Source organism: Anarhichas minor, unplaced genomic scaffold (genome assembly GCF_050575085.1).
Source record: "Anarhichas minor isolate MPS153535 unplaced genomic scaffold, ASM5057508v1 ptg000051l, whole genome shotgun sequence".
NCBI classification, from domain to species: domain Eukaryota; kingdom Metazoa; phylum Chordata; class Actinopteri; order Perciformes; family Anarhichadidae; genus Anarhichas; species Anarhichas minor.
In genome coordinates this window covers 5624003-5686893 of record NW_027466497.1, presented here as the reverse complement: position 1 = coordinate 5686893, position 62891 = coordinate 5624003, and the positions used below count along the sequence as shown (strand labels likewise).

Genomic DNA, 62891 nt, shown 5'->3' with positions numbered 1-62891 from the left:
GAAAAAAGTAGAACAATGGTAACCTAATGGATAGATTATTCAATGAGGGGAAATCATTATTACTTGCAGCACACTGGACTTCATCAGAATTATCCAGCTAAAGATAAAGCGTCATTGTCTTCTTCCTGCTTCCCGATTAATTAAGATGTGTTATCCACATAATTGCAAATGTGTCGGACCCGGACCCCTGAACACTGACGCTCACCAGCACAGAAAAGTCAGACGGAACATCGCCACGGAGCTGAACTCGGCACACTTGCTGAGCCGCATTAGAGATAATGAGTGAATGTCTGAATGCCTCGCTGGGTCGAGATGACTGCTAATCAGCACCACGTACACACATGCTGGATTTCACACAATGCCTTGCCTACTTAAATACGTCCCCGTGCTGAGAGAGTCAGACATTACTTTCTCATCTCAATCGTCGGTTGTGCCAGCACACCGTATCTTTCACCCTCTCCCTCCGTTATCAGCCTCTCTCTTTCCTCCTCTATCTCCATTCTCCCATTTATGACTTTCCCCTCACTCTCTATCCCTCTGTCGCAGTGCTCTCTTTCTCGTCTATCGCTCCATCCCTTCCCGGGTTTCTCCCCTTCACCGGTCTTGTCCTCACTTCTCTCACCTCCCAGCTTCCCTCTCCCCAGTTTCTCATTATTTCCACGCTCAGACTCCCGTTAGCCGCTTTCTCCCTCCACGCATCAGCTCTTCTCTCTCTCATTCGGGACCCGGCTCGCTGCCTATCCCTCGCTCCTCCGTTCATTTATCACCTGTTTTTGCTTCAGGTCGGCCTGGATGGACGCTTCACCTGGTAAACGAGAGAGGTGGAATAGAGTAAAGGGAAGAGGAGAAACAAAGAATCAGCAATAGGAAAGATAAGAGATAAGATAAGTAAGGAAGAGGAAGCACTTTATTTACACTAATAATAAGCACAAGGTGGAGTTTTATAAATGATTTTTAAAGGCATTGGAACAAGATTTGACACAAAACTGTGACTTGTTCGCTTAAGTCCACCCCTGAACATGTGGAAGCATGGAGCCGGCATTGGATGTTCTGCACTTGTTTTAAGACGAGTCAGCTGGAAACATATAAAAGTAAGCCAGAGAGCGCGTTTCAATCAACTCATGGATCTAACGTTTAAAACTACTACAGATGTTGAGTGGCAATCTGCCACCATTTTTACTATAAACTGCATACATGTCGTACAAGAACAGACAGCTTGACTACTGCAAATTAGATTGGGTGGAGCTTAGCGAAACGTCCATTGGAAAACATTTAAGTGTTTAAAATGAACAGTTGCAGTGATCCTATATGTGTACCCCAGGGTAACGTGACATCACCTTTTGGTGTGGTTCTTGTAAAACAAATGCATCTAGAGGGAAAAGAGATTAAAAACAGGACTGTGTAGAATGAATAAGTGACTCCAGTGGTGGTCTGTTAACTCAAAGGCTGGTTTACGAGAGAAATCCATCTGAAGTAAAGAAAGAAAGAACCCGCACACAAGCAGAGAGAGAGAGACCTTTTTGAAGCATATGATACTTGAAGTGGGGCATCGTGGCTGGAGAGTGGAACGCGGCAGAATTAAAGAACAAGCGCGTCCGACGAAGTAGACACTTTGATTTGAATGTCAAGGTTTTTTCAAGGGGAGTGTAGCTGGTGGCCGTTAGAAGCTGGAGTCAGAGTGGTTGTTGTTGCTCCCGTCGGCACAGGTGGGCCGGGTGAAAGCAGGGAAAGACTCGTGGCTGTGATGCATTTAGTCTCTTTCTGTGATGAAGAAGAAAAACAGAACAAGGACCCGATTCTCGATTCTTCACATGTACACATACTTTCCTTTCCATTGTTCTCCTCGATTATTATGTATAGAAACCCTCCCAGCATTTCTTTCTGACATCTGATACGTAACGTTTTCCAAAACCATTGAGCTTCACTACCAGCTGAGAAAGCAGCCAGGATTAGACCTCCTCTCAGCTCCCTTTATTCCATTCTTGCCACAACTATTTCTGTCACTTTTCATATAAATGACCAAGTGCAACAATTTCAATGTCTTCCGGGGGCTCAAGTGTAGCGTTTCATAACAACTCTTCCAATTTCTGACGTGATCAGACAACACGTCGTACGAACTAGTTTGATCGAGTATACTTTAGCCCTGACTCTTAACATTTACTCTTTAAAAAGAGCAGGTCACAAATTTGGAGGATGTGCTTGTTTGCCAAATGTAGTCAGTTGTGAATAAGGCTGGCAGTTTCCCTTTGTTTCCTGTCTTTGTGCTAAGCTAGGCTAGCCTGGTTCCAGACCTCTGAATCACTGCACACAACTCTGATCTGCTTCAAACAGGTGAGGTGTTGTTCCATCACCTCTGGTTGGATCCCATTAGAGCTTGTAGGAAAATGTTTTTTAAAAAGCTAAGTAGCTACTTCCATGAAAAATAGCAAAATAATAATGGCGACAGAAATGTCAACAAGCAATAATGATGATTTATGCAGCTGCACAAGTTTTTAAGTAAGTAAACTAATAAACTAACAACTCTTGAATTTAATGCTGCTACATGGACTGAGACTGACATAGCAGGGCGGATAAACTTCATCATCATTCAAACAAAACAAGATATCCAACAACAAATCAGCCAACATGAACACAATGACAAGCTCAATGAATGATGGGAAACTAAATGGCGATTCAGTCTGATTATCGGGCTGCGCTTAACCATGTCCAGAACTTATTGTTGTTTTGAAAAGGGATTGTCTCACCTGTCAAGAGTTTGAAGTCCTTTAACTATTGACATCACGCTGTCTGAAAGTAACGGCTGCATCCTGTGATGTCTTTGGAAAACAGAGTCGCGCTGTTGAACATCTTGTCTCAAACATGACACGGTGAACTTTTCTAAATTTCTCATTCAACTGTGTTTCATGGGGGTGAACAGTATCTGGATCATTGGACATTAATCTGATGTAGTGGGCGATTAAAGTACGGACGTGCCTAAGAACCGTAATGCTATTGAACCTGAAGTGGTAATTGTCCTGTATCGGGTCTAATCCAAGCACACACTTAAACTCTCACTGGGGCACCAAGTCCATTCTCCCGCTGGCCGCGGTCCAAACTGACACATTTTTGGGAAGCAGCAGAAGGCAGACCTGAGCCAGACAGCTCTGTCTATCTGAGGGCTGCAGGGGGCGACTCGACAGCTGCTCAAGGTGAACATCCAACGAGGCATGTGCGGGTACGGGGACTGGGAGAGAGGGACCTAAAGACGGGGGAAGATGAGTCAGAGAATCCGAGGGAATAAAATTGGAAGTGACAGACAGAGCGAAAGAGAGAGAAAGAGAGGATCAGTATGCTCAGTGGGGTTCGGAGTGTCAAAGCTCCAAGTTCAGTCCTGAGTGATGAGCTGTTTCAATGTGAACAGAGGTGTTGGTGCGTTGTGGGAAAAACCTGTGGGGTTCATCATTCAAGCAAATATGAAAGGAATGTATTTGGAAAGCATAAAGGGAAACATACAAATGGTGTACACAAGACATGAAATGTCACTGGCCAAATAATATCTACTCAAAAGCAACTTTACCATCAGTTATAGGTTTTAGTGAATTAACACCCCTGGATTTTATTTCAAACAAATGCCTGCATTTACACTCCCTCCAAAGTACGATTATTTCACTTGATTGGATGTTGAAGGCCCTCAAACATAAGAAATATTAACATAATAGATAATCCAGTTGTGCAATTTGTCAAACTGCAACCCGGTGAGCGTCTCGTTAATCCCAGCCTTAAACCAAAGTCCTGCTTACCTAATCATCATGTGCCAATGGAAGACTACAGGAGCGGTTAAAGTCATCCCATTCACCCTGGTTTGCCTGTTCTGTCCATGACTGGATGAGTGACAACTGCGAACCTTGAGTACTCACCCTGACGTCCTACACATAGTAAAGATTAAGGCCGTTTACTTGTGGCGTATATATTTGTACTTGATGTCGAAGCAAATAACCAAGAAGCATGGATTTACAGCAGAATAATGGAGTCGGTGTTTTATGTCCAATCATGACGTCTGTGTTTGAACCATTTTGATGTTCATGGGATAAATCCTGTTCATGAGGGCTAGCATGACTCTGCTATTGTTCACACCCATGGTATATATGCTATTTCTATGAAAATATAAATGTCTAATTATGTATTAACACAGGAAAGAAATAAAATATTTTCAATGCACCGTTCATGTGTCTTGGTGTTTACTGTACTTTCTGTCAGTTAGAGAAATATCATGATGGGAAAAGCTGAATGTAACAGAATGAAAAATATATAAAATGATTGATGTTGGAAAATGATTATTATTATGAATCCACAGCAATGCTTTTACATAAATGTAAATTACATATTGGTTGATAACTTGTCATGGAATTGATGTTCAAATTTCCAGAGTCAAATTAAAGGACTTTTTGTCCATGTTGGCTTGAAAGTTCATTCATCACAAGGTCCATCATCTTATCATTTGGTCTTCATCAGCAAACCACCTGACAGCCAGCACCTTTACCTAAGTAAAAGTATAAATACCACAGTGGGAGAAATACTCCATCACAGGTAAGAAACCTGCGTTCAATATTGTACAGTGTTATCAGCAAAATGTACTTAAAGTATCAAAAGTAAAAGTACTAATGAAGCAGAATTGCTCATGTCTGTGTCCTGATATGACGCCTTGTTTTTGTATCATATAATCATGTATTAATTTGTGGCAGGTCAAAAGGTGAGCTAATTGTAAGTACTTTATGTACTGTTGGGTAGTTTAATCCATAGTAATGTATTATATTCTATATATTGTATACCTTCATCACAGGTGTTTTGTTTGTAGTAAAAAGTACAATATTTGACTCTCAAATGAAGTGGGGTAAAAGAATAGAGTAGTATGAATATATTCAATATATATACTCAGGTACCTCAAAATTGTGCTGAAGCACTTGAATACAATGCATTGAGAAAGTATTCAGACTGATTCACTTTTGTTTCACATTTTGTCATCATGCTTCATTGACATAAATACTCAGAACGTTTGCTGTGACTCTTGAAGTTTAGTTAAGGTGCTTCCCGTTTCTCTTGATGATCTTTGAGATGTTTCTACACCTTGATTGGAGCCCACCTGTGGTAGATTGAATTGATTGGATGTAGATAGGCAAGGCACACTGCTGTCTATATAAGGTCCCACAGCTGACAAAGCCTATCCAATGCCTAGCCTCTCAATGAAAGACACATGAGAGCTTTAAAGGACTCTCAGACTGGTCTGATGAAAATAACATTAAACTGTTTGGCCTCAATGACATCAAGCAGGAAAATGGGCACCGCTCGTGCACCTGTACTACACCATCCCAACAGTGAAGCATGGTGGTGGAAGAGTCATTCTGTAGTGGGGGGGTTAAGTTGACTGGTCAAAGTTGAGAAAGATAAACGGAGCCAAGTACAGAGATACCCTTAATGAAAACCAGGCCAGTGACCCTGAGCACACAGCCAAGACAACACAGGAGTGGTTTAAGAACAACTGTGTGGATGTCCTTGAGTCCCAGCCAGAACCAGGACTTTAACTCATTCGAACATCTCTGGAGAGACCTGAAAAGCACTGAAAATCCCCAAATCTAGGTGTACAAAGTTGGGCCCACTTCGCTCCAGATGTAATCCAGCCTTTGGGACAACTGTGATGGGATCATGAACATGTGCATACTTGTATTGAATCCAATCAAACTGCAAAATTAAAATTTCCCACTTTGGTCCAGTTTAATACCTTCCCATCGTACCGGCTCCAGGAACAGCTGTGAACCTTTTGAGTTAAATATGCAATCAAACTGAATCACATCCATCAAATAGTCCCTTCATGCTGGCCCGCATCTGATCATTATGGAAGACCTGAATCGGCCCAATACATCGGCTCACTTTAGTGTTTGGTGGATGCTTTTCTCTGTGAATGCTAATGAAGGGTGTGGTGGCCAAAGATGGCCTCCAGCATATGGGGCGTGACAAAGTGAGATTGGGATTGATGTGGCACCAAGTTTGCAAACTCAAGACTGGTCAAAGAGGCTGGATCAGCAGCTGCCGTGCGTCAATATTACATCCCCTAACATACACACACACACACACACACTCCCACCCAGTCCTGGGCATCCTGTGGAACCGAAAGCATAAATTAGACTATGTTCACACAACCGCAGGTGTTCACAAACTTGGGCGCTGCGCACACACACACGCACACACACACGCACACATGAGCTAATCTGTGTCAAATAAAATGGTCATATTTTTACATATTGCTTTATAATGAATGGGGTAGCGGCAGATGATGACTCAGTAGATTGTCAGAGGAGGCTGACGGAGCCTAATGATGCAAACACGTCTGTTCTCTCTTCTAGCCTTGGACGGCAAGAGGCGCTGGTGTCTGTGTGATGTGACGTGGACGTCAAAGACAAGAACATGAAGACAAGGACATACAGAGACACACACACATACTTCTAAGCTCAGCTGTATTCCCTATCCAAGTCTTTAAAGTCCCCTTGATCGAGCTGCTTCTCTCTCAGCCGGCACTCACTGCTGTTATCTGAACATCTAGAGGGAGGAACAACGCAAAATTAATGTCACCACTTCTCCATCCAACCGCTCCAATGCATTAACCGCGGCCGCTGGCAGGCCACATTATACAATTCATTAGATATGTGAATTAAGAATGGCATCGATTTGCAGCCAGCGTAGATTAATCGTCTTGGAAAACCAGAGCTATGGATTAGTTTGCTTGAAGGTTTGCTCGATGCTGAGCCAGTTTTTACCGCAGTGCTCATCTCAGCTGAACAACACCACCACCGAGCAAACAGCAGTGAAGTTGTTTGTGTGCAAGACATAACCGCAGCATACCCTCTTTGACCGCTGCAAAGTCTGTTTACATGAGGTTTTGCTGCTGAGTGAGAGCTTGAAACCTCCATCCACAGTCTGCCTTCATGCTTAAAGTGAGCAGGGTGTTCATCATGTGGCTCTGTATGTTTGCCTCAACAGAGCGCTGCAGGGATGGCGTTGTTTTTTGTAGGCCAGCCCTGAAGTTAGCGTCGCGCTGGTTCTCTCATCATGAAGCCGATGGGATGCTTCCAGAAAATATGCTCAAGATTATGATACTTGCATGTTTTGCTTAACAAGATAATCTTCACAAACAAACGCCACTTTTATGACTTTTGAAGCGTGAATGCAATCGTTAGAAGTAAAAAGCTAACGTTGGGCTATAAAAAAGAACTACATGAGTACAAACACGAGGCTGTTAGCCACTTGTTTGCAACCTTTTTAAAGACTCATAAAAAGCTTCAAAATTCACAAGAGGAGTATTTACTGAAGCATTTTATGTCAGTTATTTCAGGCATCTATCCAAAAAGCCATTTAAAAAACCCATTGACCTCGAGACACGGAAACCGGAAACCCAGAAATGCTGACTCATTTCTGGGTTTTCGGACCCCTTTTCTTTTTAGGTTTCAGGCTTTTTGTCGAGGGAACCAGCGCGATACCAACTGACGGGTTTGAATACAAAAATACGGACGGATATGAAAGTGATCTCAATATTCTCATCAAACTCTCCGTGAGAAAATTAGGCTTATTTTCTAAATTGTCAAACTATTCATTCCTATGTTTCAATCCTACACATTTTTCATATTCACATTTTCCTCTTTTTTTTCATCTCTGTACATTAAATAGGAAATACATTCAGGAAATGAACATTTAAATTCACTAGGAATATTTTTCTGGTAGAATAGATATCCGCACACGTGCAGAAAGAGACTGCATTTTAGATACGTGCTTCCTTTTAACAGGTTTTCACCAGTGTGGTGTTGGAAGAAATCGTATACAATTTATTGCGTCAATAAAAATATACCAGCAAAAAATAAAAGAAAAACCAGTTAGTTTAATACGGGCCTGTCAAACAGTGAGTTTTGCTGTGAATAAACCTCATATTTTGCTGCTCTCAGCCATCACTTGACCTTGATTCCTAAAAACCTCACCATGAATCTTAAGCCCTTATTGCCGTTTAAGTGCGTATCTGTCCCCTTTACTGAGACTTCTGCCTGGCTGTATCTCACTGGGCATTCGTCAGTTGGAGCTCCCGTTTGAGGAAAGACTGTTAAATAATGCAGGTGGTTAAGTAAGCTTGTCGGGGCGAATTGTAAAAAAAAAAAGTCCTGCTTCACTGAGTCAGAGCCTGTTAGAGAGAGGGGGGGAGGGGCTGCATGACTTTCAGCCCCTCTAGAGTCCTGTTCACACACACATGGCTTGAATACAGAACATGGCAGGATGTGTGTGTGTGTGTGTGTGTGTGTGTGTGTGTGTGTGTGTGTGTGTGTGTGTGTGTGTGTGTGTGTGTGTGTGGGGCAGCCAGACAGACTGAGGACCCCTGCCATCGTGTCCTCTCGCTGGTGGTTTAAAGATCAGTCTGACACAAGGTTGGTTTTACCTCCTCATGACATCTTTATTGACCCACACTGTCACTTAGACTGTAGGGGCAGGAAGAGAACGGGCAGAATTAGACACGTTACAGCATCATAGTCTGCCAGCGGAGAGCATCAGATACTTCTGCAGCCTCAAACGGCAGTCCTCTTAACTGTACTGTGTACAGTGTAATGTACAGTGTGTGTGCATTACATGGTTGGATAGTGCAGGTCTGCCCCCTGCTGCTGGTAAAAACAAACTGCACCCTCGTGTTTTAAAGGGAAACTACGCCCATTTGAAAAAAATAAAAATGAAAAAATGTTATTTTTATAGACTAAGACATTCCAAAAGATTTTAGTAAACATGAACAACTCTCACAACTGCAAAAACAAAACATTTTGGTATATTAAGAGTAATAACATAGTCGTTCTCCCATGCATTGTCTATTGAACAGCTCAAGACTTAAATATTGACGACAGCAAAGTTTCAGACTAAGCTCTCTGGTTTCTGTCTTTGAGAGAAACCAGCAACTCATATTGATTGAACTTTCTTATAGGCCATGACCATAAAATATGGTCATTATTTATTCACAGAACAATAACCTTGTTTCGTTGCTCTTCTCCAACCTTTTCTTCAACCCTGGTACAAAATAATTTACTTGGTGTAATAGGAGATTAACTTTAAAATCAAGAATTCTATAATTTCAAATCATTTTTATACCCTTCAATTTGTGAAAGAAGTTAAATATTCGTTGGCCATTTTTTTGGGCCATAAACAAATAATTTTGAAATGAAATACTATACCCAGGATAGTTGTAGATATGGATATTGGAAATTCAACAAGACTATTCTAAATGATGATTTATTCAATGACACTATTAAAAAAACTAGCAAAATAACTCGTCAGTTGTGGCTTAAACAATGATTAAAAGCTAAAATAGGAATTCTTTAAATTTACACAATAAAGACCCTTTATTGATAGAACAATGGCAAAACTCTTTTAACAATAGATTATACGAGTTTGGCCTGAATATATGCAAAGTGATTACAGAAAGGGCTGGATCCCATTATTATTTATAACAGGATTTATGAAGAATCTACATATTAGTTGTAACACAAGGATCGTTTTAGATTTGTTGGATTATACAGATGCAGTTTAAGTCTAAAACTCTTATTTTGTTTATTTTAAAAGGCCTTTGACACAATATAACAAACATTTATTTTACAGTCCCTGAAAACATTTGGCTTTGGCAATAACTTTGTTAACACTGTCAGTATGTTTCATAAAGATATGAACAGCTCGGCTATAATTAATGTAAGTACCTCAAAAGATTCCAGGTCAGTGTTTTTTCATGTTCCCTATTTATTTAAGACCTTACAAAAGGTATAAACACAAAACACTTTGTAAAGAATGACGTTTTTTCAAGAATTTCATCTGATTATTAACTGTGATGACGCTCATTTACAGAATCACACATTTCAGAGACAGAAAAAGATAAACATCAAGTTCAAAATGTACACATTTCAAAAGACACAGCAAGAGCTCATGAGACATACAGTATATGGGAATAGTTTATTAGGAGTATTAGGAATACAAATTAAAAACGACAAAAACAAAACATGTTTATATTTTTCAAACTCATTTCAAACCTCCCTACATGCTCTAAAGTCACAAGCAGAAATCAGTTTGTTTTAACAGCAAACATTTAAATAAAGTTCTATTTGCAACGGACTACAAGTGATGCAACAAACAGATAAATGATACATGAGGTTCTGTAGATACACAGCATGCAACCAAACATATAAATCCACAAAAGCTGATGGTGTAGAAAATATAAAGTGAAACTGAAATAAGAACTGTGAGATTGTGTTGCAGTTAAAACCACGATGTCCACTGCACAACGAGCACTCAGCCACACGGCCCTAAAAAATGGCAGAAATATAAATCATACATGTGGTTTAAAGGATTAGTTGGAAATGTTGGGCTAAACAATTATTGTCTTTCATGTGAAAAGTCAGATAGGAAGATCAATTTCACTCTTGTATGTGTACAGCTATCATACGCTTAGCTTAGCTTAGCACAAAGACTGGAACCAGAGGTAAACAGCTGGGCTGGTTCTTTCCAGAAATCTGTCTTGCAGCACCTCTAAAACTCACTATCATATCTTGTTTGTGCAACTTGCCAGGTATATGCTAGCTGTGTCCCCCTATATTAGGTCTCTGTGCTAAGCTAAGCACCTGCTGCTAATATTAACTGAACAGATATGACAGTGTTATCGATATTCTCATCTGACTTTCAGCAAGGAAACAAATTTGCTTATTTCCCAAAATGTCCATCTAATGCTTCAGATATGCAATTAAAGCAACCAACCCACAAAATAACGATCTCCCCTATTTAGAAAAATACAAAAAGTACCTTCATCCTTCTTCTTCTTTTGCTCTTTGTGAAAAGCCTGCCCATCCGTCTCGGTCCAGCGCAGTTTAAAGTCTGATAACCCATGTTTCTCCAGTTTAGCATGCAGCTGTAGAGAAACAGATAAAGTGAAATCTGTGAATATCACATCATTACCTTATAACCTTTATTACACATCTCCCTTTGCTCTCCATCCACCAAAGAACATAAATATGTTACTCAGAGATTTTTTACTTTCTTGAAATGTTTAAATTGTGTTTTCTTTTGTGTATATTTTAAATCTCTATATAAAATGCACAGGCACTTGTGCACCAGTGTCCAGAATCTAAACAAACAAAATATCAAAGTTGTAAGAAAACCCTGAAACGGTGTGTTTATTGTCTCTGATGGAAGCTGCAAATGTTAACATGGCCTGCTGCCAGTAGTAACCTAGTTTACACCCAAACCAAGGAGAGTACCATCAGTTTACTGAGTTCATTTGTGGGGTTACAGGTTACTTTATTTAAAGCTCCATTCAGGACTAGCACCACCTCTGTTAGGGAGCCGGTCCAGGATGCTCCTTCATGAGAGTTTAGCAAACGTTCCTGGGGAAGTTGACACTGCAAAAAAGATTGTTACCAGGGGCAGTGTTAGGTTAAGCAGCTTCAAGGTGACTGTACCTGCTCTAACATCTGCTGCTGGAGGGCGGGATCAGTCAGGTCGGCCTCAGACTGGAACCTTAACTTGAACGTTTGTTGCTTACGTGATTGAACCTTTTGACAGATGAAATAGTTAGTCATGTGACAGCCAACATGCCACCACATTCCTGTGGTTAGGTTGACTGCAGCACAGGACTCCCCTTCTTCTCTGTGCTTGTTCCAGTTAGTGAAGGTTCTGGGGGTCTGGTCGGACCAGTAAGCCCAGGTCTTTCTTCGGAGACCGATCCAGGTGTACCCTGTCACCAGTGTGGAGATGTCATTATTCTCAGACTGGTTCCTCACACTGGTGAGGTCTGTGTAGTTGGACCTACAGTACGTCCTAGCATCGGACCATTTCATCTTGGTGTTCACTAAAATGTAATGGGAAGGACCTTTTTCTGAAAGAAAACAGAAGAAATGAAGAACAATAGGTTGGACTGTGGGTTGGTATTTTACCATGAAGGTAAATAAAGATACATTTACAGTCGAGTCACCTTTGAAGTCTCTGCAGTATTTTCAGACTAAAAAATATGTATATTTGATAAACGTATATATATACTATTGTAAAACACATTCCACTGATGTTTATCTACTGTCTTTAAGGTGTGTTTGGAGAGGAGAGGGGGCGTGGCTTATCGCCCTGGAAGCCGGTCAACTTTCCGCCATCAACCATGGAAGAAATAAACACTATTTCTGCTTAGTACTTGTTGTGGATAGATATGTTCAGTTGTTAGTGATTGATAGTTATTGGAACATCTGTTTTAGTGTGTTTTTAGGTTTGCAATGTCGTTTTACTTTTTGTACCACTTTGGTGTTATTAATGTTAGTATATTACTGACTAAGATCACATGAGCTTGAAACTGGTCAGAGTTTAAAAACAATATGTCCAACTTAATGCAAGTTTATAATCTAACTTGTCTCCTTGTTGAGTTATAAAGTAACTTGCAACTGAACTCAGTAAACATCTTTCTTACCATAATAGCAGACTGCTGGAAGTTTAAACCCACAATCTCCGTCATTCCAAAGCCCATCTGATCTCATCAAAGTGCAGATCTGGTTGTAGTTCTCATTGTTAGGCTCACCTGTTCCCCAGTTACTATACTCATTATTTAATTCTGCATTTCCCAGTGCCCACTTCCATCCCTCCATGTCATCATGAAGCCCTATCCACGCGTAGTTTCCAAGGCCCTGCAATATACTGAGCAGCCTGTCGTTGTCGCTTTGATTTTCTACGGTGGCGAGGTCAGTGAACTTCTCTCTGCAGTAACTCTGAGCGTCGGTCCAGGTCTTCAAGATCTCTACATAGTGGTATTCTCTGATGACGCTTGTAGTCCGAGCAGACAGCACTGATGGATAAAGGACTGTTTTTAATTCATTTATTCTACTGTAGTTCAATAACCATGCAACACAACCATTGTTAATGTATATCATTATCACCACTGTAAGTATGTGTGACTGACTCCTTTACACACAACGTTCACAATCATTTCTCTGACCTGAGAGAGTGAGCACAAACAGCAGTGTCTTCTTCATCCTGGAAATAGAAACATGTAAACTTTGTGCAGTTGTTTGTTTCACAGGACACGGGACAGAAAATAGTTTTTACTAAAAGTAAAAATGCCTGAGATTCCTTCAAATGTACATAAACAAAGTCAAACAAATGCATCTTTAAACAAAAGTCCAGGTGGATTTGTGGGGAGTGTTGATAGTTTGACTCGTTGTCGTGGAGTTTACGTTTGTCTGCTTCCATAGATTTGTATTCGTGTATTTGTTAATTACATTTAGGACCACTTTGTGTTTTTAGAAATGGTTTTAAGTATCACCCTCTGGGATTTCTGCATCATGATACTCTTTAGAGTTGTTGTGTTTTAAATTCCTAATAAAAATCAAATCCATTCAAATGGGATTAATGATGAGAAACATTTGGGAAATGCAAGTTTTAAATCTAGGAATGATAGCTTAATTATTGGCATATGAGGTGAAACTTAAATGACCTTAAACTTCACAACTAGATCACTCATAGAGTACATATAACAGGTCTAAAGGTTGTTTAGTGAGGTAAGCCTATCAAACTCAAAGAAGAAGATAGAAAACATCAAAGAAAGGAAGAAGATCATCAAGCCTACCTCAGAAAGTTCCAGCTCTTGTTCCTTCACTTTGTTTCAGCACATCTCAAACCTTCAGTTAGTATTCACTTACTTTTATTCACTTTCTCTCCTCCGTCTCCAAGGTAATTATGCAAAGTAATGTCATTGATCCTGACTTTGAATTAAAGGATAAAGAAATATACAAATCAAGGTGGAGAAATTGAGCTTGTGACCTTGAACTGGAGGCTGGAGCCTTTCCCAGCATGCACTGGTGGAGGAACACAGACAGATACCCATATAATTCATTACAGAGATTGTTGTTGATTGAGGAGTTCATACATTCGTTTTGATAATTGATAGAAACCTTCATTATGAATATTATTATTCATGTATTTCTAAAGTAGCAATACTACAATGTTAACATGACAAGTGAAAGCTCTGCATTCAAAACTGTATTTGAGGAAAAGTAACTCTGAAGAGTTAAATGTACTAAAAGTCAAGAACAAGTGAAGTATCAAAATATGTGATTTTTAAAATAAAAATGTTCCTCAAACTACCATCTGTTTAAGCCTTTGGTGCCTTAGTTTAACATTTACCATCTGGCAATGTTGACTGGGAAATATATTTGGTTGCTATCAGTGGTTTCGGAAATACTAAAGTAATTATGTAAAACCCAAACTCTTCAGCCCACTTGTCATTTATTAGCAGAGCTTGAACTCAAATTTCCATGCACTATCAGGTGGTGAAATGAAGCATCCGACCTCCTGCTCCAGGGTCATTCACATCGTTAAAAGGGACATATTATACAAATCTTCAGGTTCATTATTTACATTTTGTTGTTCTACTAGAACACACTTGCATGCTGTAATATTTAAAAACACTTTATTCTTCTCATCCTGTCTGCCAGTCTGCTTTGATTGGTCACTATTTCTGTCAAACATCCGTTGTCTGAACAGCTTTACTAGTGGCAGCCGGGCCTCAGTGTGTCTCTACACTGAGGGTTAGAAGCACTTTACCGTGAATAATAACATTAGTTTATTGATCAAAAACTAAACACAGCATAAGTTCCAGCAGGAATCTGATCAGAAATAGGAGAGAAATTAACATCTGCAGACAAGATTACAGCTTTTGCTTCGTTTAATAATCCTATATATAGCTCTCTGTCATGTTAGCTTAGTATTTACGTTTTGCATAAACTCAGTGAAGCGTAAACATACTTTCTGTTTTACATTTGTCAGCTTGTCATGAAAACTGCAGATGTAATTACTCATCTCATATAAACGTGAGTTGGTCTTCCTTGTCAGACAGTCATAACCATATTTATGTTGTGAAAGTTTTGTCAAAACTGCAGATTATGTTTGAAACACTTTTAAAATACTGTTGAGAATACTGTATAACTCATATTGTCATCAGTGTAGTCAAATGAAGTTTGACGGGAACATAAATGTGTTGTGTTGCTCACAGTCAGTATTTGTTACCTTTAGAATAGAATCACATTTTCACAGTCAGGATGTTAAATTACTTTGTGTTTCGTTGCCGTCTCTCCCTCTATAGTCATAACCGCTGCCTTAAACATCAACACCTACAGCATTACATGTATGACAAGAAGAAGTATGAAGAGGCGCTCTGATTTTTTTTAACACTTTAAGGACTTATTTTCCTTTAAGTTTAAGACACCCCAGATAAATAGATTCAACATTTTACTGAACAGAATCACTGTGAACGTTTCCCAGCTGATATCTACATTTAGACAATTATTGTAAGTAATTGTATGACAAGTTTTTTGAAAATGTAAGTTTAAATATGCAAATGAGGCACCCTTATTAAATACGTGCAGAAATCTGAACGTTGGAAAGCCTTCTTGTTTTGAGTCTCAGAAAAAAGAAAAAAAAAAAAGATTTAGAGAAAAAACAGCCTTTAAAGATATGTTTTGTAAAATTACAAACATTTTGAAGAAACAAATATCACCATGGAACTTCTCCAGTTGATTACTGACATTAAAACAATTACAAGTTCTTTAAAATGTTATTTAATGCTAACTTTTGGAGAATTTGACGTTTTTACTCTGTTGTCTCTTAAAAGTTCATTCTTGACCGTGGCAATAATCAAAAGCTCCAGAAGAGCTACTGAATTGACATTATGGTAAAACTGTAAGAACGTCGTCACTGAACTGCAAATAAATTACATTAATACACCGGAAAAGTAGATTTTTTAATTTTAATTCTTTATAATGGCGGTAGATTACAATGTACATTAAATGGCCACAATGGGATCTGATCACCTTGAACACATCTGGGCTTCATTCGATTGAGTGCCGTTAACACTGCAGTGGATAAAAAGCACCGCCTGTAACAACACGTCCCGAAGGAGCCACTGCTACAAAAAGGGTTCTTTATAAATACAACTAGCTTGATTTTCACATGTTTAGACATTAAACAATGTTTACATCCAAGGGGGTGGAAGGCCAAATCCTCACACGAACTACATCCACTGAAACATGAAGACATGGTGTGGCTGATTGTCCTGCTGTTATTAAGGCCTGTTGATACAGTCTGTACATCAGTCGGAATTAAATCCTACTCTTCATCCATAAAAAAATAATTACAACTCTATAAATTATAACTACACACATACACAAAGCACTGAGTATGATGCCAAAACTACTGAAAGATATAAGCAAAAGGTGACATAAGTTTGTGAGGATGTTTGCGGTGTAATAACAGGACAGATGCAGCAACCCAAATAAGGATGATGTTATTGCTTTGGTGTGCGGGGGGGCAGCAGTCTGAGCTGTTTCCACAAAGACGGGAAGAATTGTCCATGTGAAGAGTGCAGCAACAAGGTGAGGAGGCCAAACGTTATCTCACAACTCTACACTTATTCCCTTGTGGACTTACTGCAGCCTCTTAAATACACAGTGATGTCTTGTTAATTCATAGGAAGACATAGAGACACCTCCCCCCCACCCCACCCTCGTTGTTTTCTCTCTCTGCTGTGTTGTTGGTGGTCAGAAGCCGAAGAAATCGTCCCCGAACGGACTGAGGCCGTTGGGAGTGTTTCCGTTGGCGGTGTCACAGTCGGGTTCGGTGAGCCAGTCTTGGGGCGTCACCCCAATGTCCAAGACCTGGGGGTTAGTACGCGACACCGCCAGTCTGAGGAGACAGAGGGGAAAAGATGAATGGATGAATACACCAGTAAAACAACTACAACCCAAGAGAAAGATGCTATTAGCACCCTGGTGTCAGAAGCTAGCAGTGCTATTTGCACCCGACCCTAAACCTTACCAAACTGTGACTGAAAATAATAATAATAATAATAATAATAATAATAATTGAAATTTTTTAAGTCTTGTTCTGGGACTTGTTGTGAATGAGAAAAATACAGAATAACGCCAGCCTCATCCTTTAAGACAGCAGAATAAAATGACGGTTATGACATAATAAAGACTTTAAAACTAGCCTAAAGATAAAATGTGTTACACGGAGCAAAAGCTAAATCTGCCAAAGAAAATCAAAACCTCCTCTAGAAGAGAAGTATTCAAAGTCCTCTGCACAGAAAACAAAGAGAGAAAAAAAACTTGTTTGCCACATAATGAACAGGCATGGGAACAGCATTCAGTCAGCATAGCAGCTGAACAGTTGCTCTTTAGTGTCTCCCTTTAAAGTTTGGGTGAAGCAATCATTTGAATGCAGCTTAGCCTCACAAATACATCTGAGCAACTAAGGCCTCAATCTCTTCTAAATAAGGTCCGTCAGCCCTTTTCTCTCCCAGCTGGAGGTCAACCGGATTACTTCGAGACATTCAGTTCACTCGACCCCACGGGATGGAATTGTTTTATCGGCCACTAGGCTCACGTGACCCAGTGCTCCACTTTCACACCAGCGACCGCAGAGAGAATAATTGCCCAACAAAGCCTTCAGTGTGTAGTGGAGTCACATTACTCCCACTGAGTCAGTCCATTCATTGAAAGACAAACAGACTATGAAGAGGGTTATCAGGGGGGAAAAGGCAATTTTTTGTGAAATGAGATGGGAGGTGACGATACTACTTTGAATCAGCTTTCTTTTCAGTCGACGATTATTCCATCTGGGAGGAGGTAAAGGACACAGGAAGCTACGGATAACATCACTGACCCGTTATTGTGGTATTGGGTTTGGTGGTGATAGAATGGAGCGGGTTAGGTTTAGGTTAGTAATTAGGACTACTACACTAAGTAAGGCTTGTACAGCTGGTAGTGGTACTCTACTTTACCTGGACATGAACCATAGCTATCCAGAGCACAGCTGGAGACACAAACACACAGCAGATTGACGACAGTTTTAAAGTTTAGCTTTCAAATTTAAAAAAAACAAATCAGGAGGATTTGTATTCTGCAGTACACAGAAATCAGCAGTAGGTGGCGCTGTAAGGCAAAGCAGCACAAGAGTGGCTGAGAGTGCACAGACAGGATGTGAGGAGGCAGAGATTGGGGAAGTTTATTTTAACAAGCAGCAGAGAGAATCAAGTAGGATCATTTTTATTATATATTAAAATATGAAGACATGTCTCACCTGGAGAAGGCTTCATCCAAACCATCTTCTGTCTCCTGGAAGAAGAAGAATCTTGTGAATATCATACAAACATGTGGTAATGGTGTTTTATTTAACTGCAGGTTAGACTTTATGCAACTTATTTAAGACTCAACCAAGAAATCTCATGTTATTGTCAACTGTATTTAAACCTTATGATTTAACTTATGATTTGACATATGCTTAAAGTGACAGTGCGCCCCAAAACCAATGCAATGTAATCAGTGCAATTTATCAATCTTGTAGAAAAGGCAGACGTCTCTACGGCAGATATCTCCAAAACTCACACCAAAACAGTGTAGATTGATAAATAGCAGTACAGGTAAGAGGAAAAATGTGTATTTTTGTTTTTGGGGTGAACTGTCCCAAATCAATTTGAAACACAGAAGCCTTGAGATCCAACTCTCAAACACAAGTTTAAAGAAAACTTAGTTGAGCTGCATGAGCCTCAGTTGTCTCCAGGTGTAACATAGAGCCAGAGGAGGGGAGGATCTTACACAGGCGGGGTTGTTGTTGTTGTTCTCAGCGGGCCTGTGGTTATCCAGCTGATCCTCCTCTTCATTCCCATTGGTCTCCACGACCACATTCACACCGTCGTCAAAGTCCAACAGGTTGTCTGTGGCAACATCTACATGAGAGGTGAGTGAAGGACAACCCATTAGCTGCTGTTGTGTGCACAGGTACTCTGTGTTTACTAAATGTATGTTGAAGAGACTTAAAGTCCACTCCCATTATTCTTTGTTTATTGTCTGCAGTCACAGGGCTGTAGGTAGAGGTGGTAGGTAGATATTGGCTCCGCGTCTGTATTTGGGATTATAATTTACTGCCATTTAAGGTTTTGTATTTCCATACTGTAAAGAGATGTCTCAATTTTTGATAGTTGTGTGTGAGTGATTTGATTGTTTGTAGGTATTATTATTTTAAACATGTCCTTTTTGTCCACGCCAAACAGAAAATTCGACAAAAGAAGTGGAAAACTTTATCAAAAAGTGTAGATTTCTGGACACATTAGACTCAACTTGGGTCTCTATAATATTTTGTCTATGAATCTTATTCATCCTATTTTAACCCTTATAAATCGCATGGTTCTTTAGTGTAAATTAACGCTGTACTAAGATTGTTTTACCTTTTATGTGAAGCTCTTTGAGATTTATCTGCATTTTAAAGTGTGCTACATAAAGTCATTATTATTGTTATCAACTTGTTCGGTTTCAAATTGTAAGAGCTCAACTTTCTCTCTCGGCTGCACGAGGATTTAAGAAATGAAAAGCGAAACACTATCGACGTGACTCGAAGTCTTTTGGGGGCCTCGCACACGGACGGCGTTCTCACCCGTCCCCTTCAGGCTCCCCAAGCTGTTCGATCTCTCCGAATGGGAACTGCTGCTGGCCTCTCCGGCTGAACCGGACTTCACTCTTTTCCCTTTCTCTAGAAGAGAGAAGAGATGTGACACAATGAGGCAAAAACGTGTTAGTTGCAATCTTACAGCGGATAGCAGCGTCCTTGGGAGCTTCAAAGCTGATTCAACACAAACACAAACAGTCTCAGAAGCTGATACAACAACTCCCACATAGACAGCACTTTGAAGATGTCATTGCGTGTGTCATTTCCAGAACATGAAGGGTTTGGGAGTTTGGTGCCTACCTTCTTTGGCCACTTGCCAGAGTTCAAAAGCTACTGTGAAGGCCTGGGCCACCGTCAAAGCCACGGCCTGAGCCTGGAGAACAGAAGATACACTTTGTTACAGATTAGCCTACAAAAATAAAAATACATCACTGTTTACCAAACTCAAAAAACTTAAAGCTGCAGATGGTAACTTTTATAAAGATACCTTTTTGTCATATTTGCTCAAACTGTCACTATATCCTCACAGTAGTACTCCTCTACTCTGATTGGTGTTTGAGCACGGTGGAAACTTGCAAGTTACATTGAGAGCACTAAAAGGAGGCAAAGCAACCCGAACGTTTCACAGATTATCTGTCTTGTTTACTACTTTTAGGATATAGTGACAGTTTGAGCAAATATGAGAAAAAGGTATTTATATTACCAAAGTTACCAAATGCAGCTTGAAGTATAGACAGAATAAGAGGAATAATAATAATAATAATAATAATAATAATAATAATGTCTCCCATTTCAAATCAAAGTACATTTATGTATGTCTCAAGTGAGACATTTGATTGTGTGAATTATTATAGAAAACGTACTGTTGACCATTAGTCTGTGGTCATATCTGGTCTGCAGATATAGACTAGTTACTTTCTGTGCTTTTACTTAAAGTAACAAACACATTTTGGTAAACTCTAAGTAAAGATGACTCCCCCTGGAACGATTTAAATTGGAATAATGCTTTCATTCATTAAGACTAGACCTCGGGCTACTGAGACGGATGGAGAATGTATTTCAATCAAAAAGCAAAATGACATCAAAGGTCAATAGTCATGTCAAAGTAGTCAACGCTGGGACTGAAGAGCGGTTCTAGACGAGGACAAAGAGTTCATCGCCACTGTCTCCATCAGCAGGACGAGTACTGAGGAAGTAGGGTATTATCATCAACTGGGAGAGAGAAGGGGACGAGTGTGGAAGCATGTAAGACGAGAGGAAAAGTGCCCTTCTGTTTTTCAACACACACAGGAAGATGACAGACGGTTCGGGCAGCGAGACTTCTAGGGTTTCCTCTTAAGAATGGAAGATGAGAAAGAGGAGCCATCGTGTCAGAGAGGCACCGGAGAGAAAAAGCACAGTTGCAGGAGAAATGATGTCTCAAAAGGAATGAAAAGCACTCGGGATGCTGGGCGTCGCCGGGTTTTACTCAGGAAGTGAAACTAAAGCTAGATGAGATAACCCACCCAACCACGAGGAGAGGTTTACCCCACCTCAAACTCAAAGCAAACGGAAAATTAAAATAATTCACTGCTCTGGAACTTCATTTATATTCATCATACATTAAACATTCTGTACTCAAACAACTTACCACTTTCCTCTTGGAGCAGAGGTAGGCGTGGCACTCCAGGGTCCCATTGAGGGTGTTTTGAGCGATATAAGCAAACACTTTATCGTGCAGCTTGTCCACCGTGCAGTAGGATATTCTGCAGGCCAGAGGTGGCAGGTTAGAGGAGCAGCACACCACGGAGGCGAGGAGAGGTCACAGGGTAAGCTCAGCTACACGGCAATGCTCTTGTCAGGTTGTAAACTTGCACTTAGCGGCTTCGGAAGTGCAACAACGCCGTTAATGATTGATCTGAAACACGTGTGCTGCTCTGAACATACCTGTATATGGAGACATTTTCCAGGAGTTTGTTGGTCGAGCTGTCGTTCAGGACGATTCCCTGAGGGGAGACCTTGAGAGCAACCTTCTGAGGCTTCTTCCCACCGGCTTTAGCCTGTTACAGACGCCATTATTAAAGAGAGACGTTGGTTTAATAGCATGCTAATGTCGTCTGTACATACAAAATACACTAAATTATATTTTTGCGCTTGGCTGACGTGGAAAAGTCGGCGTACGGAGAAAAGAAAAATGCGACAGAGTGCAGTGGAAACAAACTTCGCAAATGAATCACGGCGTACACAAAGACTGAGTTTTGACTCAAATTGCAGCAGACAGACATTAGATGCGTCTGAAAACGGGACTATTCAGCTTTTAGCTCTTTTAATTATGCGTCGTCTCGTTGTGTCCTCTTCTTCCGCAATGGTTCAATGGCACCCGGCTGGAGAATTAGAAACATCAACTGCGTTTTCTTTTCCCAATTTCCTGGAACTTCGGTGCAAATTTGCGCAAAATTTGGATGGAAACTTGACAATAATGTCAGAGGGAAGCTTTAAAAACCCAATTTTACTTTATCTGAAGAAATGGCACGATCCTTTATGAGTTGAGAAATTCAACATCAGAAAAACCTGCAATTTTTAAATACTAAATTGCAGGTATTTACATTACAAGCCATCAGTTTCATCACTTGTTATTCATTGTGCCAGATTTATACTTGTTAACTACGTGTTTAAACAAAGAAGTGAAAAAAAGAAATGATGTAAAACAACAATGATAATATGAGTAAATAAAATGAGTTCATAGGGAGACCCTTTCAAACAAACGATTGATGGGTTAATAAATAAAAGTTCTTTCAAAAAGTACTGATTTTTGTTCCAACAAGGGCATTGTTCTGTGCAAGAAGTCCCAGCATGTATAGTACTTGTAGACGAAAAGAGTAATTGAGGAAGCGGTAATCCTGTTGAGTGTACGACACCCCGACAGCTCTCACCGTGGCCACGATCCTCTTTACTGCTGCAGCCGACAGGTCCTCTCCTTTGGGCTGGTCCACGAGTGTCATGCCCAGGTGACGGAGGTTAAAGGTCATGCCCTCAACGATGGTCTCCCGTGTGTCAGTCCAGTTCTCTGGAAGCTCTACAGATTCAAAAAAAAAAAAACACACATTTTAAAAAGGAGAAGAGTGCATCAGTAAATAGACCAACAGGAAACTGCTTGTGTTGAGCCCATGCATCAAGTTAAAAACATCCAATACTAGTTACAGTTTCACAGGCGCTATGACTCGCCTGCCTTCCCCCTTTTCCACTTCATGTTCCAAAATAAAATGATTTCAAAGAGCTTGAGAAAAACACAAATCAGAGGAAATGTAAATCGCCAATGTTGAACATAAAGTTGAGACATTTCATCTGCTCGCTCCCTGAAGTGGAGAGGCAAAGCAGGGTATCTAGGTCAGAGGTACGCTTTATGTAAAGTAAATACTTCAACTCCAAAACAACTTATAGGGCTCGACAATGAAAAGGCAAAGCGTTAGGAGCAAGTCTACATGGACTCTGACATGCTGTGATAAGAGGAAAGTGTGGTTCTTTTCTGAAAGAAACAGAATTTAATGTTTCCCAAACAAGGCCACATACGTCCCTCTAGTCTCACTGTTTGTGTTCAAAGAATGGAGAAGATAGCACTTTGATATGTTTGCTATGTAAAAACTGGAACCAGTGAAGGAACAGTTGCTATATGCATGTGGTGTCTTATCAGTTTTTGTATGGTGCCGGCCGGCCCTGACCCTCTGGCTGTGTTTACGGAGATGTCCTCAGAGAAAGAACGTAGGGGGGGAAAAAGGGGGAGGAGGGGGAGGTAGAAAAACATCCCCATTACCTAGAAATCCATCCTCCGAGCACTGAGCTGCCTCTGGGATTTAGTGGCGCATACAGCACACACGTGCAGACGCATGTTCCCACACACTGTACATGAAGGAGGACTGCAGCTAAAAGATGATTCTGTTAAAAAGGGACGGGACTCGTTTTCTGAAATATGAGAATCGATGTCAAGCATTCATAACACCAAGTGAAACCCTTCCATTAAAAGCAGCTTAAGTTTAAAACTGGTGTTGTGAATAATGACACCGATTCATCCCAAAGATTCCAGCTTCACACATCGTCCGTCCTTCTGCACGCTACTGTTAAAGCCTCGAGGGACATCAAGACGAAGAGTCTACAGCAACGTAGCACCTCTCATGACAATCCAACCCAATGTTCTCAGCTCACTCTCTAATATCTGCCGACTGGCTTTCATTGTGGCCGTAAGTGACGATTTGGCGAAGCACTCGTTAATGTGAAAAGGTTTAATTGTGCCAATTGTTGAGTTGACATCTCCTGCCACAACCACAAATGGACACAAAACGAGATTACATTTTATACAGTTTTATGGAAAAGGTCACCAACATGAAAGCTGGTATTTTGTTTTAAGTTTCATCCGCCTTCCAAAACAATAGCAAAAACAAGATACAAACTTTCCATTTAAACCCAAAATAACTTCATTATGTTATCTAAGGCTGTCATTAAATCAAAGAAAGTTAGTTTATTAAATCAACAGAGCTGTAAAAAGGAGTTGATCCACAAATAAGCACCACCTTAAATCTTGAGTTTACAGCAGATGTGCTCATAAAGTTTCATGAAAAAAGTATAAAAAACAACTTATTACCCAACGAAAGCTTCGACTAAGACCAAAAAATGACTCAAAAGGGGACAGCCACACTTTCAACAACTCTTTATGGCAGACTGAAGCAGCTTTCATTGCAGGTTTAGAGCCCTCAGTAAACTCCCCTCACTATTGTGGACCAGCTGTGGTAGCGGTCCAAACCGTCACAATGGAGAAGCACCGCCCCGCAGGGCCAACCCGCCTGAGAACACGGCAGCAGCGTAGTTACAGTACCAGGCACCGCTGAGCCAGAGAATGTGGGCGGCTCCGGGATCAAAAGGTCAGCGGGAGCGACACCTGCAAGGAAACAGCTGTGTGCACGTGTGAGCCGACCCTGCTGCAACTACACGCCGACCTCTCTCTTTGGAGATTATCCACCGGGTGTGAAAAACAAGACTTTTGTGATGGCAGGGTAAGAGGAGGCGTCTTGGATGACAAGAGGAGGAAAGAAAGATAAAACAATACCCCCGCCGCCCCCCCGCTCCTTCATCTATCAAATCCAACACTAATGGAGGAGTATCCATTTCATGTATCAAAGCGCAGAGCCTTTGTTGAACACTGTGGCAACAAAACGTGCTGATGCAAAAAAAAAAAAAAAAGGTCCAACTGACAAGCGATTCACATTCCGGCTGATTTGTGCCTCTAAACCAAACAGTGAATCACTGTGGAAACCACCAACTGTGGCCCTAAAACTTAGGACCACTACAGAGCCAAACAACCTTTAAACAAAAACTACAACTTCTGCCCCCATTTAGCTTGTCTTTTTAGCTCCACTTACATCCACACGAATCCAAATCCTTCTGAGTGTATGTGCTGGTTTCTACTGATGCAGAGAAATTTAAAGAGGCAGAACGTGTTGGTTCTGAAGTCTCTGCAGCTGCAAAGTTAAACAAACAGTTCAGAGGCATTTAGCCTCAAGTTGACTCACCAGGATGAAGCGTTGATGGGCCAAATAAACACAAACTTCCATAACTGTTACAATGCAAAACAGACTTACCAAGTCACTTGATTTAGAAGAACTAGCGGGTTCTTAAACAGGCCAAAATCGGTCAATTAGGTGAGATCATAGTCTTTTTTCCACATAAGTTACTTTGTTCAACAGCATTCTCATTGAAACTAATGAAGTGATGCAGTTTGTGTTTTCTTTTATTTTGTCAAAAGAAACCAAACTTGAAAACGTGTTCCTACCGATGGTCGTTTGTTGAAATGCTTGCTGGATGTTGATTTGACGAAAAAAAAAAAGATTAATAAAAAGATCATCTGCTGCCCAATAAAACCGTGAACCACAGCTCTAAAAAGTGTTCAGTTCCTCATGTTTTTGCAGCTGCAGAGCCCGTGCGTTTGTATGATTTAAATTTGAGAGGACCTCTAAGCAGACATAAATCTCAACAACAAGTATTCACTCGACATATCTATCTACGTCATAATGGAGTGCAGACACATCCTGCGTAGAACTGCAGCCCTCTGGCACTGAACACTATTATAACCCTGGTGCTATGAAGGCGTGTGCAGTAGGTGTGGGGCTCTTTAGAGTCTGACTGGTGGCCTTCTAGGTTGAGTCTGAATCAGGCAGCAACCTCCCAGTCTGAAAAGTGAAGCCAATACAGAAGTGCCTTAAAGCTGCATTCTCTCTAGTGTCCACCAGGGGGCGACTCCTCTGATTGTACAGAAGTCTATGAGAAAATGACTACTTCTCTCTTGATTTATTACCTCAGTAAACATGAGTTTATGGTCTCAATCTCTAGTTTCAAGTCTTCTTCAATACAGCATGATGTTCATTTAGTAACTGATGGTCCATTTAGAGTCAAACAGACCATAAAGCAGGGGATGCTTTAGGGCGGGGCTACACAGTGATTGACAGGTCTCTGCCATGGAGTCGTCTGTGTTTTCATCTTACAACTTTAACCCTTTCACAGTGCGTTTTCAGTTCATGATAGTTAAATGTAACATTTTAGGTTGCCTAAAAAGTGTAATTTAGAATCACAATATAGCATATATATGAAATAAACACACGTAAAACCCATTTTTGTGTGAAATAAATACTTAACAAATGAAAAGTACGAGTATTTTGTCTTTCAATTAAGAACTCAACTGCTATAACAGTTTCAAGTAAAATCATAGGCAAAATAAATATTTCCAGCTATACACTGACCATGTCTACGTGCATGCACACAGATACAGAGAAATCAGATTAAGATAAATTTGATTTAACCGAGTTTAAAATCGGATTTTTGGCGAAATCTAAGTTAGTATGTGCTTGTTATTGTCAATTTAGACGATGCAATACCTCTATATATGATTTCATCCTGATAAGACTCCATTGAGAGACAATCAATCATCATATTGACTGATTGCACAGCCCTAAGTGATAGCGGGAGAGTACCAGCAGTAATAGAAGAGGGGAAGCCTCATCCATGAGCAAACTCCTCTCCAGAATAGAAGAGCCAACGACAGAGCAAGTGCGTCGCTGAAATAACTACTTCATAATCGGATAGAAAAGTTGCCATCCTGGCAGTTGTTTTGCCAAACTGACCACAATCCATTTGAGAAGGCCCCTATATAGAGAGAAGGCCTCTCTTCTGCAGACAGGCCCCCTCTGGCCCCCCTCTGGCGTGCCGGTGTGGGTCGTCTAGGGCGACCAAAGCAGGCCAGTAAAAGCAAAGAAGTGGGTAAGGAGCAGGGAGGCCTTTGCCATTTAAAAATGGTGCAGTCTCCATCGATTGAATAGGTTTCTCCTCAATGCAGACATGTTAAGTTGAGCGGCTAAGCCTATAGCGACACATCAATGGCAATATTTGTGCAAAATGCTGGTTCTTAGGTGCTCCAGCTCTATTGGCGTTCACCTGATCCCGACTGTGTCCCGTAGGTGAGAGTCGGACTTGGGAAGTCGGGCTTTGGGCGATATGGGTCAGCGCTGGTGAGGAATGTGTTCCCTGCAGTCTAGAGAAGACCTGGTAATCTATACTACAATACACCACTTCTGTAAACAAGTGGGTCACGAGCTGCATTCAGGAAGCTTTTAATTTCCCCAATTATAAGATTAAGAGCCCAATTAAAGCAAAAAAAAAAAAAAGGCCTCATGCAAACACCTGAGACGGAATAAACCAGCTCATAGTCAGAGAAATGTTACTGCACTTAAAAAACAGGCTGGTTTAAAACTTGTACAACATAAAACGGGTTCATATTGAACATTTGAATGTTTAGTTCTTATAAGATTCTGTGCTGCTTCATTAAAACAAGCGATGGTGCAGAGCACTCCACACAGCCTGTGCATGTTGGGACTGTACTCGTCTTGATTGTTTACCGAGGGGCATTTAAATCCGTACACATCGTAAAACGTTAGCAATTGAATTCACCGCTCATGTTCTGTAAATATTATCCAGGAACCAGGTTGTCCCACGTGACCGCAGGCTTCCGATAGTAAATACATTAACATCTGGCCCTCACCCATTCACACAGAAATGTGCTGGCGAGACATCTGTCCTCGTGGACGAGTGCATCTCGGATTCCCGAGGCGTTGCTACTTCCTTCCCCTCAGGTGAGCTCCTGAGGTTACACAGCAATGTTTGTCTACTCCACCCAATGTGTTGTAATGATCGCATACTTCACAATGTCGGCTTGAACTCGAGCCAACCAGGAGCCTTGCACCGACTGACTCGCAGCATTCCTGGCTTGTCGTCTTGGTTACAAAGCCACCCAGTACCCCCCCCCCGAAACTTTACAGCCAGGATCAAGTGAGATTTAGTTTACAAAGTGGCCCTTGAGTGCTACAATGGGCAACCAGAGTGCCTTATAAGAGTTCCATGTTAATGTTGCAGTGTGAGCGGGCTCCTGACCTGCTGAAGGGCCCTTGAGCAAAACACAAAAAAAGAAAATCACTGTAAATTCTATCGCCGACCTCTGCACTTCCTCTGGTAAAGGAGATTGGGATTATCTACAAATCCAAAAGCCTGCTGTAGTGAGAACATGTGTAAAGACAACACAAGGGACTTCTCTTCAAACATGTGATTTATCTATCTCATGAGATAACTTTATAAATATAAATAAACATGATGTTTAGAGATAAGTGTCCTGTTTGTTCTTGAGGCTGGGATGTAATGTTTTTTTCTGCCTGGTTTCAAAATAACATTTATTTCCGGAAAATTCAGCCTCAATCTCCACGGTACGAAAAACAAGGAAAACATTTGTTTCTTTCCAAATGAAACGGAACCAAACAAGAAGAAAATCGCTTATTTTTATATATATACACGATTGTAGTTGTTGTCCTTTTATCCAACAAAGCGAAACGTTTGTATTGTTAACATTCACAAGTTAAAAATATGTTAAACTTTGCTGCAACAGCTGTTTTCCCTTTTATTAAACAAAACGTTAAACTTTGACAGAGTGAGTTTACACGTGTGACGTCATTTTGTTACCATAATTAAGATAAAACACACAGCTGTAAGCTCTAAACAAACGTTCAACTTCTGCAAACAAAATGTAGCTTTTTCTCTCAAACTAACGACTATTTCTTACTTCTGTGTCTGCCGGCAGTCCAGGACTGTTTCGCCATACTCGGGCTCCGGATAATAGCTCTGCCAGCCGACTTCAGCGCATCCATGTCGGCGTTTGGAGCTGCAGAGGAGTCGGTGAAGTTTCGCGGAGAGAAGTGTTGTTGACCACCGGACTGCTGATGGAGGAGAATGGACTTGTGGTGCCTTCGCGTGCTGTCAGAAATACCGCTATTTACGAGGTCAGCGCACGTGAAACCAGCCCACACGAGAGAAGGCATGCCGCATTTGTGTAAAATGGGACATTTGAAAACCATTTAAATTCAGACGGTACGAGAATAATCCACTCAAGGCAATACTAGGACAAATTATTTAAAAAAAGAGTGTATCGGTGTATTAAAGTCAGTTACTCTCTATTGTGGAATAATGCTGCTGAGAAAGTAGTAAGTCTATACAACTTCAATTATACTTACTTTTTATCTTCATATTGTATATGAGCACTTTTTCTGTTGTTTCATTACACTTGAATGTGGCACAGTTGTTGAGATGTGACATTTAGTCACATCACTAACTTTAAAATATATATATTTTCAGATTTTAATTTGTTTTGATGTGTGTTTCTATTGTTCTCTGAAGTTTCGGACGCTATAACATTTTGTGAATAGAGCTTGTAGCGTTATCTTCCCAGAACGGAGCAGCTAACAGCTCACAAATATTTACTTTACATTTATCTCCGCTTATTACGACACAGACAAAAAACCTGCAGAACAAAGCAGCTCTGTGCCCTCAACATTTCTATTTAAAAAAGTATATTTGGTTGTGTTGTCTGCCTTAAAGCAACTGAATGTAACATGTCGATGAATTTCCTATTAATAAATAGGTATTTACAAGGAGCACCTGAAGGCATCATAAAACCACAGGGCAACCACTTATTTTCTGATTTTAAGCACTGGAGCAATATATTCATAGACGGAGGATGTCAACAATATTTATCTAGCTGTGCTGAATGTTTCATGTTGGCTTCATGTGAATGCATTCAATTTGTGAATGTAGAAAATGTGTCAGTTAGGTGTTTGTGGGTGATTTTGGGTTAAAAGTTCAGCCTCTTGCCAAGAGTCATAAGAAGGAAAACTCGACACACAGATGATGACGCGCACACTCACACACTGAACAGCTTGCATTGCCACCAGCAAGACTTTCTTTAATAGTGATGGCCAAAGTGAAAAGAGTGACACAGCCACCATCACTTTGAGTAAAGAAAACAAACATGGCGGAACAATGAAAAGATAAAACAAAAGCAATTTTCCTTTTCCCAACTTCCTTCTTTTCCTTTAACACAAACCTATAAAAGCAACTTGAGAACTGAATTCACAACACCAGAGCGATCCACCACAAATAATACTTTTTTTTTTTTTTTTTCCCCAGGTAGGCAACATGACAGCACAACATGGTCAAAATGGTTCAGAGGGAGGGAATCCTTCCTGGTAGAAAATATAGGAAATCAACTGAATATGATGGGAAATATCAAGGAGGAGCCACTCAATACAGGTTTCTAACAAATAAATAAAACGGGAGTTTACTGACCACCTGCTGCTTCGCCACGATCAGCCCCGCACCTTGTAAACACAACACCATCTGAACATGGTCTAATGACGACATCACTCGTTATGCTAGCTACATCGGTCGAAGTATGGATGGGCAACCTAACATCAACACTTGGCACTTAAGAACGGAAACAAACAAAGAAAACATTCCTCAGTAAGTTAATGTACATCGTTGTAAACAGCTAAATGCCGACTCTTAGGGCACGATGAGAGACAATCAGTTTGGTTGGCGTTTTGGCGCACCAAGACTCTGTCACTGTGAAATGACGCGTACCATGTCCAGTGTTCTGTTTTCCCTTTAAGTCCGTGACATCGTGATCAACTGGTTTTAGCCTTTGAATACTGAATTGAAAGGATCAGATTGAGAGAAGTCTTGAATGAATGAATGAATCGGAGCGAGAGAGAGAGAAACACGGCTTTGAAGCTTTGATGCTTTTTTTGATCCCAGGATTGCAAAGTATGTGGTTTCTGCATCTTAAAAAGAGAAACGGCAAGGCACTGTAAAATCTGCAAATCACGGTAACGACCGGTTACCTCGACATCATTAAATCCGGTGAACAATGTGGCCTAGCGGGTTCTAATTTGGTCCAGAGGGAGAGGAAAGGTGTCTGCAGCAGAACGTTAACATTTTGGCAGTGCCTGGTCAAATCTAGCAATAAGAGTTTTTTCTGGTTTTGCTTCATCGACTAACCGATAATCCCGGAGGCTTCAGCGTGAAGAGGATAAATCATATTGGAACATCTGAAGGACGCAGCAAACGTTTATCCGTTCAATATCTTTTAGAAGAAATGTACAAAACTGAACTGAGACGTTACAAAACAAACGATCACGGATTTCAGTGAAAAGCATGAATAGTTTTTACATTCATGTCACTCACTGGGCTTCACTTTACAGGAAACTGCCTTCTGTCTAAATACAAACCATCATGTAGAAATGAAACGTCTGTGTGTCGGTTCACTTTAGAAGAACATATGGCGGGGGGGGGGGCATGGAGCGATGCATGGCGGCTCTTCGGGAGACTTTTGACCAATGAATCGTGTGTTCCTTTCTCCCCCTTCAAACAGATCACGCTGGCTAATGGCTAAATCCCAAAACTCCAAAAGAAAGTCAAGATTGTACACAACCCTCTCAAAAGAATAGTTCTCATAATAGAACCAAAAACACACATATGTATGGAGGGGGCTGGTGTCTGTATGTGGTACATTAGAGTGCAAAGACCTGTCAGGGGCTGGTAAACAAAAAGCAGAGAGCTTCGCCAACGTAAAGAAAGAGACAAAGTTCTGTCTGAGGACACGCGTGGCTGTCAGAGTCACTTCTTGAGGGGCTGGTAGACCGAGGCGTTGGGGTCCAGGGAGGAGGGACTATTGTCCATGAACTTGGAGGAGTAGTGCGGGGCCACGGGGCTCAGGTTGCTGCCGTCTGAGGAGTAGGACAGGCTGGGCATCACCGCCATCACCTCGGCTATCTTCTGCTTCAGCTCGGCGATCTCCTGCTCCCTCTGGTGGATCTGACCTGCACGGGACGAAGCACACAAAGACGTTCAGATCACAGCGTTGAGGACCAGCTCGAGGATCACTCATACATACAAAGAGAGTCCTTCTTACATGTTGGTGTAGGGGTGGGCATTATGAATATAATCCTCTATCATGGTATATATATATGATTATATATCACAATATGGGTATTTATCATGATTATAGCACATTTTCTTGACAATTAACGACAGAAATGCTTCTTTTTTGGTTATTTCAGCAAACTAAAATCCCGACAAATCAAACTTCTTCATTACAACAATATAAAACTCCATTAAGTATTCCCGATTACTGATTTGAAACATTCCCTACGATGGGGTAATACCCCCAGAGATGTTAAAGGGGCCGGTACCTCTGTATGGTTATGGATTTTACAGATGACTATCTCAATAACTTGGGTATTTTTCAACCTGGACTCTGTTTCCCATGTTGAAACTGGTCAAATATGAAACTCTAATCGCTCGGGGAAATTCCTCACCGACAATTCACGTCCACTTAAAGTGTTTGTTTTTGCTACTGACCTGCTCCGATTGTTATCATGAGTGTCTGACATCTTCAGGTAAAGAAGCCTACGGTGAAATAAAACCTTTTTCTTCACCGTGCACTCTGATTGTTATCGTGTCGTGTGACTTGTTGCCAGAAGACAACAGCGGAAGCGAGGGCGAGAGAAATACAGGTGTTGTGTTTGAGGACAGAAAGCGTAGCTTAGTGTCTGAAATAATTTCAATGTCTTGACTCAATATTTAGATGATTTCAACAATGGGGATGTGACGCAAGATTTCCCAATGAGACAGATCTTATCAAGTGAAGAGTAAAGAAAAAGGGTTTCTATCTCTGTGGGGTCCTTTCCATAAGCTGAGCCTGTCTGAGGCAAAAACCAGCAGTCTAGTGGAGGAACATTGAGGGTGAGGACATCATCTAAAATGAAAACGACTACAAAACAGTGGCGCTCGCTACCTTGTGCTATCTCCAGCTGCCTCTTGGCATCCCCCAGTGCAGAGAAGAGGTCCAGCTTGATCCGGGTCTCAGCACTCAGGCTGTTCTCCAGGTGCTGGGTCTTCTCCTGCATGGCCGACAGCGCCGACATCAACACCTCTGTGTCCTTCTCGTTCTCTTTGTACTTCCGCAGCTCCTGCACGTGGCGGAAGAGGAAAATGAGAAAGAGCATCGGAAATGAGATGAAGACCAGATGACGCTATAAAAGCATGTTCTTAAAATGAAAATGTAACACCAGGCACACCAACAAGCAGCTTGGGAACTACCAGTAAGAGCATAAAAGTTCAAAGTTTACATTTCTAACCAATTAAATTCCCAGACATCCCGCCCCCTTCTGACACAAAATGATTGTTTGCACATTTAGCTGTCAATCAAACGAGTTACGCTACTTTCAACTTTACCGAACATTGGGCGGTGTTAGCGGACTTTTTCACCAATATGAACGATAATCCAGTGTCCCGTTTGTGGTTGCGAGCGCGTCAGTCGGTAAAAGGTTTAACGTCGAGTGCAACTTGACCACAGCAACTTTTCTTGGGACTTTTTTCCCCCCCGGCTGGTCTACGAACAGAGCAGGTGAAGGTGTCTCCGTTTACCAAACCGACTAAAGAAGGCCAACGCAGCAACAGAAGCTTCATTTAGTGGTGCACATCCCAACGAAAAACTCCCAAAAAAGCCCTTTGCCTATGGCGGGGTTGTAATAGAGGCGGCTCCTGAAATGCTATTAAAAGGGCCATAAAAGTAAAACAGACATTTTAGTGATGTAAAAGTCATTTTGTGAAGTTAGCAGTCAGAGGGGGAAAGGCTGGAGCCCTGTTTTACACTTATTATGAGCCACTAACGTGCCTTACTCTCTAAACAAAGCTGTGCTGAATGCCTGATGCATCAGAAGGCACAGGGGGTCTATTTATTCAATTACATCAATTACCAAAGCTAAAACAGCATATCATTTTAGTAAAGTGATCACCAGCTGTTGTTGTTAGAGACTCAAGTACAGCAGCAGCCTGTTAATGAGAGCTTATTCACGATTACAATCACAGAATTTGAATCACGTACTGTACCATCGCTTTACTGACAAAGGAAGCAGAACTTCACTAAGCTGAAGCTTTATGTTATCAGAGAAAGATAGGAGAGTCTCCTCCTCCTCACCTGACACTTGCCCTCCAGATCCCGGATCTGCTCCTCCTTGAGTTTCATCTCCATGCTGAGCTTCTTGCACTCGTTCTCCAGCTCTCTGATACGACCACGCAGAGAGTCCGTCGACTCCACTCTGTTGGCCACAAGAGAAAAACGACACTTTTAACAATGGAAAAAGGCAAATATGTGCAAGAGTCAACAGAGCTTTCATTTCCCGTCTCGATATGTGCCGATTCAATCTGTCCAATTAGCAGAAGCTCATGTTGATGGCAGAGAGCTGGGCTGGAGTACCTGGTGGCAGCAGCCAAAGCCACGGCTCGGGCAGCAGTGGCCTCTTCCATCTTCTTCCTCTTCCTCTCCTCAGCCAGCTGTTTCTCAGCGAGGGCGCGGGCCTCCTGCTCGGCCTTCAGCCTCTTCTCCAGCTGGGAGATGGTCTGCTTGTCCTTCTGCTTGGCCTGGACGGCGCTGTGGAGCCTACAGGGTGGAGGGAGAACGTGGTCAACCAGGCTGGAGCATAAGATTAAACACACGCACTGAGATGAAATGAGGAGTCGTGGTCCGTAATAAAGCTTTTCAGGAGGAAGTGACGCACTGTGAATCCCAGCTGAGCTGACATCCCTGAAAGCTGCTGTGTGGTGGGATGCACGACCAACAGGGTAGAGAACCCAGAGCTCAAGTTTTTACAATACTGAATACTGCATACTCTGTGAGTACACTGCACATGTACGCACTTGTTCTGGAGCAGCTCGTTGTCCTGGCGGAGCTGGCCCAGTTCGGAGCGCAGGCTGCGGTCCTGGCTGCTCAGAGAGGAGACCTGACTCCGCAGCTCCGACTCCAACTGCCGGTTGGCCTGAAGATCGGCCTTCAGACGCTTCACGTCCTGCTCCAGCCTTTCAGAAACAGAACAAAAAGGAGGCACGAGATCATCAAAAAGGCAAAAAAAAGTCTCCTGTAAGTAGTCCAGTACAGAGACAATTACTCCATTATTGTATTTGTGTGTCTTACCGTACGAGAGCGTCCGGCTTGCCCAGCTGGTTGTTGGGGATGCAGTTCTCCACCGGGTCCTTCTGCCCTTTCCCCGCCCCCTTCTGCTTCTTCTCATTCTTACTGGTGGAGGAACCCGGCGGGACGCTGCCATTTGAAGAACTGTGGTTCCGCGGGGACGAGTTGGAAATGTTACCCCCGCCTCCGCCGGCATTTTTGTAGTTCTTCCCCGCCCCCGCCGTTTCCTCTTTAGAGGCCGAGTGCGTGTTGGCGTCGGCGTGCGTGTTCTCTCCTGCCAGGTCGTTATTCAGTCTCTTCGCCCCGACGTAGTTCTCTATATACTCCGCCTCCTGCAGTTTGGAGTCCAGTGCGTGTATAATACTGTTGTTATTGATTCCAACCACGTTCTGTTTTTTGCCCTCGCGCTCTTTTGCGGTACTGTCCTTCCCTTTTTCTCGGTACTCCAGCTCTGGCAGCGGGACCGGAGTGCTTTTCTTTCCAGGAGGTGCTCCGTTCTGGGATACAACGGCGGGTTCCACCTCGGAGATCCCTTTAGCTAAAGCAGCTGGAGGAGAGCACACGTTGGCAGCGTTAAGACACATACAAGCAGCGTTAACCTAATTCCAAAGCAATCTGGGAACATGACCATAGACATAGATTGAATGAAGGTCTTTGTGAGTGCGAGTCAAAACAGAGAACATCTCCAACCAGCAGGCGTTTCCAGGAATACTTTCTGCTTTCTATTAACTACAAAATAGACTCTAAACTCTGCTGCATTTGAGCATTCGGTTTGAGTCGTTTCTGCTGGCGGTAAAATTCTAGCGCGGACAAAACATCTGGGCCGAGACCTCCTGAAAAGTCTCGGTCTGGTTCTGTGTTTGTTTGCAAAGCGGACCAACCCCGGGCTCATGAGATAGTAGATAGGAAACACCTGTCCTCTTTGTTTCCCCTACACATGAGTGAGCTGCTGACATTGTAATAGGGTTGTGTGTGTGTGTGTGTGTGTGTGTGTCTCACCCTCCTCTGCCTCCCTCTCCTGTCTCTGCAGCATCTGTTGCTCTGGTGGTAGAGCCTGCAGTAGAAGCTGCATGTAGAACTCGTTCTCCTTCTGCACCTCCTTCTGCTTCCTCAGTCGCATCTTGTAGCTGACGTAGCTCTTAAAGCCGAAGCCCAGGGTGACCACCGGATAGCCGATACTGGGAGGTGGAGAGAAACACAACGTCGCCTTTAAATATAAGAGCGTCCTTATATTTTTAGGCATGAAATATTGAAGCATGTGCTATTTTATCATGACTTTCTTTACTATTAGTGCACGGACAAAAAGCCTCTCCTATGGCGTTTACCAGTGAGCAGCAAAGGGTCGACACAGGTCCACGTGAAAGTTCTTCAGGTCTTTGAACCGGATGGCAGCTTCGATGTACACAAACAGGATCCACAGCGAAACAGTCGGTAGACAGACTCCTCTTTCTGCGTGAAAGTAAGAGGAAAAAAAAACTGGCACTGAAAGAAACATGGCGACTATGGATTTCTCGTGAGTCTTTGAGGTGAAAGCGGCCGTTTGGCCCGGCAGAGACACGAAGGGTACGCAGGAAACGTGGACTGACCTGTGTGCCAGACGTACTGGACCCAGACGTAGGTGCTGGCAGCGAAAAACAGCCATTGGACGGGGATGAAGAGGAGGCAGATGATGTCCGACGTAAACGCCACGCACACGAAGAAAACAGAGAACGCCTAGGTGTAGGAGGAAGACACGGACAATTAAATATGGCGTAACAACTCTGCATGAATACAGTACACATGCATATGTAATAATATAGTGGCATGTGCACACACTGTACTAAAAGCTTGTCTTGTTTCCCATCCACCACTACCATGTAAATACAGTACATGTTTTTTCAGTTGCATATAGGCTACGTGCATTGGAGATGCATTTAATCTTTATTGTGCATCATCAGACCACCTCATAGCATTTAAGTTCATATCTGGTGGAAAAGGGGGTTTGTGTAAACAAAGCTCTTACCAGTCCCTGGTATCTGAAGGAGTCGTAGACGCTTCGAATGAAAAGCCAGAAGGGCCACAGGTACTCGAACCTGAACTCCAGCACAAAGTCGGCCAGCAGAACTAACACCCACACGACCAGGAACTTCAGGTACAGGAACGTACTGCGGGAGAGGGTGTTACAAAAATAAAGACAAAAGAAAGAAACAGAGGATTTAGGCTTTTACAAGGCCCTCTCCAGTGTTACCTCAAGCTCATACTGTATTTGGAGGCAGATACAAATATGATAGGTATAAAGAGAGCGTCAGTATGTATGTGTGTCATGTCTGGACATGTTGCTTAAAAAGCACAGCTGGTTTCTTTCATCTGGCTTTCCGTCCACAGATCTAGAGGTAAAGCCACGCTGCTGTGACAGTGCACCTCCCTCAGGAATACACGTGCTTTGTTCCAGTTTGACCCAAAACAAATTTTGGGGTTATTGTTTCTCTGTCGTATTCAAATTATAGACCGCTGACGGACAAAGCACAGGTGAGAGCCCCTCCGTCGTCGGCGTACACCCCGGATTTCAAAACGAGCGCCCCCCTGACATTGCTGCTGTCATCTCAACCCTCGAGCGTCATTATTCTCTCAAATTCACGCTTTTTTAAACACTGGAGACTCAATGCAAACTGGAGAGATTTGCATTGAGCGGAATCTGTTACAATTCATATTTAAATCCCAATTTCATTTTTATTTTACGCCAGAATTTAAATTTTACCATCAAGCCAGAGAGAAATAAAAGCACCAAATACAACACAAATAACGTTCGGCCTATAATAATTCTGACATAAAGCGAGCATGTTCATTTTAGCTCGCTAGCAACAACCAACGCGTGTTTAAAACATAAACGCAGCCTCGTCTTGACATATGCAGAGAGGCGCCATTGTTACACAATAACGTCCCAGAAGCCCCCTTCTTTTTTTTTCGTACCTGCTATATATACCCTCAGTGATTCGGTTCCGTTTTAACGGCCGTCGGAGTTTGCTGCAGTCCGCATTGCGCCGCTTCATCCTCCCCCTGTTTGGTTCACTGATGATATCGGTCTGGTGGTGGCTGTAACTGGAAATGTCATCCGCTCATCCTCAATGTTCCCACTTCTTCAATTATCCAACCATTGTTGTTGTTTTACGCACATGAAACAAAGAAATAAATAAAAACAGTCCCGCTGAAGGCCCCTCCCCCTTTCTCGACACGCAGCGCCCCCCCCCCCCCCCTTGCTGGCGGCTGACGTCATTACGTCGTCGGTCGGAAAGCGTCGGAAAACATGGCTGCCCCCCTGCGGAGTCGATACGTTTCTCTCAATTTTACGTGTTTAACGGTCGCTTCTGAACGGTAAGTGTAATAATAATTGGTTACGGGGGTCTTGTCATGTCATCCGCTCATCCTCAATGTTCCCAACTCTTCAATTATCCACTATTGTTGTTTTATGCACATGAAATAAATAAATAAATAAAAACAGTCCCGCTGAAGGCCCCTCCCCCTTTCACGACACGGTACGTGTGACGTCCTGACGTCGGTCGGTCGGATTGCGTCGGAAAACATGGCTGCTACCCTGCGAGTCGATACGTTTCTCTCAATTTTAAGTGTTTAACGGTCGCTTCTGAACGGTAAGTGTAATAATATCGGGTTACGGGGATCTTGTTTTAGTTTACGGAGCCGCAGGTTGTTAAGTTAACGCCGCTGCCGTGTAAACCGATATACGTACGACGTTACTTGGTAAAAGTTACCCACGCTGGTCTCAACCACGTTTGTTTGGCAGCCTTTTCTCCCTCAGCAGAGATGTTTAAAATCTCAAGTTTATTCAGCTGCGACGTCACATGAGACAATTTAATATAATTCCTCGATAAAACAGTCTGTTTTAATGCGAATGTATTATGGGTAGTTTTAATGCGGCATAACCTATTTCACCATTTTACGTTTTGGTTGTTGCCATTGACAAGTTATCATCTAAGATTCTTTATATATTTTTCTTGTTTATTGTAAAATAGTGTTTGTACATTGAGAGCGGAGTGGAAACCGGAGCCAAATTCCATGTATGTGTACGCATACATGGCCAATAAAGCTGAGTCTGATTCTGAAGATGGCTAATGTTTAAACAGATCTTATTCACCATGGACATGGTAGAGGAAGTTATGCCACCGGCTGAGGAAAAAGAGAGGCAGGAGGAAGAAGCAGAAGATTTAGAAGGAGGAGAAGATGATGCTGCAGAGAAGGAGGGAGATGATGAACAGAAAGGTGGGGATGAACAGGAAGTCAAAGCAATCCCACAGGCCGCAAATAAAAGAAAAAGAAAAAGAATTCCATTACCCAAAAAAAAACCCAAAGAGAGAAAGAAGGACGAGGTTCTGAACCTCAACAACGAGGTGGTGAGGATGAGGACGGAGGTGAAGAGGGTGAGGGCTTTGGCCATCAGAAGGCTGATGCGGCAGATCGCTGCGCTGAAGAAGAAGAAGGGCAAAGAGATGGAGATTGAGAAGAATCAGAGGAGAGCTGCCAGACTGCTGGAGGAGATCCACGCCATGAAGACCCTCTCACCAGACCTGGTAGGCTTCTTAATACCTTCTGTTCATCCATTACTGGTGGAAATGTTGACACGTGTCTAATTGGATTGTCTCCCCCCTGTTTCCAGGTGACAAAGACAGCCTTGCAGAAGGATCTACACTTCGAACAGATGTGCAAAGACCCCAAGTCTACCATGTCCGACCGGGCCACAGCACGCATCGCCACTCACCCTCAGTTCAACAAGAAGATCGAGGAGATCAAAGCTGCCGTGAAAGCCTTCAAAGAGGAGCGGATGAAGGGTGGAAAGCAGGGAGGGAAGGAAAAGGTGCAAAATACAGGTGGGAAGGTGACTACACAGTCAGCAGAGCGAAAGAGTGAGAAAAAAGAGGACATTATAGTGGAGCAAAAGGAAATCCTAGACAAAGAGGAAGGAGGTGATATCCCTAAAGACACTCAAGATGCAACTGTTGCCGAACCTGAAAAGGAAACCGTGAAAGCAAGTCCTTCAGCTGATACTGCGGATGGTCAAAGGAAAGAGATACCAGAGGCTAAGAATGTAATATTAGCATCAGTAAAAGGCAGTGAAGGAAAGGACGTTGTGAAAAATACACCTCAAGCTAAACATGCAGAAAAGAAACCCGATCCTCAGTCTGCACCAGAAGTGCTCCAGAAAAAGGAGGATGAGGAAGAGAGTGATCTAGAGGCATCAGATGATGAAGAGAAAAAGTACTTTGATGACAGCACAGAGGAACGTTTCCACAAGCAGTCGTCCCAGTCCGAGGAGAGCGACGACGGCTTCTTTGTGGGAAAAGTGAGCAAATTCAAGAAGAAGAAGAAGCAGGAAAGTGTAGAAGGGGACAAGGCCGATGAGTGGCGTGAAGGGAACGGTTCAGACCGGGTCCAGAGAGAACTGGATGAGCTCGAGTCCAGGCTGAGGTCTAAAGGGACCTCTCTTCAGTCTGTCTTTTGTTCTACCCTCTCTTCGTCTAAGCTGGGCGGGGGCAGAGGGAGAGGTGGGGATAGATTTAGGGGCCAAGGGAAACCACAGGGGGGCCGTGGTCTAGATCGAGATTTCAGTAAACAACCCAAGTTCCAAAGGCAGGAGAGAGGAGCAGAGAGACATCCAGGGTCCAAGTACAGCAAGCCCGAGTCCTTTCCCTCTGTGGGCAGAGGGAGGGGGCGAGGGCGAGGCAGGGGTGGAGGCGGAGGTGTCTTTACCCATCAGGAACCACAGCAGGCACTGCATCCATCGTGGGAGGCCAGTAAGAAAAGGAAGGAGCAGCATGGACAAATCCTGGCCTTCCAGGGGAAGAAGATCAAGTTTGACGATGACGACTGAAACCGTTTGTTTATTAACGTTGAATACATTTAGTTTGAGTGTCGTACACACCACATTTGTCTGGTCCTCGTTATCTGGCACACTAGTGAGGCTTAAACGTCGTCACTCAGTATGTTGGAGGCTCAATACTAGTGGAGATGATCTTTGAGAAGATTTGTTTGTATTAAATATCAAGAGAAATGTGTTTGAATATAATTTTATTCCCAAATGACATTTAATTCTAAATTGTGAAATGCATCACCTGAAGCATGTAATTTGTCATGAAATAGATTTACTAGTTAACAAGTCATTTGTAAGAGGGCCAATTCTGTTAGAAATGTATATTTGGGAAGTGATATTTTTCTTTTTTTATGTTTTTTTGAATAAAGTATTTCTAAACCTGTACACGATTGCACTGCTTTGTTCTAAATTGTAATTAGGGTCCAGTTATTGTATATTACACACAGTTATTTTATAGTGACAGACCTTTTGCAACAAGATCTTTGATTTTTGGTACTTGTCCCTCACCAAGATGTGTTTCAACAATATGAAATATCTGCAGTTTTATTGTACTTGGCTGTCTTTATTTCAAGAAAAAACTTTATTAAATGCAACATGAAATGTTATCTCAATCATAAAAACATCAATGCAGCACATAAAGTAAGGTTATTACTTACTTGACTGTTGTAAAAGAACAGTAATCCACTTTGTTGCGGAGCTTTGCAGGCATTGGTCGACCACAGCTGCGTCAGACGTATACGTCACTGCGTACACAGGGTGACAGCCAATAGTGGTTGACATGCAAATTTGGTTTGAAAACGGTCGCGGGCACTCGGCAGTTTCGCGCGAAGAATATCTCGTGCTGGGCTCTCTGTCACCTTGATTATAATATTTATTAGTGGAGGTACTTTTCTCAAGACAGAGATGGATACGGAGCGATATATATATTATATACATAATCCTCCCCTGACCCGGGACAGACGTTACAGCACGGAGGAGTTCAGGTACCGGTACCGTAAAATCGGATTATCCAAATGTTACGTGGAGCTGGATTGGATGGAAAAGTTAACATACACATGCTAATATGCTAAAATACTAAATTGCTTGCTGAGTAGAATCAACGTCGCATACCACATTGTCCATGTTAACGTTAACACATCACCCATTTTTCATCTGGGTTCTAACGGTTTACGTTAAGGTAACGTAAAAAACGCGTAACGTTAGCCGTAGCCGCACGTGTGGACGTGTTTATTGTGTAACCTTTCCGAGCTTATTTCTCTTGGTAGATTTAAATATTTCTAATGATGTTATAAGCTTTGCAACATGTCTCTAGCTGCTCGTGTGGTTAGTCATATTAGACACCGGGTCACAGTGTATTTTCTCTGCGACATCAGCACCATTTGTAACTCGAAATACAACTTTACTTAGCATTCGTCAAGTACACGAAGAACACTGTCGTTGTTAACGGAAGTGCTGAATCTGTCTTCAGAATAAAGGAAAATTAAAAATTGTCATTCTAAATATGTGGAGGGATAAAGTGCGTACTGACCTAAAACAGAGATCTTATAACCTATATAGCTACTTAAATGTAAAATACAGTTCTAAATGGGAGGGTAGTGGACATGCTAGGGGAAAAAACGGTTTGGCTCCTCAAAATAAAACAACCGTGCTAACGTTCCTTGGAAGTTTATCAGGGAAAGCCTGTTGTAACGTTGCATGTATGCCGATGTCTTTGATTTTGATACAATACATGTCCCGCATTAGTTTCCCGTTTTATAGTTATGTGAAAAAGTATAACTATGTCGTGTGGTAGTTTGAACTTTTATTTTGAAGGTTAATCTGTGAAGCTTCAGCTACATTAGTGTATTTCCGGTAACTTTACGCTCGTTTTTTTTTTACCTTTGGAGCTGAGGCATCACACCGCGCCTTGTCGGAGCATACTTTTGCACACTTTTGTTCTTCGAGTGCCGCACACGCTGACAGCGCACTTTAGCAACCGAGTATTCTGTGGGAGTACAGTGGTAAGCAGGTTTAACTGTAAAACCGCTCTGTGTTCATTAATGCTGGACGCAAACTCACGTTACTGGTAGGCCGTGGGTGAGCGTGGGAGGGGGATGGGGAGATGTTGTTCCAACTAGCTAAAAACACTGGTGAGGGAGGCTAACCCCCAGGTAATAAACCCCTCCACATGAGCATAATATTTAATGCACAGGCACAGTCATTGCTTCTAACTACATGCAGATTGTGTCACAAGTGAATGCAGTGGGTTCATGACAAGTTTATAATGCATTATCGCCCAAAATGGCTGCCCTGTGACACACTTGATGCAATGAGATAATTGGCAATTAAAAGTTTTATAATGCATGATATTTGTAACACAAAATGTTTTATTTTGCTCAGGCAAAGAGAAGGCTGGAGCTGGAAACCGGTGACCCCCAGGACCTCCATGATGGTGGCTGGACCTCCAAAAAGCAGATGGCCTCTCGGTCCCACACAGGAGGAGCTGGTGAGACTTTGGCAATTTTAAAGAAACCTTACAAATCACCTTAGCACAATGTTCCAGTGACTGGCAACAGCGGTGGTAGATACCAGCCTTCTACAGTTATATCTTCTGTGTCAAACCACCAGATCACCGGTTCATATGTTTTGTTCAGTTTCAGTCTAGTTAGTGGTGGAAACTTGCAGTGCTGTTGTGTTTGGCAACGCTTGCTGGTGTCTCACACATGCTCTCCAACATGGTGACCAAGCTAAATGGCTAACTTTTCCTAAAGTCTGTCCAACCAACTCCTGGCTGCTCAATGCCACTTTCACCAAACACTGGATCGAAATAGAACAGCCTCCATACGCTCGCTCCGAGTATTCGGTTTAAAGTAAAATGGTGGAATTCACGATGACCAAACGGTGTCTAATGACATTGAAACTTTGAAATCGAGGCGCAACACACTTCTTGTTTCGCTTGGTGGCAACAGAAGAATGGCAAATGTTAGAGGAAGTATAATAAGAATAAGCACACTTTAATATGACAGAACAGATAAATGAATAAGTAAAGAATCTTAAAAGGAATCATCACAAGTTCTCACCCTTCACCTGTGTTTTCTTTTCCAGCTCCCGCCCCCAATCCCATAGCGCGCAAGTCCCTGTTCGAGAAGTCTCGCTGCGACACGTCGCTCGGGCTCTTGACGCAGAGGTTTGCGGCGATGCTGAGTCGCTCCGCTGACGGGGTGCTGGACCTGAACCTCGCCGCACAGGAGCTCAACGCCCCCAAGAGACGCGTCTACGACGTCACCAACGTCCTGGAGGGGATCCAGCTCATCAAGAAGAAGTCCAAGAACTTCGTCGAGTGGTTGTAAGTACGCGTGGTAGTGTAATGCATACAAGCATTATGTGACCGATTGTCACAATGATTCAATATTTTGAAGACTGACAGATTATACTACGCACAGTTAGTGTTATTGTCATCTTCTTAAATGCCTCATGACCATTACAGTTGGATGTCTTTAGTGGTATTTGTTGAGGTTTTGATCCTGTGTGTGTGCACAGGGGCGGTGAAGTGAACGTGCACATGGATCAGGAGCTGAAGGCCCTCGTCGAGGAGGAGAGGAGGCTGGACGAGTTGATCCAAAGCTGCACAAAGCAAGTTCACCAGCTGTGCGAGAACCAGAACACTCTGAGATATCCTTTTTTGATTTGTAACTCCGGCTTCGTTTTGTACTGTTGTGACCCAGATTCAGGGTGTGGCCCCAAAGCATTGTGGGAAAAGAGTCATTGGTGACGCGTCCAAGAGATAATCCAGAGCAACAGCGCTTTAGATTCAGGAGGCATCGGAGGGATCGGTGCCTTCTACCCACCGCCAGTGTGTCGCTTATGATGAGACTTTTGGGTTTAGTCATTGAGTGTGTCCTGTACACAAACCCATCCAGGTTGATTTATATCCCTTAACCCCGAGGATCACGTTTGCCTATTTGACTTACGAGGATGTCCAACGGATTCCCAGCCTGAAAGAACAGACTGTGATTGTGATCAAAGCGCCTGCAGAGACAAAACTGGAGGTGCCGCACCCAGAAGAGGTACGTGTTTCAACATAATCACTCAATCACATCTGTTGTTTTTTTGTTGCAATGAAACTGGAGCTCAATCCGCACTAGAAGACCCAATCAAGAAGCAAGCGTGGGCGTCTGGCTCAGTGTTTTCAAAGCTTTCCGTTTGTGCCTGTCCACACTTCAATCTCCTTTTTAAGGGTTCTTAAAACGCCAGATTATTGTGGACGCTACGCGTTTCAGAAACTAAAACATGGCAGTGTGGACGTGGCCTCGATGCTTTGACATGCATCCCCGGTCAAACATTACATCGTGCTTAATTGCTTTGTTTCTACTGATGCAGCGTCGGCTTGAATGAAAGTATGCTCTTGCCACATCCTCCCAAGACGCCGTTCACTGTGAGCGTCTTCTCCCGGCTCGTGTTCGGAGAGTGTTTTAATGAAAGCACTCCGTCTCCTCCCGTTCTGCTCAGAGCCTCCAGGTCCACCTCAGCAGCACCCAGGGGCCCATCGAGGCGTTCCTCTGCTCCGACCACCCCGTGCCGATGGAAGCCACGGACGGCTCTGTAGCCAACGGAAGCCACTTAAACTCCTCGGCCAACGGGAACAACGCCGCCCCCCTCGTGCCTTACTCCTCCTTCGTCCAGGTGTCATCCAAAGGTGAGTCTTCCACTTAAACACCCCACGGCCACAAGAGCGGGAGGCAGATACCCATGGGGACCTTTTCCTATACAGGAAGCTTTTTATAAGACACTGTATTTACTTCCACCGCTCATCTTTTGTCTCCCTATCCACACTCCCATTATCTTTCCAGACAACGCGATCCGTACCTCTGGAGTCGATATTATCTCCAGCCCGCCGTCCGAGCCGACACAACACCTCACATCACCCGTCGCCCCCGTCTCCCCTATGCACACCTCCCTCCAACCCCCCTCTGGAGATCAGCAGAGCTTTGTCACCCTCACTCCCCCTCTAGCGCTCTCTGTTGGTGGGGAGGAGTATCTCGTGAGCCTGACTGAGGACGAGGGCATCACTGACCTCTTCTCTTCTTTTGACCTGGACCACTTGCCCCTAGATATGCCCCATCTCTCAACAGCTGCTTTTGGGGATTCCATAATTTCGTAGGCGGTTGCCACTTTCTCACAAGCAGGATGTCAAGGGGACACGATACAAGAACAAAGTGCTGTTGTTTTTACATTTACATTTCCCTACCCTGGACAATGTGACTGGGATGTACTGATGCTCAGGTATGTGGAGGATTGAGATCTTTTCACGGCTTCCTCGTTGTCTTTAGGACATGGACTGACACGCATGCTGTTATAAAGAAAACACTATTTCAGAGCTTTAATCTGTTGCGTTGTTGGGCGTCCTTAAGTGTCCTCCGTGGTTTATGAGCGCGGCGGTCTCAATGCAGGACTTATCCTTGAGCGTGTCCCGGGAACGTTTTGTATTGTGATCACAAAAGAGCCTTCACAACAAAGCCTGGTGATTCAGACGACCGTTTAGTGTCAAGAAGTGTTGATTAAAAAGCATTAAATATACAAAAGAACCCACGTGTCTCGTCTTGACTCCGCTACAAGGGATGCACCATCCAATCTTTATTCCCCTGATGCCAATAAAGAACCGTACGTCCGGGTGTCTGCTGATACGGAGTACTGCTTCTATTCCATTTTGCAAATATACAATCTGAGTCCCTGGACTCATATTTATGTAAAGTAACATGAAGTCGGGGTTTGTTGTAGCACTAAAAACTGACTTTGTGACATTACACCGAATTGTATAATGTCAACGCGACACTAACATTGTCATCCTAAGATTTAATGTGGGTGGGACACGGCTGATGTCGATCCATTCATTAAAGTCCGTGTCGTCTCCAGTCGTGGCTGCACAGCTTCCTCGGGGCCCTCCGGTAGCTTTTACCACAGGCGCAACTTTGTAGATTCACAAAGAAGTTGGATATTAAACTGTTTTTAAATTCCTCTGTCGTTAGGAGCGGTGTGTCTAGATTGTAACAATACTTGTTGGTCTAAAGAGGAACATCCTGCAGCTCTCAAGATCAGGCTGCATGAAGCGGTAGAAAGTGTCCCGTTTAACATGGAGGCCACAGACTTACAGTGACACGCTTTATTCAGAACCTCTGAGCCTTTTCATATGAAAGCCTCGTCCTTGATTGCAGAGACATTTCAAGTGTGGCACTCGGGAACCAGGAGAGCACGGTTCCGAGTGTCAATTTGGGCAGAAGTGTGTTATTAAAGACATGGGAATGTGAAAAGGTGATTGCCATCAAACTGGAAACTTGTGCAGAAGATTGAGTGCTTTCAAGAGTCCAGGTTTGCGCCGATAGAGCCGCCGTAATACCCACTCTGATTCCCCTTCATGTTAACACTGTTGGTTCTGTTAGCATCGTTAGCTTCTAGCCGCCGTCGCCGCGTTCCGAGTGGCGTAGAGACAATCCTTCAATCATAGATATGCTTTAAATTTAGATTTTATCTCTGTTAATAATGTAGCGTTTAAACACCGTGCTACCTTCACTGAAACACTAGATCTTTGTCTTCATCTCTTTAAAACACAGATCCCTTTGTGTTCGTCACTCTACTCTTCAGACCAGCGTTGTATCGTAGTGATATGTGAACATAATTTGAATGCGTTTGGTAACATTTTATCTAGATTTGCTCAAATGTTCTGTTTAAATCACGAGGAAAGAAAAAACACGATTCCCCTAAATATAGCAAATGTTTCTTTACCTGTGAAATAGTTTTTACTTCTACACTGAACTATCAAATGTATCGATAAATAATAAAAAAAGAATGTATCGCACAATATCATTTATTTTTTAGTATTCAGTGAGCTCTTGGGTCAGCATTAATTTAGTTTTTGATAATATTGGTGGCAGATTATACATGTTTTATTTATGGTCTCAAGTAAATATCAGATACCATTATCTATTTTCGTAGGAACAACCTGCCAAATGGATACAGATGTTATTGAACAGCTGCTACATAAACGTATCCAACGCGTTTGACTTGACTAGATATTACAGCTGTCGGAGCACTTCATCAACATGTTCCTCAGACGTTACCTCCTCTCCTCCACAGTGAAGTCTAGCTGCTCTGTTGCAACACATAAGCAGCCACTAGGAGGCAGTGTGCTCCCACAGAAACCCTGCAGCCGTCACACAGTTGGGATGTAGCCCATCTCCTTCTGGGAATTCACTGTTGTGCATCTGGCACCAAGTGGACATTACTTAAAACTCAGTGGTAGTCTGTTTGGCTCCCGTGTCTAAAGCATGATGATAGAAATGTTTAAATGTATAAATTCATGCCCATGTGTCCTCTTGAGCTCTTTAGGCGGCCGCAGGACCGACACCTGTGACCGTTTGTGTCCTCTTTGAAGTCTGAACCTTTTCAGGTATTACTGCTGCTGAGTTACGTGTTGAAACAGAAGATCAGCTCCACACACTGAAGGGAACATCTTAGAGGTGCATTAAGAAACTGTCGTTTAAGCAGCAATACAGAAAATATTTAGAAAACTGGAGAAAAGGTTTGAGTGACATCATTGGTTCTGCTGACCTGATTCTGTTCATTTAGGCCTTTGATAGACAGGTTAGTGTATCTAGGATAGTTTTGAAAATGTGCTGAATACACAGTATTTGTCTATCATCATTAGAGGAAGTTGTATTTAAATGTATGAGACTCTGTAGTAAAGATGAGAAGTGTGGCTGTGAGTGTAGTCGTCAGCCCAGATGGCGTTTAGTGCCAGTTGATGATTGATCAAATCATTTGTTTAACTCGTGTAAATGTGGCATATTTGTCAGATGTGTAATTTAAAACTCTTCTTCCTGTATTCGTCCACATATACGTCTGTTAATTATTCGCTGTAAATCTTTCCCGTGTAGCATAAAACTCTCCATCCCGGCTTCTCTTTGTCTGAGCTACAGCATCTTTTAGAAAAACACATCAGTGCCCTCAACATGATGATGTAATGTGTCGGTGGAGCCTGCAGCCGTCCATACCGTCCATAGGTGGCAGTGTTGCACCTCGGAGCCCCACGAAGAACCCATTCAACCCGGTTCCCCTCAAACGGCGGCACGCTCCCCCTCCGAGTTCACGGAGAGTCGCTGGATCACTGCTCCTATTGATTCATGTGTGTTTCTGTTGTTTTTCTGTGCCACAAAGATTTGCACTTCGAAAAAAAAAAGAAACACCCAAAGTGAATATTGAATTGGGTCAATAGAGAATTAGGCCTGACGTCAGCCCGCTCCCGTCTCAGGAGGGCTCGGTTAAAGATCAATCAATACGGCTGTCAATCAGCCAATCAATCGCTCAATACGGTTTCATTTTTAGAGTGCCTTTCCCTGTCACCTACGAGCAAACGGTAGCAGGTTTACAAAATACACAGATGGCTGGTCTTAAGGGCGAGACGGGACTAAGTTTCCACTTAGGACTCTGCTCCTGAGGAGGAGGAGGGGGGTTAGGAGTGACTTGGAGCAAGTGCAATCCACCCCCGAAAGTGTAGTGATAGTCTAGTCCAGCTGTCCCCTCTCCCTAAAAGTACAGCACTTGTTTCTATGCTGCGCTCTCTTCAGCCAGGCTGTTTTGACTGCTGTAATGTACCGAGACAGAGAGAGAGAGAGAACAAAAATGAGAGGGTTAAAGAGGGAGCACGGAAGCGAGAGAGAGGGAGAGAGAGAGCGCGTACTACTCGCCTCTCATTGGCCACCGAGAGCGCGCCGTCTTTTTGCGTGGCACGCTCCCAGCCAATCGGCTGCCTTCAGCGATATTTTGGGTTTATGAATGAAATGAGTAGTGAGAGAGCAGGACAGGAGCAGTTTTGATTCATCACCCAAAGCTCGCAGCGTGCGGAGCGTACCCGGAGAGACGGGTGCGCTCGTTCGCTGTGCTTCTGAGTGTCTGTATGCGGTTGCTAACATTTGGCTACATGAGACTCCAGAGCACCATCACTGCTCCGCCTTCAGCTTTGTGGTGGTGACATTGACGTCATGTGACCGTGGTGTAAAATATTAGCTTTCTACCTTTTGGTGATTGTATTCACGCTTAGAATATCATAAAAACTGTGTTCATTCGTGAAGATTATCTTGTGTTATTGCACAGAGTTTATTTTCTGCAGAAATTGAATGAAAAACCCCCGTTTGCTTTTTGTCGAGGGATCCAATGCGACGCTGACTTCCTGGTTGTGTGACTCTGCTGCCGGTCCATCATCAGTCAGTTGCATCTGCAGTTCTTGGCCTTTCTCCAGAGAAAAGATTGAGCAATGCTGCCATCTACACAAAAAAACCCCCTAAAAATCTGACATTACCTTGTCCTCCACACCTTGCTCTCTTATTCTGTATGAAAGACGTGTCTCAGCAGGTTAACTGGCCATACAAATAACCTCTTCTGATTACGAGCAGATGGGTGAAATAATGTGTCATTCATGAGGAGAATATTCATTACATTCTCTAAAACATAAACATATTTTTTTTGTCAGGCACACATTAGCAGTCTATACTCGTGTGCGGTCGGGTGTCTCTAAATTGGAGGATTTAATGCCTACATGTACGTGTGGATTTCAGATGACGTCAGAGCCGCACCCCTCCATCGTGCCGCGTGGCATCCATTGTTGCATGGCACTGTCTTTGCTCTCGCACCTCGTTTTCCCGCCTCTCTTTACCGCCAAATGTTGTGCTCTTAGAAAAAGGACCAGCCTCACCACAAAGTAGCATCCTTACCAAACAGACGGAGCTAAAGGCTCGGGGATGTATTAACTACTCGCGGGGTTAGCTGGTGAACTCCTGCAGCTGGTGAGCTAATGACCACTTTTGTAATAGTCGGTCACAATGGCTCAAGCTTCTCTCCGTTCTTTGTCCTCTGCATCAGGTTGTTTACACCGGCCTTGGTGTTTTGTTCTTAGGATTGTACACCTTTATTGAAGAACAATAAGTCCATTCAGTCTCATAACTCTCTGCAAACCATTTCTCTCCTGTGGAGCAGTTCATTCTCCAACAGGAGGGTTCAATAAACGAGTAACCAGTCGACAAATACAAAATACTCTGTTCAGAAAGAACTATAAAAAGAATGTTTCACATTTTTCTTTCTTCCTGTCAAAGTAATTTATCATTCTCGCCATCTGGCACGCTGGAGATAATTGAGGTCTCGGTGCTTGTGGATTGTTCCTTTTTAGTACACACATCTACACTGCTCAGCTCAGCACAAGTTATCTCTGGTAACTTCCATGTGACATCAATCTTCAGCTCCGTGGCCTTCGGAGGATTGAAGGCTGAGACCTCGCCGCCTCCTCAAAGGAGTTAACGTTGGATTAACTGTAATGTCACTCGAAGTCCCCTCCCATAGCCGCACCGATACAATCGACCGAGCTTCGGATCACTGAAAGACCTGGTCGCGTCCTCCGAATTCACACAGAAGAAGACCTGACGCATGTGACGACCCTCTCTGCCTGTTCGTTTGGCTGCCTTCCTTGCAGGTGTGGAGGTGGGTGTGGCAGAGGGTCGTCAGGCAGAGTGGAAGCACCTGAGGCCATTTGCAACACCGGCCCTGTGTGCCAGAGCACTCGGTACAAAAACACTCTGGATCTTCAGTTGGCTCTCGCTCCTTCCTGAGACACCCACTTTTGCTTTGGTTTCGGTTATGGTTTGTTTTACACTATACAACACTGCATATACACTTTACACGCACCCACTCACTTACACTGCTGAAATGACTGACTTCACATGTCACTGTTAGTTTATGTTTGTCTTTTATATTACTTTAAACTTAATAAATAATTAATCAACTGTTCATTGAATGCGTCTCCCTTTTTTGTCATGGCCGTTCGGCCCGGTTTGTGACAAGTGGGGGCTCTTCCATTCAAATTGATTGGTTTGAGGCTGATATTTGGTTCTGCGTTTGGGAGATGCATTTTTTTGGCAGCAGTGAGTACATGGTCTTCTAGTGTGTTCGTTGACTTTTGTGGAGTGTCCCTGGATAGGTGAAGCAATGTGGTCCATGTGGCTGCTTTTTTTTTTTTTTTTTATGTGGCGTGCGGTCAGAGCAGTTGTCTCGGGGACACATCCAGAGCTGTCAGGTGAGTAACCAGCTTGCTGGGGGCCTAACCGGGCTACTGGTTTAAGTGTTTAAAAAGCCTCCCGCTAATCTGCATGAAGACTAGGGTTCAGTGAGGTAGATTAGTTTGGTATAGGCAGTTTAGGTAGAGGGACTGCCACATTAGTTGGGCGACATATCATTGTCTCTTTTATGGCACTAGTTGACCTAGAACAGTCTGGTTTTGTGGTGGTCTTTGTCCTGGTCTAGTATGGCAGGGGTACAGGACTTTGTTGATGCTCCAGGTGAGGAGTTTCTGGATCGTTGCAGTAGAGATCAGCTCTTTAAGATTGCGGAAGAGTATGATATTGATTTAAGTGGTGTTGATGATAAACGACTTAAGGAAAATGTAAAGGCTATGGTTAAAAAGCAGCTGGTTGAAAGAGGGGTGCTGGTTGCTAAACAAGAGGGACTGAGTCAGTCAATAGCAGCACTGGCACTTTCAGTTCCATCAGGGAACTTTACCTTTGAGCAGCAAAAATAATTGCTTTTGTTGCAGTTTTCTCATGAGAAGGATAAACAAATGGAAATTGAGCGGTTCCGGTACAAAATAGAACAGGAAAAGATAGCATTAGTCAGAGATGGTAAGCTTTCTGGAGATGTTTTTCACGCGGGAAATGGTTCATCATCGCGTTCTCGTGATATTGTCAGTAATTTGCATCTCTTGCCTAAGTTTAACGAGAAGGATCCGGATGTGTTTTTTACACTGTTTGAGCGGGTTGCACAGGCAAGAAATTGGTCAGACTCTGAGCAAACCTTGCTGTTGCAGTGTGTGTTGTCAGGAAAAGCCCAGGAGGCATATGCAGCTTTAGATAATGATCTAACTTATAAATCAGTCAAGGATGCTGTACTGAAGGCATACGAGTTGGTCCCTGAAGCATATCGCCAGCGTTTTAGGATGTTGGAAAAAAGGTTCAACCAGTCTCATATGGAGTTTGCGAGGGAGCTGACAAATTTCAATCGTTGGTGTATGTCTTCTGATGCTAATGATTTTGGAAGTTTGTGTAATCTGGTCGTCTTGGAACAGTTTAAGAACTCTCTGCCCAGTCGTGTTGCCACATTTATTACGGAGCGTAAGGTTACAACTGCCAACCAGGCTGCGGGATTGGCTGATGACTATGTGCTCATTCATAAAAGCCGACTCGGTGAGCCTGTGTGGGAACCTGGGTTGCAGAATGATGGAGGGGTCAAGTCATCTGGTCGCTTCGGGGGTTTTCCAGGTGGAGCGCCTGAAATGGGAGAGGATACGTGCAATTACTGCCGTGAGGCAGGCCACTGGAAACAGGACTGTCCGATACTTAGGGATAGGAGGCAGCAGGCTGGAGGTGGGCGGCTAAAACCTGTTGCACTGGTTGTAAGCGTTCCTGGTCCTGGTCCAATAAATGCAGAATCTGTGGTTAAGGCCCTGAGGCAATTCATAACTGTGTTTGGCATCTCTAGAGTCATACAAGGTGACCAGGGATCACATTTTTCTTCTCACCTGATGGCCCAAGTGTTAAAACTGCTAGGTATCAGACATAACCAGTCGTCTGCTTATCACGCACGGAGTCAGGGTGCTTTGCAGCGGTTTCACCAAAAACTCAAGTCTCTTTTGCGTTCATATTGCACTGAGCTAGATGGGGACTGGGAAGATGGGCTACCGTGGTTGCTGTTAGCTGCACGGGAGGTTGTAGGCCTACAGGACAGTGCAGGGTTTAGCCCAAGTGGTCTGGGGTTTGGCCACACTGTCCGGGGTCCATTGTCTGTGTTTGAGGATGGTTGGAAGAAGTCGGGTCCGCCCACCGATCTTATTGATTATGTGAATGGGTTTAGGCATCGACTTTGTTCTGCAGGGGAGTTGGTGATGGAAGTGTTGGCCGCATCACAAGCTGGGATGAGGAGGAGGTGTGATCCTCAAGCTGAGATGCGTGAGTTTAGTGCCGGTGATCGAGTTTTGGCTCTTTGTCCGTTGGTGACTTCACCCTTCCAGGCTGAGTTTTGTGGTCCGTTTGCAGTGGTCAGGCGCGTCTCAGACAAGAATTATTTGATTTCAACTCGCGGTCGCAGGAAACCTATTAAGTTGTTCCATGTTAACTTGCTTAAACCCTATTATGCTCACTCTTCTAGTGCACCTGGTGATGTCCAGCAGGAGCCAATGGCATTGAGTCCTGTGTTGGAGGCTGATAAAGTGGATGCAGATTCAGTCGAGTATGGGCGATGCTGTTCTGGATTCTGATGAGGGGTTGTTTTCTGGTCGGCTGAAAAATTAGGGGACCCTCATGAGGATAAAAGGGTTGTTTATCTCCTAGTTTGTTTGCTGTTGTCGTGGTCCTGTGGGACCCCCGTCTCCACACCTGCCTTCCTTGCAGGTGTGGAGGTGGGTGTGGCAGAGTGGAAGCACCTGAGGCCATTTGCAACACTGGCCCTGTGTGCCAGAGCACTCAGTACAAAAACCCTCTGGATCTTCAGTTGGCTCTCGCTCCTTCCTGAGACACCCACTTTTGCTTTGGTTATGGTTTGTTTTACACTATACAACACTGCATATACACTTTACACGCACCCACTCACTTACACTGCTGAAATGACTGACTTCACATGTCACTGTTAGTTTATGTTTGTCTTTTATATTACTTTAAACTTAATAAATAATTAATCAACTGTTCATTGAACGCGTCTCCCTTTTTTGTCATGGCCGTTCGGCCTGGTTTGTGACACACACGTGCTGTTGAAATGTGGGTGTAAACTACTGTGGGAATCACTCAAATTAAATGTTGAACAGTAAAACCTGAGTGGGTGTCGAGCTCCAAGTACGAGGAAAAGTGCGGGATTTAAAAGAAGAAAAGCAGACGCTCCTCTGAAAGTGAAGCATCCACCCGTGTGGATGGTTGAGAGAGGATGGAGAGGAATCAATTAACCGCTCCTGTCCGCAGCAATCCATAGTGTGGGTGTGTCGTACACACCGGGCTTTAGAGTGTGAAGTGATTTTCCTCTGTCGCGTGGTCTTCAGGGGCTTGTGTGAGCAACGGTTTGACCTCTTCACAGGAGGCTTGGGCCTCGGATGCACCCTCTGTCAGGTGTTAATACGACGCCGACCGGATCGCCATATTTATATTTGGGCTACCCGGGGCCACGATGTCAGAAGTGAATATATAAGGCATGGCTCCGGATGATGTAGGAGTTGGCTGGATCTCTCACACACACACACACACACACACACACACAGCTGGCCCTGGCTTTGGTGGTCGGAATGCAACGTCTGCTCCCCTCTTGTTCTCTGGTCTGAGGTCTGTATTTTTCCTCTCTTTTCGTGGGTGTATAATGCTTCAGCTGTTGTGATGACAGCCTCCTGACCTGTCGTGAACCTCCTCCTTTCCTCTCCAGTGGGTATTTACTTACTTTTAGTTCCACTCGGCTACGCCAAATATTTGCATAGAGAAAGTCCGGACCCGAACCCGTCGGCTCCTGCCCAGCAGCCAATAGAGACCAAGACCGTCGGTTGTCATTTGCATGTCATTTGCATTGGATCCCCCCCGTGACTGTTTGCAATGTCAGGAGGCCAAATTAACCAGTGTTCCGTTTTAGCCAGATTTGCATCTCATTTACATTAAAGTTGCTTAATGAGGGTTACTTAGCCGAGTGACCCCCGTGGAAACTCCTCGCCTCGCTCGCAGAGGAGGCAGATAGTGCGATCGGCTAATTTCATTATGGGAAACAGCCGTTTGACTGCGAGGATGCCTTTGGATGTAATCATTAAAAGGGACGAGGGCTCGCAAGCTGTTTGTAATAAGGCTGTTTTTTCGCCCGCATGCGGACATTGTGTCATATTTACTGTAAGGATGAAAGATTAGGCGCGGAGGGGAGAGCGGGCGGCATCAATCTCACTCAGCATCTTGGAGCGGGCGCATTAATCATCCCATCTACGGGAAAATCATCCTCATCAAACGCGGGGCCACAGTGTGCACACATGGCGACGATCACTGGGTGCAGGAAACGGACAGAAGGAAAGTTAGTGGCTGACTGAGCAGAAGCACCACAGCCAACACTTCTTCATTGATCCTCGGGACTTGGACTGGATGTCAGACGGTGTTTTGTCCCGCTAATGTGTTTGTATGGCGGCGCCTGGCTGCGCAAACGTCCCTGCAAGCGCGCGCGCGCCCACACACACACAGGCCAAATCGTTTTAGGTTCTGCATCCTCTCAGGTTCATCGGTCCCTCCTTTTATTTTCCCCCAGATTGGCTCCCGTGTTCACTTCCGTTGGTGTTCCTTTTCATTAAGTGAGGGCGACGGAGAGCTTCTTGAACAGATGGATACCCTCAGATATTATTTGGCGGATTTCAATAAGGAGAACCAATTCTGGCTTTGTTTGTAGAATCAACCCACACGGCACACTAATGCACACACACCCAGGGCATATCATCCGCAGAAATTTCATCATGTTGTTTGTTTGCTTTGAGAAGAAAAGGGCAGGCACTGGAAGTCAGAAATAAGGCCCATATTCCACCAGGAATTGTTGCACCGTATATACATCTCCTCCAGTTCTACCTCGCCTCTCTTCATGAAAAATAAAATGTTACATCCAGTACAAATGTGATTGAATCTTTATTTTTTTCTCTTTTTGCTCAAGGATTCATGAAATGCTTTCATACATATTGTATACACTCTTTGGGCACGGTTCCAGCAGCCTTTTCTCTCCTGTTGAGTGGTTTTATTTGGAAAATGTGACTCCTGTTTTCTGTATGTGCACTAATCCCATCTAAAGAGGGGAATGAAAATGCCCTTGTTGGCTAAATCTGCAATTGTGTAAGCGGACTAGCCAGCACTCACACTCTCATTACCAGTGTTTAAGTGTTTAGTGCGAGGTGCTTAGCCGCGCACACACACACGCACGTGCACACACACACACACACACACACTGCGAGACTGGTGGTCGGTTTAATGGGGGAGAAGGCCTTGAATGGTTCCTATGCTGTGATGCATTAAAGCTTAATAACCTGTCCTTTCAGCTCGCTCTTAAGAACATGCTCCGGAGCTGATAATTGGAAAGATATTTCCCTCTTTCTCTTGCTCTCTCTTGTTCCTTTTGTCTAATGGCTGCTTTCAGTTCAGTTGGGTCCATTATTTGTCCTTGAAAGATTATTCATATTTTTTTTCACCAGTAATATTTTGTCTCTTTACCCAGAGTGCAGTTTTATGGATGAGGTGAAAGTGGCATGTTTAGTTCTGTAGTAGCTGCTGCTCAAACATCCATCACATTTAGCCAAACAGTGATGGCAAATGAATGGAGGCCATTCAGGAGTAGTCAAAAGGCAAATTACAACGTCAAAGGTCATTTTAAAATGTAGCTTTTGGATTAATCTCATTAAATCAGCGGTGAAAAGTACTTGAATGTATAAAAGGAAAGAATGGCATCTCCTCTGCTGGAGTTTGTTTTACCAACATGTCATTTCAGTTCAAATAAGCCACTCTAGACCACAACATGCTAGGCATAATAAAATGATTCCAATTCAAAGAAAACTTTTCCAACTTTTCCGAGACAGCTCGGCAAAGCTGGTGAAGACGGTGTGAAACCGGGAAAAAGTGGACCGTGAGCTGGAATTTTTTTGTAAAACCGTTGATGCTTAACTTCAAGTCAAAATGGGCTAAAAGTTGTAAAAGTGCTACGAATTACACTGCGAACCACTGACTTCATGTCATCAAAAGAAAAGAAAAAAACTCAATCCACGGATGAAGACCATGTAATGAGGCTGAAAGGTCCGGAATAAGCTCGTTTGTAAAAATAAAGCTGCGTTCTTCTCTGAACATGGTGTAGTTTGAAGATGTTTTTGGCGGATTTTACTTTATGCCCGTTTTGTTTCTTCTTATTTCACTTTTGAACCTAACTCCCAACAGGAAGTTGGATCAACCACTTTTTTTTGATGCACAGGTCTGCACGAGGTGTTGACACTTAGGTAAGTGAAGGCATTCATCCTCTGTGACCTACTACCCATCACATCCTTCTCTGTGCAGACCAGCATGCACGTTAATGTGATGTATCTTCAGAGAAACATAAGTCTAACCTCAGGCACTGTTAAAGAGGAATCCCACCACTTCTGTGATTGTATCAATTGGATAACACCTGCAGGAGTTTTATGAAGTCGGAGAACGTTACTCAACTGACCAACATTTTCACACACAGCCTGCAGTAACAGGGAGGCCTGGAGGAAAGCAGTCAGCGGCGATCTGACAAAACAATATCGGGTTACATGAATGACCCTTCGCTAAGGGTTAGCACTCTTATGCTACGCTAGCTACTGAAGTTATACTGAATGTTGCTTTTGCTTTTTGCTGATTGTAACTGAACAAAGACCTTCAACTTTACAGGGACAGTGTTGTTCTTTAATCTCATTTTCTTCTGTCTCGATTGTTGGATGATGTGGTGGTTCACTTTTACTCTGTGATCTGTAGCTTTAGCTTCTATCTTTATCTTTTTAACTGGATTTCACTGATGAAGCAGTTTCACATCCTGGGTATATCCTCCAGAGAGTGCCGTTAGTGACAGTGTGGGCTCTATGGTCTGGGGGGGGGTAGGGCTTAGCAAAGGATCATTTTGAGAACTTGCTAGTTCATGACCTCTCAACCTCTCTCATTGCTATTATTTTGACCATTTGTTTTCTGAATCTGTCTCTCAAAAGCTGTCCTACTTTATGGCAATACTTAATCTGCGTAATATCCCTTTAAATCGTCATCAGCAGTTTGCTTCGTGTTCACTGGGGAGGATTTGGCATGAACTATCGACATGTAATTTTTCACTGAGCTTCAGCGAGATGGGGCTAAATTTAAGTTCTCAGACTAGTCGCAGGCTAACCAACCTTAGGAATGTGACATGGAAATAAAGCACTTCATGCGTTAATGCCCCGCCGACAACTCCGACTTGAAAATCCCTCTCGTGTCGTATGTGTTCCATACCATGTCCTGTGTGTGTTACCTCCCAGTGTTTACGCCTGTGGCTGTGGACCATTACTGATGAGTTGAGGTTAACATTCGTGCCAGTCAGCGCGTGCACACACACACACACACACACACACACACACACACACAGCTGCTGGCTGCCGGCTTCTTAGATGTATTTCTGTGTGTGCGTGTCCCTTTTTATGCTGTGGATTAGAATAAAGGGCAACTTTATGTGTTGACGCCCTGAGCAGTGGCTGTATGGCCTAATGTGTGGTCACAGTTGGTAGAAGGCTGTCTACATTGCTGCGTCGCCACGGGGCCGAGGACGACGGCTCAGGGTGGCCGCTTGTGTAATGCGCTCTGACCCAGAAACTAGCAGTCTGACCTCTTTAGCTTCTGCTTATAGAAAACCAGCCCTCCCTCTCCCCCTCTGTCCTCTACACCTCTTCCTCTCTTGTCCTCTGTCGGCCTTCTGTCCTGTCGAGACGTGACGTTTCACCCTGTACCCCCCCCTCCCCATGTAAACTGTCTTTCTAAATCAGTCTTGGACTTTTTTGTTGTTGTTTCATAACACCTTTCCTGAAACCCAGATCTAGGTTTCTTAAATCATGCTGAGATTTTGAATGTCTTGACTGTTAATCAAATTCAGCTTCTATCACAGCAGCAATGTTATTAATCTTAATCTTAGATTATTATTTTTTTTCTTCACTTGTCTTTTTAAACACTGGATTGAAGTTAATTAAGACATTTAATCTGCTGATTGATTCCTCATTAGTCCTCCAGTTCTGATGCGTAAAGCCAATGCGGAAGTATCTTAAACCTGCATTCTCTCTAGTGTCCACCAGGGGGCGACTCCTCTGCTTGTATAGAAGTCTATGAGAAAATGAGTCTACTTCTCTCTTGATTTATTCCCTCAGTAAACATTGTAAACATGAGTTTATGGTCTCAATCTCTAGTTTCAAGTCTTCTTCAATACAGCATGATGTTCATTTAGTACATTATGGTTAATTTAGACTCAAACAGACCATAAAGCAGAGTATGCTGTAGGGCTCCGCAGTCCAAATATGGTAACTTCCGTTCACTGTTTGCAAAAAGCCAACGTGGCGACGGCCAAATCGCCGAACTCGAGGCTCCAAAACAGCAGTCCACAAACTAATGTTTGACGTCACGATGACGACCTCCACTTCTTGTATACAGTCTATGGTTTTGACAGTCCAGTCATTTGCCGTCAACACAACTGACGGCAAACATTTGCTCGACACCCTCCTCTGTATAATGTGAGATGAACACAACACATTGTTAGGGTTTCTACAAGAACATGTTCCAGTGCTTCAAAAGAATCACGTTATTTCCCTCATACGTTCTGTCTGAATATACCTGTAGTGTATTCACACTGTCTGAAACGCTTCGTTTCAGCGCCTGTCTCTTTAAGACCGGTCTGTTCTGATTGGTTCACTCGGAAAATATGATGCAACGTTGCAAAGGTGGTACTCCAGCTGTTGAGGTGGAGATATGCCGATGGGGGGCCATACATTCTGCATGTGACATAGGAAGGGGAGCCAAATCTGAATGGCTTGTTGAGTCGCATGATTTTCTGATCTAGACACCGCACAAAAAAACTGACTTAGGTTGTCTTCTTTCACTGTTCGTAGGTTCGTAGGCTCACCAGATATCCGAATGCATGTGCACAAGCATTGAAATAGTGAGTAGTCATGATATGACCCCTTTTTTTGTAAATTGCTAACGACACCACAGACAGAATGCTTGTTGAAAAAGAAGAAACATGTCACCACAACCACAACACAGCTGGTCTTTTCACAACACTCTTCATGTCCACCCAGAGCGGCTTGAATCTCAGACACCGTTTCCTCTAATATCTTCAAAAAGTGTCCGTCCTGCTTTATATTTCCCTGCACAAAAGGGAAGAAGGTGTGATTTTTGAAGATAAAAGATGATGTAACTAGACGTTGTGGAAGAAGCGGTATGAGTGTCTAGATGTAAAAACTGCTTTCAGGGATTATTGAGATAATTACTCAAAAACTGACAAAATGAATACGTTTCTACACACACACACACATATTCACACTCCCTCACCCCTCCTGCCCTCTCACCCCCCTCCTCCTGTTATTGTGACTTATATAAGCTGTGTTACTGTTTCTGTTTGACCTCTCACTGTGGTGACAGCTAGTGCTGTGAGAGCGCCGCCCAGTCCCATTCAATCACGCTCAACACAGATACAGTATGTGTGTGGTGCGACTGCTTTTGTGTATTATTTTGTTTATAGATCACGGGGTGCCAACCAGGAAACATCCTGTTATATAGTCACATACTCATATTCACGGGGGGGGGTGCTGCTGAGCAAAACTCTGAGGAGCAGCTTGTCACTTAAATGAGATTATCTGGTCCACGTAAAAGGTCAGTCCAGTTTTAAATGAGCCGAAGTTGACGCTAACTTCGGGGCGAACCCACCCTCACTTTAATCGGCAGCAGGTGGTTAAGCAAGACACGGGGGACTAGTCGTGGGTCTTGAGGAGTTGTAGCATCTATTCACCGACAAATTAACTGCTACGTTCACAGCTGTAATGTATATATGTGTATATATAACACAAAAAGGTGTTCCATTGTTCATTTCATGGCGTTCAGACGGTCGGTCCTGTAGTTTTTCCCGTGACTGACCACTTTCGATGTTCCTTTTTTGGCTTGGCTTGAGTTGAACGAAGAAAAGCTACCTCGACAAAGAGCTTTGTTACCGCGGTCGCAGAGCTATTTAACCACAAAGACTGTCGCTACTGACTACTGGCGCACTACTAGCGACTCGGTGGCCGGCAGCAGCAAACACCGGGCCAATAGATAACAAGGGGAGGGTGAGCTCGGTGATTGCGGCGGGTCAACCTGTACTTTGGTTCGTTACAGTGAGTGTGTGTGTGTGTGTGTGTGTGTGTGTTCGGTCGCGTCCAATAGTTGGGAGGCCTTCGGAAATGTTCAGCTCAAAAAGAGCAAACATTACATTGGTAAAGTAACCAGAAGTTACACAGAGTGCTCTTATGGGAAATAATATTTGAGTAAAACATAAGCGCCTCATCAAGGGAACGCACAGAACTTTGTAAATGCTCCAAGCCAACAAAGTTAAAGAAGAGAAAGTTTGACTGTTGAAAAATGGTTCCAAAGTCCCGTGGGTGTTTGCATATGTCTGTGAGTGTATATGCTGTGAGTGTGCCGTGTGAACGAGTGGGACGTGTGCACACATAAACCCACTCAAGTTCTCAACTCTGGGCTAAAGTGAGAGAGCGTTCAGGCCTTAGAGCTTGAATGGGAAATGGAATGTGTGCAAAAGTTATACTGCGAGTTTATCTCAATAAAGTTACAAGAGGTGAAAGCGCGAGCGCCTATATGGAGAATTGTTTATGCGAAGGCCTGTTGTGTGCACGTCAACCCGTGTTTGTCGCCACTCCAGACCCCCCGACTGGCCTAAATGTCAACACTGCCCACCGAACCCCCCCCGTCCGTTTTGCACGGCGAGGGAGATGTTATGCAACTTAATCCTGACGGCCGCGGCTCTAACGCCGTCAACAAAGCCTGCCGGCTGCAGATCCGTCCGCGACAGCCTGTTGTTTTTGTTATTTTCCTCTCTGTGTGTGCGTGTGTGTGTGTGTGTGTGTGTGTGTGTGTGTGTGTGTGTGTGTGTGTGTGTGTGTGTGTGTGTGTGTGTGTGTGTGTGTGTGTGTGTGTGTGTGTGTGTGTGTGTGTGTGTGTGTGTGTGTGTGTGTGAGATTACCGACTACATTAGCGAGTTAATTACATGACCTGACGTGTACCGTTTGGTGAGGATCGCGCCAGGATCGCCGGCACTTGGTCGCCGACGAGGGGCCCATCTTGAGCGGCTCCGATAAACAAGCTGCCGGCTGAATGATAGTCGCCTGTCTGTTTATGAGTGTGTCTGGCGTAACGAAAACTTGTCTCACGTGTGTGAGATTTGTCTTCGTTCTAGTTGAGCTCTCACATACCCGGGCTGGGGATTGCACTCTTTGATGACTTTCAAGGCCCAGTTCTTTTTAGTTCTCTCTCTCTCTCTCTCTCTCTCTCTCTCTCTCGCTCTCTCTCTCTCTCTCTCTCTCTCTCCGTTTAT

General features: G+C 43.3%; 3 protein-coding genes across 8 annotated transcripts; 1 reads left to right on the top strand and 2 right to left on the bottom strand.

The window, feature by feature from the left end:
• Positions 1 to 16537: 16537 nt before the first annotated feature.
• Positions 16538 to 28778, bottom strand: ldlrap1a (low density lipoprotein receptor adaptor protein 1a). The gene is made up of 9 exons (XM_076075360.1): positions 28640 to 28778; positions 22425 to 22567; positions 21439 to 21551; positions 21143 to 21257; positions 19813 to 19885; positions 19501 to 19596; positions 18666 to 18796; positions 18151 to 18185; positions 16538 to 16752 (listed from the first exon to the last, which is right to left on the bottom strand). Exons 1-9 carry the CDS (start codon positions 28722 to 28724, stop codon positions 16608 to 16610), a joined length of 936 nt encoding a protein of 311 aa, XP_075931475.1. The 5' UTR covers positions 28725 to 28778; the 3' UTR covers positions 16538 to 16607.
• A 1000-nt stretch (positions 28779 to 29778) lies between these two features.
• maco1a (macoilin 1a) lies at positions 29779 to 38089 on the bottom strand. The gene is made up of 11 exons (XM_076112910.1): positions 37832 to 38089; positions 36885 to 37026; positions 36469 to 36595; positions 36208 to 36331; positions 35882 to 36060; positions 34886 to 35429; positions 34612 to 34770; positions 34172 to 34354; positions 33893 to 34013; positions 32708 to 32882; positions 29779 to 31730 (listed from the first exon to the last, which is right to left on the bottom strand). Exons 1-11 carry the CDS (start codon positions 37909 to 37911, stop codon positions 31528 to 31530), a joined length of 2037 nt encoding a protein of 678 aa, XP_075969025.1. The 5' UTR covers positions 37912 to 38089; the 3' UTR covers positions 29779 to 31527.
• Positions 38090 to 38156: 67 nt separating this feature from the next.
• LOC142972086 (transcription factor E2F3-like) lies at positions 38157 to 48844 on the top strand. Of its 6 annotated transcripts, none has more exons than XM_076112883.1 (7): positions 38157 to 38508; positions 43122 to 43227; positions 43827 to 44067; positions 44262 to 44393; positions 44674 to 44788; positions 45231 to 45417; positions 45572 to 48843. In XM_076112883.1, the coding sequence occupies exons 2-7, from the start codon at positions 43197 to 43199 to the stop codon at positions 45880 to 45882; spliced, it is 1017 nt and encodes a 338-aa protein (XP_075968998.1). In that variant the 5' UTR covers positions 38157 to 38508; positions 43122 to 43196; the 3' UTR covers positions 45883 to 48843. The 6 variants fall into 6 exon arrangements, with proteins under 6 accessions (XP_075968998.1, XP_075969000.1, XP_075968997.1 ...); XM_076112885.1 differs by having other exon boundaries at positions 38158 to 38233; XM_076112884.1 differs by lacking the exon at positions 38157 to 38508 and adding an exon at positions 42615 to 42742 and having other exon boundaries at positions 45572 to 48844.
• The last annotated feature ends 14047 nt before the right edge of the window (positions 48845 to 62891 follow it).

What these genes read in the sequence shown, in the direction of transcription:
- ldlrap1a (XM_076075360.1), bottom strand. Translation starts at nt 28,724, where the DNA reads ATGGATGCGCTGAAGTCGGCTGGCAGAGCTATTATCCGGAGCCCGAGT. An exon ending in CTGGCAAGTGGCCAAAGAAG is followed by an intron (nt 19,597 to 19,812) that starts GTAGGCACCAAA and finishes TCTCTCTTCTAG; the next exon opens with AGAAAGGGAAAAGAGTGAAG. An exon ending in GGGGAGCCTGAAGGGGACGG is followed by an intron (nt 18,797 to 19,500) that starts GTGAGAACGCCG and finishes CCTCTCATGTAG; the next exon opens with ATGTTGCCACAGACAACCTG.
- maco1a (XM_076112910.1), bottom strand. Translation starts at nt 37,911, where the DNA reads ATGAAGCGGCGCAATGCGGACTGCAGCAAACTCCGACGGCCGTTAAAA. An exon ending in ACTGAGGGTATATATAGCAG is followed by an intron (nt 37,027 to 37,831) that starts GTACGAAAAAAA and finishes CCTCTCCCGCAG; the next exon opens with TACGTTCCTGTACCTGAAGT. An exon ending in CCTTCAGATACCAGGGACTG is followed by an intron (nt 36,596 to 36,884) that starts GTAAGAGCTTTG and finishes TCCTACACCTAG; the next exon opens with GCGTTCTCTGTTTTCTTCGT.
- LOC142972086 (XM_076112880.1), top strand. Translation starts at nt 38,989, where the DNA reads ATGTTTAAACAGATCTTATTCACCATGGACATGGTAGAGGAAGTTATG. An exon ending in AGACCCTCTCACCAGACCTG is followed by an intron (nt 39,445 to 39,530) that starts GTAGGCTTCTTA and finishes CCCTGTTTCCAG; the next exon opens with GTGACAAAGACAGCCTTGCA.